This window comes from Miniopterus natalensis, chromosome 5 (assembly GCF_054644295.1).
Source record: "Miniopterus natalensis isolate mMinNat1 chromosome 5, mMinNat1.hap1, whole genome shotgun sequence".
In the NCBI taxonomy this organism is placed as follows: domain Eukaryota; kingdom Metazoa; phylum Chordata; class Mammalia; order Chiroptera; family Miniopteridae; genus Miniopterus; species Miniopterus natalensis.
In genome coordinates, this window is record NC_142085.1 from 77842227 (window position 1) to 77914315 (window position 72089).

At 40.5% G+C, this 72089-nt stretch overlaps 1 protein-coding gene across 1 annotated transcript; it reads right to left on the reverse strand.

The window, feature by feature from the left end:
- Nucleotides 1–12695: 12695 nt before the first annotated feature.
- HIVEP2 (HIVEP zinc finger 2) lies at nt 12696–34322 on the reverse strand. Its single transcript, XM_016223958.2, has 6 exons — nt 28923–34322; nt 27768–27922; nt 24210–24385; nt 20993–21094; nt 19295–20190; nt 12696–14371 (listed from the first exon to the last, which is right to left on the reverse strand). The coding sequence occupies exons 1-6, from the start codon at nt 34086–34088 to the stop codon at nt 13550–13552; spliced, it is 7317 nt and encodes a 2438-aa protein (XP_016079444.2). The 5' UTR covers nt 34089–34322; the 3' UTR covers nt 12696–13549.
- Nucleotides 34323–72089: the final 37767 nt, after the last annotated feature.

A 72089-nucleotide genomic window follows, 5' to 3' on the forward strand; every position in this document is an offset into this window, starting at 1 on the left:
ACCATGTAGATACAGTGAGAAGACAGCCTTCTGCAAGCCCAGAAGAGGGCTCTCACCAGGAATAAAATGAGCCAGCAACTTGAACTTGGACTTCCCAGCCTCCAGAAGTGTAAGAAATAAGTGTCTGTGGTTTAAACTACCCAATCTATGATATTTTGTTATTGTAACCCAAGCAGACTACTAGATACAGTTGTAGGAGCAGGCCAGGTAACCCTTGTGTTGGTATCTATTATATTCCTTTTATATTCACAGACCTACTGAAAATTCTTTTGAGCATAGAGCTATGTGAAGAGCTCTCCAAAGAATCCCAATGCTCTTGGAAATCAACATTCTAAGCACTATGGGGATTTGAGTGTGTGAACTCATGCTAGCTAATTTTTCTGGTTCAGAGAGTATATAAAGGATGTTTAAGAACTAAACAGAAAAAGAATTGTATCAGACTGGATTAACTAGGGTTCCTCAAGTGAGGGCAAGCCCAGAACACCTGCCAACATTTAAAGATTGTGACCTACAGTGACTGTAACAAATTGCATAAGACTGATTTGGCAGGAATCCAGGTAACACCTCCCTGAGAACTGCTACCAGGAAATTGCTAGTGAAATGCCAAGAAAAAGTGCCTATGAGTTGTAAGTGGAAGCCCCCTTGCTGCAGTGTGAGAATTTTCTTTTTTATTTTCAAATGTGTGCGATCCTTTGGATTTAGAGGTTCAAGTTTTCATTCCTTTAGAATAAAGGTAAAAATATCTTGCCTCATAAAGTTTTAAACATATCACCTCCTGGGGAGGGGCAATAAGGGGAGTATGCAGGAAACAAAGCTGTAATGGGAGAATAAGTATGAAATCACATTCCCAGAGCCTTTGCAGTTTGAAAAACAATTGGCTTTAAGTTCTGTGTTGTTTCCTTTGCCTCAGCTTCCTCCTCATGTCAGTAACCGCCTAGCAGATTACTCAAGTGATCAAAGGTCAAGAGGCCCATCCCACACCTAAAGAATCTTCCTTTACATTGTTTTGGTGAAGACAGAGTAGATCTTAAAGTTTCTCCTTCAGCTGAGGAGATCAACAGCCATGCAGGCTGTCTGGGGCTTTGGTAGTGCACCAGCTATATCATGAAACAGCTTAAGGAAATCATACTTTCTGTGTTTCCCATTCCTGTAATGCAGGAAGTGCTGGTTCCACAGGCCCCTCTGCTTTCAGAGATAAGAAGGGTTTGCACTGTTCAGAGTTTTTAGATAGCCCACTGGAATCTGGTAGGAGATATGGAGTTTGTAGTCCTGCACTGAATAGACAGGAAACTGTTCTTAAGGTGTCATCACCCACTGGAAGGGTATCAGGACCCCGGAAATGTGAATAGCTGTGATTCCACGAGGGGCTTGATAGAAGCCATTGTGTATATGCATAGATAACCTCATACAAGTGCCTACCCAGCCACCGCTGTGGAATTTCATTCATGAGAACAATGTCCAGAATAGAAGAAGCAGATCAACTGTGTTTGGTAGGTAGGTCTGCATACAAAGGCAGGCTTAGATTTGACAGCCCAGACCTGGTTAAAGGATCAAATGAATCAGTCAATAAATTACTGGGTTTTTTTATGTGACTTCAAATACATTCCTGCCATGGAGCAAGGTAGGATATAAGCAGTGAGGTAAAGCATGATAATAAAAGTTGTGATGTCTGCATTCTGGAAGCTTTATTTATTTAGAGGGTTGGGGGGGGGGACTGGGAGTGGGGGGAATAATGAATATTTATGAGGATATGACATGAATAATCTGAAACAGGATAGTCAGAAACATTAAAATGCTTCTGTTATAATCTTCAATGAAACAAGAGCAGAAAACAAAAGTGAAACACGTCATAAAGTGTGCAATGGTGACTTCAGTGCAGAAATTCTGTGTCTATTAACATGGCTAAAGGGAAACATAAGGAAATGAAAGCAGTTCTATTCTCGATGGGCAGTGAATCGGTCTTTTGTTCCCCCACGATTTTCATATGTATGGTGCACAACTGTTGTAACAGTGGACAATGTAATTTCTGATTATTTTTGCGTTTCTTTGGAATTTACATTGAATGTGTTTTGATGTCAGTGAATTATTTAGAGATCTGCTGTGTAATGTTGTACTTATAGTCAACAGTACTATATTGTACATTTAAATTCGTTGAGAGGGTAGACCTCTTGTTAAGTCTTATCACAATAATATATATATATATATTTTTTTAAACATATATATTTATATATATATATAAATATATATATATATATTTAAAAGAAGATAAAATAAAGGGATACCTAGAAAGCAGGCTGGTTTTCTGATTTTGCTCCCAGAACGTGTTCATATTGGGAATATCGATAGCTCCCTTGGCCATACAGCATCCCCTCTAGGATTTTTGTATCCCAAACATGTCTCTGAAGTGGGAAAAAAGTATTTAAATGTTGGTTTTTTAAAATATTTTTCCAATGGTAGAGTTTGGGTTTGTGGGGACTTCATTGGTCATTTCAAACATGTGCTCACTGCCACATCCTAGAGGGAGCCTACTGAGGAAGGCCGTTTTTTATGGTCTTTATAGGGTCAAATCAATTCCACTAAAAATTTCACCAGTCAGACTCATTGCTCAGGTTAAATCTCTAGGAGTAATATGAGATTTCTCTCCTTTTCTCACACAGCACATTCGGTCCTTACAGTATTCTCTGTACCTTAAAAAGACAAGTGTGGAAACAAGATGGCGGCGTAGGTAACAGCTGCACCCGCCGCCTCCACAACCACATCAAAATCACAACTAAAACACAGAACCACCGTCACTCAACCTCCTGAGATCTGGCTGCACAGAAGCCCCACAACCCGGGACCGAAGCAACACCGAGACCGGGAGGAGGGGCGGAGACGAGGGCGGATCGGGGCTGAATCCCAGAGACGCGGCCTCGGGCCCACACCCGGTTTCGTAGGTTAAACCCAGGAGGGAATCTCGGAGGTGGGGGTTTCCCCGAGGTGCGAGGGGTCCCAGCCCCACATCAGGTCCCTAGCCCAGGGATCCAGGGCCGGGAAGAGACGTCCCCACAACTCCTGGCTGTGAAACCAGCGGGGACTGTCCCTGAGGGTTGCGGAGGCTGCAGGAGCCCCAGCAGCTCCTCTAAAGGGCCCGGCACGGACTCACTCGGACGCTCCCTCTGAGCCCAGCGCCGGGAGCAGCCTGAAGGGACCCGGGACACTCGGGGAGGAACTAACCTGCCTGAGATCTGGGCGAGAGGCGGAGGGCGGCTTCCCCACAAGCAGAAGGGCTGGCAGAGGCCGTTGCTCCTTTGGCGAGTCCTCCCCGCACACAGCCGGCAGGCAGGCGCCATGTTTGAGTCGCCAGCTCCTGACTCACACCTTTGGCCCCGCCCCGTGATTCCCGGAGGCCCCGCCCCTCCCACCTGCAGCTCATCCAGGCCATTTCCAGGGGCTTTTCTGTGCAAGGGGCCTCTTGAGCCTCATGCTTAGGACTTTCCTAAAATCTCTCAAACAAGCAGCAGCAGGCCCCATACGGCTTGATAAGTGGCCCCACATCTGGCACTAGCGGCAGCTGCATTGGCTCATAGCTTGGCCTCTCCTGGACACCGCCAAGCCCAGCACAAGTAGCAGCCAACTACGGTTTGCTGAGTAGCTCATGCTGGGTGGCCCTGGGCAGAGCACTGGCACAGGCTGACTTTGCACCTACCGGGAGGCCCCAGAGACAGTGCACCTGGTGGTCAGACTCGACCACGCTGGATTACAACCCTACCACATCCACAAGTGACACACTCAAGGGGGCATACTTGGTGAACAACAAAGCTCCACTGAAGTAAATCCTGCTCCCTAGGGGCGTCTCCAACACAGCAGCTCTTTGGCTGTAGTTGCAGCTAGTCCCAGACAAGAGGAACCCCAAAGAGGCCCACAGCAAGACACATCAAAATTAAAATGCCAAAAATTAAAGACAAAGAGAGAATCTTCAAAGCAGCAAGAGAAAAGCGGTTAGTTACCTATAAGGGAGCACCCATACCCATCAGCTGATTTCTCAACAGAAACCTTGCAGGCCAGAAAGCAGTGGCAAGAAATCTTCACAAAGTGATGAAAAACAAGAGCCTACAACCAAGATTGCTCTACCCAGCAAAGCTATCATTTAGAACTAAAGGTCAGATAAAGAGCTTCTCAGACAAGGAAAAGTTAAAGGAGTTCATCACCACCAGACCAGTACTACATGAAATATTGAAGGGTCTTCTCTAAGAAGAAGCTAATGAACAAAAGAATCTGATGAACTAAATAGACCCAGAGACATTGACACATGCAACAGACGATCATATTTCAGGGGGAAGGGGAGTGGAGGTTGGAAAGAGATTAGCCAAAGAAGTTACATGCATATATGCATAACCCATGGACACAGTCAATAACGGGGTGAAGTCCTGGGGAGGGGATGAGAGCGAGGTGGAGGGGGTCAATTGGGGGGGGGAAATGGGACACCTGTAATACTTTCAACAATAAAGATAATATAAAACAAACAAACAAACTATAAGTGTGACCTTCCTCATGACTTCCACCATTACCCCCCAGAACAAGTTGCTATCATTTCTTCCTTGAACTACTGCAACGGCTCCCAGTTGGTGTCCCTGATCCATATTTGCCCACCTAGAGTACATCATTTGTGGAATAACAAGAAAGATAAATATCCCATTACTTATCTCATTACTTATAATGGAATATCTTCAATATCTCATTACTACTGTTAAAGGCAAGATAAAATTTTGAGAGGAAAGCTTGGAATCAGAGATACTGATACGGATTTATAATTGCTAAAATGTGTGGTTGAGTATATGTAAGTATCCATATGCACATGTAGATATACATACATACACACACATACATTTCTTAGTTCTGTCTGCTGAAAAAAACCTTGGAGCAGTTGATACTCCCAGTAACAAAACGAGCACATTCAGCATCCAGATCTTGACTTCTACACCATCTTCACTAAAAGGAATCAGGGGTTCTAAGAGAAATGTTTGTCTCCCATGCTGGGGTATAGTAAGTACCACACAATGCTGAAAAATTCCTTTAAGTGACGTATTAAGGAGCAGAAACAGACTCGTAAATATAGAGAACAAGCTGATGGTTGCCAGATGGGAGGGGACTTGGGGGGCTGAGTGAAAAAGATGAAGAGATTAAGAAGTTCAAATCGGTAGTTAAGTAAAGTACAGCATAGGAAATATAGTCAATGATATTGTAATAACTATGTATGGTGACAGATGGTACTTGAAATATCGGGAAGATCACTTTATAAATTATATAAATGTCTAACCACTATGCTGTGCACCTGAAACTAATATAAAATAATATTTAATGCCAACTGTAATTAATTTATTTAATTAACAATAATAAAAGGAAAGAAAAGATTAAGGAAATGTGCCCCAAACAAGATGGGGACTTGTCACAAGGACAAAATGAACAGCTTGAAGGAGCTCCCACTGGGACACTTTGAGAAATAAAATAATTAAGAACAGTAATTAATCATAAGCCATTTTTTAAAAGCCTCACATGCATACTAATAATAAGTAATGAAATAAAAAAAAAATAGAAGGCTCTTGGTAACGGAAGAATGTGGGGTGAATATTGAATTTGGAAAAGCATCAATTTGCAAGCATCACAGTGAAGAGGAATTCAGGCAAAGATCAGCAAGAAATGATAAACCTACGGAGTAAATTTTGGTAGGGACAGGCTATCTGCCCGATTGCATATCAGTACTAAGGAGAAGATGGACAACACCTTGACTGGGTGATTAAAATTAATATAAATGGAGGACAGATGGACATTGTGTGTCTCCTGATGGGATATTTTAAGGGCGAACATCAGTTTCATCATTTTTACCAAAAAAATCTAGAATTTTCCAAGCCCTATGCATTTAGATAAAACTAGTCTCTGGGTTCCTCTTTCGATGCTGTGCCTTGCATGTTCACCTGCCCTGTTCCCCACTTTCCAACATTCAGTACACTGCCTCTGAGGCGAGGCCGACAGTCACTGAAGAACAGCTGAACTAGTTAGCAATTAGTTTTAAAACTTGACAGAGTTTTGGTTCGTGGTCTTGCAAATGTACAAATGTATTACTCTGACCTCTTCAGTAATGGAAAACCAATGTCATTATTAACATTTCCTAAGCTTAAGAGAAAACTGAATTGTTGATCCTATCTTTTATTTTCCTGAAATTGAAGTACAATTTGCATAGGGTAAAATTCACCTTTTTAGTGTACTGTTATCGGTAGGGTGTCCTTCATGTCCCCCCGTTACTGGTGGAAGTGGGCTTTTGGGGATACCGTGGGAGCAAGAGTTTCCTGAGGCCCCCGCAGGAGGACGTGGTATCAGGGAAAGCTTTACTGATGATGTAACATTTAGGGAGTTCCCTTCCGAAGTCCCATGTCCGTCTGTCCCGCCATGGAAAAGTCCCATTTGGTCCTCAGCAGAGCGAGAATTGAAGGCACGGCCCAGCTCACTCCATACTGAAGCACAGCCAGCCCCGAGGCCGGCCAGCTTCCCTCGGCGCCCAGCTGCAGTCCGCTGCACGCAGGGCTGCGAGGGCCACATGGCACGGGGAGCCTGGGTCACTCGGAGCCAGCAAGGAACCGGGGCACGAGAGCGGGCGAGAGAGAGAGAGACTTCCTTGTCTGGGGGGTTCTACCTTTTCCAGATTTCATGCACTTGCAGTGGCTCCGTGCCCCCAGCCAACCCAGGCTCCCCGGGCCAGACTGGCAGGCAGGCGCCTTCCCTGGGTCACCCAGCTTCACTGCACGTGTCCCCATCTTCCCCTTTGTTGAATCCCTTTCCCCTGTGACCTGCGGGGAATGGGCGCTTGGTTCCCTGGGGAGTGTGAAACTGCGGCTTCCTGGCGACATCGCCCAGATGACCACGCTACAGTGTGGGGCCTCCCTTTGCTGTCTCCCTATTGTTAATGTCAGTGCCTCGCTGGTTGTCATGGCACCAGTGCAACTCCATGGATTCTGACAAAGGCACGCGACAGTCAGGATTTAGAACTTTTCTATCACCCCGCAAATTCCCTCATGGCTCTTTGCAGTTAAACCTCTCCACTCCCAACTCCCGGCAACCGCCGATAAACCCAATCTTTGTATATGAACATGTTCATCATACCTAATAATAATACCCTAATAATAGGAAGATTTTATTAGAAATGAAGGATCACAATGAAATTTCATCTGCGGGAAGTGAGAAAAGGCAATTTAATAATGATACCCTTACATTTGCTTCTATCATATCTTATTTCTGATTATGTTCTCTTTACTATGTTACAATATGTAGAACTCTTAGTTAATAAAACAGGATGATGGTATATATCATGGTAGATGAGTAAAATAATCTTTTTTGGTGCCTGGGGTGAGCAAATGTCATTTCCATAACGCTATGTAAATTATTAATTAGCTCATATTGACCTTCTGAAGTGACTGGTAATAATTAACACACCATTCTTCTAATCGGAGATGTGACAATGATCTCAGATTGAGTCTTGAGTAATTGCTAGTCGCTGCCAAGAGTCCTAGGTAACAAAGAATTATGAGACTGAACAGGAATAATTATATGTAATATTTAAGTCTTAGAACTTATTAAATATTACATGTGTATATCCTATTTAATCCTAACAAAAAGCCCAGGAGAATATTCCTCTTGTCATCCCCATGTTATAAGAGGAAAAACTTGAATTGTAGAGAGATCAAAAACCTCATTCAAGGTCAAACAGGGAGGAAGGGAGGAAGCTGACCCATGTAGTCTGGTTGCAAGGCTCTGCTCACTGACAGTGGATGGTGTGACTTTGAGAAAAAGAACAAGTTTGGTTATTGACATTTGCCAAGGGGGGGGAAAGAGGCTGAGGCTCATGCATTTCATATCGCCGTCCTGAATCTTGAGTTAGGAGATGCACAAGGACCAGCAGCAAGAATTCTACTTTAAATAAATAAAAATTCCCTGGGTACCCAGTTTTGCTCAAAGGGAGCTTATTGAATAACGTCAAGAATAGTGGACTGTTACTGTTTCTTCAAAGGGTAGAACTAATATTTTGCAGTTTATAATCACCCCCAAGTGCCATTTCTTCCAACTTCAGTTCTACCTGCCACTCTCTCAGAGTTGTCCCCAAATCCAGAGTTCACACAGATCTGGGAGCATACTGCCCTTCTGCTGGAAGGAGTGGAATGGAGGGATGTATAAGGCCTGGCTCTGGGATCATTTCATACTTCCCAAGCTCTGTAGCCCTTAGAGATGTGGGGCGCCTTATTTAAAATGACTAAGGAAACAAATTATCTGTTTCTGGAACTTTACGGAAAGTAAAAAAAGGAAGGAGGGAAATCTCCTGACCATGTCCACAATCCAAATGTTTGATGGTATATAGTGTGCCTAAAAACAAGCAGATCTTCCTGGTATAAATTCGGAAAGAATTGAATTGGCCTTCAGAAAAATCCTCTCCTGCTCATTCTTTCCCCACCAGGCAGGATGTTTATACTGGTGTTTATAGTTACCGGTTGGCCTCAAAATAGATATTTTAATTCTGAGATCTCACTCATGGATAAAGAATGTGAAAAGAAGGCTTCTGTGGTGATGTTTGCATTTTTAAATTAAGGGTGCAGTTAATTAATCTCTACCACCCATCTCAGGAAAAAGAGGATGATTAATATGAAAACAGACGTTATTAGAAGAGAAAACAGTTCATAAATATTTGTTTTGGAATTTTCCGTAGACGTCGTTTTAGTTTTTAAGTTCATGAAGGTAGAAGAGAATGGCTATTTTTATTTATCCTGAACCCAATGTTACAAAGACAAGCAAATGAGGATCTATATTTATATACTTTTCTCTACTTGCGAATACTCCATTATTAGTTGTTGTGGTTTAGTTCTATCACGCCAAACGCTAACTTCAGTGCACCATATAAGTTGTCCTACACAATGCAACCAGAACTAGTAGTTGGTTGGTTGATTTTAGGAAGCCAAAGCATCACAAAAACTTCATACATTCATCTTTAAATATTTTGTTATAACATAAAAGTTTAAAATGCCCATGCATTTATCAGCATGTAGTGTAGTGTAGTGCACCATCTTTTCTCTGAGCAGGACTTTGTGATTGGAGGTTTAGCCAGGTAGCTTAAATGCAACCCAACCATACTGTATTGCCTACATTCCAATTTCACTTTATTTAAAGAGGAATGAGACTTTAAAGACATTAAAAAATCACTTGGAGGGAAGAATCCTTATTTTATTTTATGTTTGGAATCTTCTACAGTTGTATCATCCACACATAACTCAGTAGCCATTTTTAAGGTCTCCTTTATTAAGTCTTTCTAAAGTTTAACTTAGTCATCATTGATATAAGCACTCTCTCTTTTTGCACTTATACTTCATAGGTTTAGAGATTTAAATTATGTAATCTAGACACAAAATTTGAGATTAAATTCAATCGCATGTAATTCAACTGCTGACAGCAAAAATGCACAGACGTATGGAGAGTGGTTTTGAGCATTCCGCTTGGTTTGTGAAGAGGAGGAAGAGATGCAGTTACTCTCATGAGTCTATTAGGTAGAGGCCCATTTGAAGATCTTCGATGTGTATGTAAAGTGATGGTTGCACGTTCATGGTTATTACAATTTAATAAAGATGGTAACCGTGAGACTGCATGGACTCCCAACAGTGTATTAGAGACAGTAGTGATCTTGGTGTCTGACCTACTTGGAAATGAACTTGACCAAATAATAATAACGGCAACAGTAGTAAAAAAGCAGTTATTGCCATCATTATTTTTGAATTGACTTAAATAGCAGTAGTCTTCTTAACACACTATGGGTTTACTCTATTCAGAATAAACTTCCAGAAACTGTCAAATGCTTGGGAATATTTTCTCAGACATAAAACCCAAAATGTTTGATTTTATAATATTGAGGATGTGCTTTTTAGGGTAAGTAAATAAATTTTTGTCTGATGAACTTCTATTTATCTTTTTTATCTACTTTCCCAAGCTTCAAACAGACCAGTGGTTCTCATCTGGGGCAGTATAACACCCCCGCCCCACTCCAGAGAACTTTGGGAATTTATAAAAGCTTCTGTGATTGGTGCTATGATAGCTGGATGCCACTGACACTTATTGGACAGGGTTTTGGGGCACTGGAGTCTCAGCCATGTGTAGGACAGTTTTGTACAACTTTCTAATGGCCCTTCAGACAAGATACTCACCAAAGTGAAAAATCTATTTAGACTTAAATGAACCTAGAACCTAACTGTTTTATTATAAAGACAAATTGTTTGATAGGGGTTATAGATTTTTAATAAGTAATTTCTGCTATAAGAAGACATGTGTGTTCCTAAAAATCACTGTGCTATCAAAATCGTGCCATAGAAACTACAGGGCTTATGAGAAAAAGAGGGTTGGGAAGCAATACTCAGTGGGTCCTTGGCAATGGTGGGTTTTTGCCAAAGGGAGGAAAATGCACAATATGGTTGTCCAGGAGTGGCTACTCAGACCCATGGGAAATGTTTGAAAGAGAAGCCTTTCCCCCAGGTTCCTCGCTTAACAGGAAGAATCACTCTCCATTTCTTCTCTCTCTCCACCCCCTTTATTATTGTGGAAAAAGAAATGGCAGAGCTGTCATCCTATGACTTCACAACAGAACCCCTAAGCTCTTCTCTTCTGCTTCCCTCCGGTTTACTTACTTGTGGTAATTAGAAATGCAAGGTGGGACTTCAGGGGTGGAACGTGAGCAAGGCCTTCATCTGTTTTGTGCAGCGTTGTCCACGGAGCACACACAACAGTGCTCCAATGTAGGTGATGGAAATGTTTCTGTTGAATGAGTAAGTCAATAGATTGCATCAAAGATCTGTCCCAAGGCCGCCTTGTAATGAAGCCTGCCTATCCCTCCTCCATTCTCAGCAGGGCCATTGCTCTCTCCTTTGTGATTACAAACCACCAAATGTCGCACCAACATCATATTGTACATATTTACTCACATAAAGTGCCTCCTATTTACTTGAGCTCCTCGATGGCAGGAATACTCTCGCTTGCCCTGAATGCCTATCATGGTACCCAGTTCACAGCAGGCGCCGCAAAACTGCTCTATGAATGAGGGAATACACGAGGTGAATTGGTCAGAGGAAGAGTGATTCGAATTGGCCTGGAATCACACACACACAGATACACACACACACACACACTCACTCACCAAAGAGGAGTAAGACACACAAATTACTCAATGTTACCGAATGTCTCAAGGATTCTTATCCACGAGAGACAGATATTAGGCTGCCTGGCTATGTTGACCTTTAATTCACCTTCATAAAACATAGTTTAAAAAGACAGTCTGGCTCATAAAAGAAAAGAGTTAAGTTGTAAATCCACCAATTTGAGATTTTTATAAATGGCAACACTGATAGATTTTGACCTTTAATAAACTTCTACTTTCATTATTAAAAAGGTTCTACTTTTTTGAAATAAAAGAGCTGGATATTTTATGACATACTTATTTCAGTGCGCTTTTGCCTTCAGTCACTTTGACAAAAATTAAAGAGAGGTTTCCCTAGCGGAATTTCAGATATGTAGGCATGCTGAGAGGGAGGCAGAAGGGGAAACGCTAATTTGCTTTACTCATGACTCTTTTCAGATATGACACATTCTGCCAGTGCCCATTCTTAGGTTCCAATGAGTCCATTTCTAGAGCTACACTGAGGTGCCCACTATCTCTTAATCAGATGACATATGGAAGCCAGTGACTGTCTTCTCACTTGTGAAAAGCGTTCATATCAGCATAGCTCGAGATGGGCAGAGCCTGGCAATTAAAAGCACAGATGGTAGCATCAAAATTCCTTTAGAAACCAAATTGGGAAATGAAAATGTAAAACAACACATAAAAACTAGACACCTCAAGCATGTCATTGTATATTTATTTCTCTTTTTAAAGAACACTCCTTAATGTAATTCAATATACAAACTTGGTTTCACAGAATTATAATCCACTATATAGCACAAAGATAACCCAGATGGTGTGTGTGTGCACTCACGTGTGTGCGTGTGTGTGTGTGTGTGTGTGCACATGCTGTTGGACCCTCCCTTCCTTCCCTTCCTCTGGACCTACAAAGGCTCTGCCCACCTTCAACGCTAACCAAAGCCCACTTCCAAAGTTATATACAAAAGACATCCTGCTCCCACAAGTTCTTTTCCCTGGAAAACTTCTTCCTCCCATTCCCCCTGAGATAGCCTGAGGTGTGACACTCTTCCCCTGTTCCAAAGGGCAAAGTGGCTTCTCCTAAAGCTGATGCCAACCCTGTTACCGTGTGGACTGGCTGACGGGAAGGGCTGAGCAGGCAGGTCTCCATGCTTCTTCCCCGCTTCCACACCCACCCGAGTCCAAGAGCGACCCCTTGGTGGTGGCCTTAGTTCCAGTCCCCATCTCATGCAGCGAGAACCAAGGAGATGTCTAAGCCCAGGTCTTCTCCATGAGCAGCGCACAGCACTGCCTGCCAAGCCACCGGGCCGGCCGATAACCAAGCTCCGCACAGTCCCATGTGCTTTGTCACTTTAATTTTTAAAGACACCCTAGCATAGGTCTGCGGCAACCTAGTGTCCAACTGAGTTACATAAAATTGTACCAGTGATGCACTTGTACATATTTACATGGGGCGGAATGTTTTCCCATAGTTTTAGATGAGTATATAGATCAACATGTTCACATAAGACCAAATACTTTTAATATTATTTATAACTGATTTATAAAGCTTTGAAAAAACTCACAATAGCACATTGTTTACTTTAATGCTTTACGTTACTATCAGTTTAAAATCACAATCAGCACTTAAGTTATAGTCAATCCAGCAAACAAGGGACAAAAAAATTTACAAGAGTTAAGAACTGACTGATACACCCTTTATCTTTTTTTTTTAGCTAATGCATAAGTGCAGAATAAGATACTCTAGTTTAAATATCTTGTTTACAATATACATTTTTGTTCTAGTTACGCAACAGTAAATCCCATGCTTCACATAGAAAAGCAATCCACAACATTAAGAAAAAATGTACAATTTATGAAACAAAGTAAATAAATATTAGTATTACAGAATCAGAGCTGTACATAAAAGCTGTTCAGTTTTAATCATATAAAAATATGTTTTAGTGCAACCTCACATATATATTGATGCTGTTTTGCTTTACATCATTTAGATCCAAGTGTCCAAAAAAGGAAAGAAATTACATTTATTACAAAGCAGATACACAAATTCTAAAATATGTACAAATTACTGCTAAAAAATGCTTATAAGAATATAAGCAAAGTAAAGAAAAGGCACAAACATCTGTACAGTTTTAAAAGTACCAGACCCAACAGGTTAATTTCAAATTTTGTTTTGGTCAGGCTCATGATGACTTGTTAATTTACCTAATTCTTTTGCTATAACAAAAGTATATATAATAGCAAACTACTGTAACTCAGGACAGGCATGCTATAAACTTGATTACCCCTACGTCTAGAAAAAAACAAAACCAAATAAGAAAAGGTGGAAATGAAAGTTTCCATGCATCTTAGATCAATGTAGCTGACTCTTTTCCAACGAAGGTTCTTTGCCTTCCTCTGTGCTTGAAGGTAATTCTTTGCTGCCGTGAAAGGCCGACTGTTTGTCATCCATACAACTCTTGCTGTAAAACGTGGAGTGAGCTAATGCAGTCTGGGATGTACCAAAATTGTCCTTTTCCCCATCACGCAAGTCAGTGTGGGTGGCTGAGGCACAGGGCTGCCCTGGCTCAGGCCCACTGAAGTGTCTAACGCTGCCATGTGCGCTTTCCAAGGGTTTCTGCTGGGGCTCCTGCCCCCGTGCCGGCTGGTCGGCCCCGAGCAGAGCGGCCTCCTCTGTGGCAATCCGCAGGGAGGCGATGGCTTTTGTACAGGTCTGTATGTTCTCCTCCTGCTCCCTCTCGGTGGCGTTCAGGCTGTCCTCCGAAGTGCTCTGCTTCAGCAGCAGCCGAGGGGAGGAGGGCAGGCTGGGCGGGCCAGACTGCCCCAGGGGAGGCGCTGGCCTCTCGTGCAGCTTGGGGATAACACAGGGATGCTTCGCGAAGGATCCCCCTGGAGCTCCTGCCTTCTCCTCAGAGCCCCCCATTGGGAGGGGCAACGTGGGCGAAGGCTGTAAACCAGAGAGGGCCGGCGGCACGGAGTGAACCATCTGGATCCCACCAACTGGCACCATGGGGATAGGAGCTCGGACTGGCTGCTGAGAGTGGAGTGGAAGATGACTGAAGACATAGTCATTAGGTCCCTCGGGGAAAAGGCTGGGGCCTGGATGTTCATAAGCACCTTCTTGGTCTCCATAGAGACTGAAGTAAGGAACCTGAGGTAATCCTCTTCTTAGATTCTGCAGAGGGGATCAAGGGCACAAGGTCAGGGCGGCTGCTCGCCAAGCTCAGGCCAAGCCACTTCACTCGCTCGCTCACGCACTCAGAACACTTTAAAACTACCCGGTCCTTTGCCTGAGTTTTCATTTTCAAGACAAAAGAGATTTCTCAGTTGTCTTTTGGAATCCGTGAATGAAGCTGTCCTTGTTTGAAAAGTTACTTTTCTTTTTAAACAGCATTGTGATAAAACAGGCATGTGGTTTTTACTAGGTACAGAGACATTTTAGCTTGGCTTTTTTCATAAGAAAGAATGAAAAGAAAATAATGGGTAATTATTAGGAAAAGTTTACCGAGCAAAAAAACACTAATAATAGATTAAATTCAAAAGAAATAAAAAAGATTACCATGTGTTTATCTACTGGATAGAATTTTAATATTTTTCTTAAGTGTGGGTAAGTAAAAGCAAAGTAACATGCCTGAAAGTGGGTATTTAAAAAAAGTATTTACAGAGTAAAAGACAAAACAGCAGTGACACAGAAACTGGTGCCTCCATAGTGCAAGTTACTAGTCTAATGAAATAAATTCCTGCTGAAGAGACACCCAGGCGGAGGACCAGTCTTCATGAAATTACAAGTCAAGGTCAGTGTTTATAAGGAAATATCAATCCATTAGATAAGCAGTTAACACTAAATACTTCAGATAGTTACAACTCTTACTCAACTACATAGCTGGGAACCAAAGGTGACTGTGTCTTAACTCCTCTGTTTATATTATTCTTTCCATTTACATATCGTCTTGGAAATTAATGAATTAAAAATACTTAAAATTTTGGGCCAGAATTCTAGATTTCATGGTCCCGGGCTAGAAAATAGGAAACTTATTTTCTATAAATGTTTCTGTAGCAAAACACAATTTAGACCGTGAGATTATCAGGTTTTAATGAGATTATCTAGTTTCAATAACTGAGACTCATTCTTTCCATGGATTGTCATCCTAAAGGGACTCAGTTTATTGTTATTTTTTGAGAACTTAAAATCAAATGGATATAAACATGTCAAGTATGGTAGTAATCCAGGAGAGAGACAAAAAAAAAAAAATTGTTCTCATTCACTTTATGAATGTTTCAGTTCCAAAACCCAAGGTATGCTTTATACCATTAATGATTCATCCAGTTTTATTTAGATTGTGAGACTGGCTCAGGAACGATAAATTATGCATCACCTCTGCTACTCTGTGCCATACTTGGCCCTAACCCTGCTCCAGGCTCCAACTTACTCAAGCTACTAGAGACAAATGATTTGTCCTGGAAGTGCAGGAGAAATCATGCAATCATCAACCCTACAATCACGAGGGCCTAATAAGCTGGGTAAGGGGAGAATTTTACGGTGTGAGAAAGAATCACTATATGCTACCAAAAAAAACCCATCTGATATTTGCTCTGGTTCAGAAAAAGGCATGTTTCCTTTATCAAACACCAGTTCAGGTGGGAGAACTGTAGTGCCTACAATAGCCTCTGAAATAATCAAATGCATCTTTTAATCATAAGAGTTACAAATTCAAAGTTTAAGCTGAAATGTAGGCTGGTTAGTTTTCCATTGCGCTTTTGGCTGCTATTTGGTGATGGCCACCGCATACCTCTTATGAGCGGGGTCTGGGAGGGAGCCGGGGAGAGGGATGCCCCACTGCATGAGGTCTCTCATCCAAACTCTCAAAGGAAATGATGAACTGTCTTGTAAAACTAAGATTTATCCATTACGTTCGAAATCCAACAAAATCGTATTTGTGTTAAGATCAAAATGTCACATCCAGACCTTTAATGATCAGGAAATCAGTGATTCCAACCCCAGAGGTAAGCATACAAGCAGAACCCCTACCGGGTGACCACCTCCCACACACCCTCCCTCCGCCTACTCACCCCTTCTTCACCCACCGAATAGACTTTCAGTAAGGTTTTTCTACTTTGGTTTTTTATTCCATTTGCAACTTTATTTTGTTTTGGAACTTGGACTCTACTGTTGTAATCTGGTGAACACACGCCCATCTTACTTAAATCTCAGTAAGAAAAATCTTGACACAGAAATACCAATAATGAATTTGGTGTGGGTTGTGTTAAGCATGTGCATATTTATGTACATATGAATGCATGTATGCACATATGTATCCCATGTACCAGACACATTATCCCACTCAGCTTTTCAGCAGTGTCAGTAGGTCCTTTGGAAACAAATGCTAGGAAAGAGGGAGGAATGCGAGAGGCTCACTGGTTGGTACGTGTGTGGAGGTGGGGGCAGGAGCAGAGGAGCTAATGCGTGTGAAGGTAGCAGGAAAGGAAGCAGGTGCTCAGCTCAGCTGGGACCCACTGGGCCGGGGGCTGCGGGAGGGAACATGGCCTTGGCTTCAACACTGAGGTGTATCCCGAAGGAGCTAACAGCAGGAAGCTGTCAGCTGACTGCGTTTCTCACAGCTGAATGGCAAGTTCTTTCCAGACAGGAATCTGCTTGGCCCACCTCCCTGGCTGCCACAAACAGGCTAGGAAACTATGACCAAGAGGTTAAGTGACTTGCTTAAGATCACACAGACAGCAAGGGGAAGAGCTGAATGTGGACTTTTTCACTGGACTCAGTGTTCATCTATACTATGTACCAAGGACCAAGACACTCCTTTGTCTCCTTGCTATTGATCTACCAAATCTTTAAAAATGGAAAACAAATGTTTATTATTTGGAAATTATGAGAACAAAACCCATAAAATTTTCACCCTTATTCTTGAGCCACATATAGTAGACTTGCCTACCACTCAGACTGAACCAGATAATGAATGTCTCATGCTGGACTACAAGGTCATTTCACACCACAGTCACTGTCTTGTGAGACCTTGGTCAATGTAAAGCAACAAGACAAGGTATCACTAATAGCATTTCTTTCAAAAAGAATTATTTGAGGGTCATTTCAACTTAATATTTTCAAACATTATTCAGAGAGGGTGAAGCACTCATCAAATATAGCAATCAGGACGGACACTTCTCATAGCACTGCCAATTTATTTTGCTTTTGCAACAAGAATCTAATGCACACATCACAGAAAGATGAAAATCCCATTTGTCCCTCAAAAACAGTGTGATAAAGCATAAAAGTGTTTGGGAACCAACTGCCCCTGCTTTGGGAGGATTCCCAGATCTATTCTCTCATATCATGTGAACAAAGCAGCAGGCTATAAATTCTCTAAAGATAATTAAACCGGGTAATAGACCAAAGGCTCAGCACTTGGGCTTCGTAAATGGTAAAGTTTAACAATTCTATTAAATATCCAGGGGAATTGGGCATATATCCAAAAGTTAATGAACTCCCTTAGCCCACTCCTCCAATTCCTTTGCCTGAGTTGGTTGTGAGTGCTATTATTTTTTAAATAACAATAGTGTGTTGGCTCTAAAGGCTTATTTTTTTCTGTCTACAATTGACTGAATATGCTGCAACATCTCGCTAACACCACAATCTCAGTCCTCCTGACCAATACCAGGAGAGCTGCATCTCACACACTGCACCAGCATCACTGGTTCTAAACCAGAGAAAGCATTTTATACCCAGATGCAGTATACTGGAATCTGTAGTATACTGGAATCTGCAGCATTTATCACTCTTTATTTATGCTGTAACAGCACTAACTTCAGAAGATCCTGTTCTACTTAACACCACCATGAAACAAAAACCTGTGAAAATGCACCTCTTTTTTCTTAGGTAGCTAGTTTATTAGCTTGACAAAGAAATTCCACCCTGTTCGCTATACATATTTCTGCAGTTGTTACAGTATGAAAACTAAGTAGGTAGCAGGCTTGTGAAAAGAGGGTGTTGGGAGCAGGGGACTAGAATGCAACAGGGAGCTTTCCTGAAGTTCAAAAATGACAACCTAAGCTTATGATTCAGGATGGTGAAAAGGCGGTAAGAGGGAGGAAGCTGAACACTAGGGCAGTGAGAAGACAGAGCTGGGAGCTGGTGGTGCCTCCTTTGGCTATGAAGGGTGGGGTTAATCCACACCACAAAGAACAGAGCAAAGAACAGAGACCAGGAAACAAACACATTTAAAGCAAACAAACTCAAGAGTAGCATTCCTCTGTCTATGCTAAGTGGCTGCTTCATTCATTTTTTTAAATCCTACGCAAACTGAAAGAGACATCAGGTCTTCCATGCCATGGATCTAGGCAGGGCACATGCTTTTCAATAGATTTGCATTAAACCTTCTACCTAAATTTAATTCATGATTGTTATGGTTGTTATCTTAACGTATACAGAAGACATACCATAGAAGTCTCCTCTGATACTTTCTCCTTCAGCTCTCCCAACTTCCCACTCTCTTTGGGCCACCATCTCACTAAACAAGTGCCCTTGGTTAGCAGGAGGTAAAAGAAATGGCAAGAAAAGCACATATGTTGATGCCTTTGACTTACAAACATATCAAGGGGGTCATTTTCTCTTCTTCCAGTCCCTTACTAGTTTCATGTGTCCACTCATTGTGAACAAGATAATGAGTTTATTTTTTTTAAGTTATTGAAAGTCAAGGCTAATACCTGAATCAGAATCCTTACCTAGCAAAGTGTTATAGAACTATGACAACTAACTACTCCCAAGAGTATCTGTCTAAGCAATCATGACATTCCAAAGACTTTATCTTTTCTCCTCGAAGTTTCAGCTCATGTTTATAATTAGTTAGGCTTAGAAAGCACTCAGAAAGGCCTCACCTGTTACCAGCTGGAATGCACTACTGCTCTGATGCAATACTACTACACTTGGGGAAATGCCACAGCCATGTTACTGACAATAGCTTGTGATAAAAATGTCTTCCTGCTATTTTCAGTAACCGAGTTCATTCCTCCCCACACTAGTGAGTTATCAAGAGGTTCCCATGTGCTACGACTTACATATCAAAAAGAGAAAGCTACTTATACTCACAGGAGGCCCCAATATGATTGGCTCTGCTTGCAAATACTGCCCCATGGACAACGGTGGGTTGTGATATAAAGCCCTTCTGGGAGATGGCGCTCTTATGGAGGTCATGTATCTTCTCTCTCTTCTGGGAGAGAGGTCTCGTCTTGCCGGGATATCTTTCGCAGGCGACAATGGCCTCCTTGGGGACAGATGCCTTCTTGGTGAAGCATCTCTTTGTGACATCTCTCTTCTCAATGCAGCTTCCTTTCTTGGTGAAAGATGCCTCATGGGTGATAGATCTCTCCTAGGTGATAAATGCCTTCTGGGTGATAAATCTCCTTTGGGTATGAGATACCTCTTTGGTGAGTTATCGCGACAGGGTGAAGAATCATATCCTGGTGAGGAATGGTGGCTTGAGGGGGAGAAGTCCCTCGGAGAGGAGCTGGGCTCTGAAGACAGCATGCACTCTTCATCCATACAACTGGGTATGTCTAACCTGTCCTTGTCTGGTTCTGAGTCTGTACTTTTGCTCTGGAATAACCTCTGGTATTCTGTCATCTGGGTATCTTCACATGAGTCACTCGGTGTCACAAGCTGAGTAACCTGAATACTTGGCAAAGTAACCAAATAGCTGATCAATGAAGAATGTCCTAGGGAACTATCGGAAGGAACCCCATGGGGTACGGCGCCAACATTCACAGGCAAGGAGGAGAATCTAGGAGGCTGAGGACTGGTGCTTCTTGATCTAGTTTTTGGTGTCAAATCTCCCTGGTCATCAAAGTCATCATCATCTTCGTCATCATCATCATTATCATCTGCATCCTCACCATCCGATTCTTCGGCATCTGAGAACTGATGATCAGTTGAAATGCTGGACATGCTATGCTTCTCAGCCGTTTTGTGCAAATCTTCCATAGTTTCTGAAACAATTGAACAAAGATAGTGGAGATCAAGACCCAAACATCCAGGTTAGGAGCCAATTTAGGTCCCATCTCTTTCCAGAAGATTTCCCCAACCCTCCAGCCCCTAGAGATAGATAGTTCCATCTCTGAACTCCTAAGACACTCACTGGACACTTACCTCTGTGAGCCTGCACTGATTCTTCTCTTTTATATACCTACCCTTTTTCATCCCCACCTTATAATAAAAACTCTAGAGTAGGACCTTATATCTCAGACATCACACCACTCATAGAAAACCATCAGTAAATGGTTTATAATGTTGTAAATGATAATGTTAGAAGAAAAATAAAAGCAACAACCTGTCCCTACAGGTATAAGCTTATGTCTAAGTGGCATATCGCAGAAGGTTTGACTGAGCCTCAGGTTTTCTATTGAGGTTAATGATGATTTTTTTCTATTAGATTTTCTCTTAATAGGAAAATTAAGACATAAAAATGCTTTTCAAAGTTCCCAGAAAGTTTTATAAAATTTAAATCACTATCACAACAACAGTGCAACTGGATTTCCTTTATGGTTCTAGATAAAAATATTTTCACAGTAAGACCTTTATCCCTCCCTAGGTCTGAACTGAAAATGCATTTATTTCTTCTCAGTAGGTTTCAAGCAATTCAGTATGTTAGACTTCTTTTCTATGTTTAGTATTTAATAAAAGGAAATGTAATCAGTTTTTAAAAAATATCTAAACATATTTTACCACTTTGGCCACAAAGCTGCAGCATGCGTAATGAAGTGGTCCATCAACTAAGTTATAAATACGTACCTGCTTCCTCAGTTTCTGTATCATCCACTGAAGTCATTGAGACTCCTAACTCCAGGCATTTTTTCATGTGTGCTTTAGATTTCATATGCTTTGTCAGGTTTCCTAGCAAACACACCAAAAAAATAATCTGTTATCAAAATGTGATGATTGCTCCAAAATTCAATGTGCTATGAACTCACTTGAGATGACAAGGTTTTTTTTTTCTACCTGTTACCCCTTGCCTCAACCTTAAGAGGGACAATCTGGTTTCTGAAAACATCAACCCCGGAGAGCAGTGGCCCAGTCTCAGGTTTTCTTCACTCTGGGAGACTTGTAGAAGTCCAGGGTCACATCTTTTCAAGGGTAGATTCCAAGCATGACTGGGAATCCCATGTTTTCCTGACTGAGAAGGGATCTAATATCTTTGGCCTCCTAATGCTCCATATAAAGCCAAGCTGGGTCACACATCTCAGAGAAACTTCACAACAAAATATTATCAACACACCCACCAGACCCGAGCCCTTCTGGCATTGATCAGATATAGATTAGACTCACAGGATCCTTAACTAGTCAGAAGAAAAAAAAATCCATACTGTTAGGGGCAACCCTATACATGAATTCAAAGAACAATACAAATATTTTGTTAACTACTTATAGGGAGTATTAGTCTCAGTATTGAGCATGTCTCTGTCTGACATACGTTAGCAAACTTTATGACAGCAGTTTCTTCTGGGGCAGCAATATCCCCTTTTCATTTACCATGAAAATCCCATCATTCTAAGAAAAAAGGATTTTACACCAAATATGTAGGATGATGATGATATAGACATACATAATTATATGTATATACATACAAGTGTGTGTGTAAGTTTCTGTATATTCATATAATTGCTATATATAATGTGAGAAATTACAAAAACACTGATCGAATCACCTTGGACATAGGATCTATAAAAAATATATAGGCTGTTCCATGTCTCATATATAACTTATCAAAAGATATCCAGAAACTAATTCAGTTGTAAGAGTCACAATATTGTCTCTGCCCTTTGATACTGCTTTAACGATGTACCAAAAAATGCCTTATTTTTAAGAATAGGCTTATTGAATCTAGGTGGAAACTCTCAGCCTGATGAAATAGTTTGTTCCCCTTGTAGGGGTGTTTAGTTTGCTATTAATGTAATACATGAGTCATAATTCTAAACTGGGACACTGTTGTTTATTATTTTACTTGTATTACAATTTTTTTAAAAAGTTCAAGCATTTTTGTAGACAGATCATCAAGAACTCTAAAACCTGAAAATTAATTAAATATATCTATAAATTAATAGAAACCATTTGTTTCTTCAAGGGAGCAAAGTATCATGTATGTGGATGGCTGTGACTGTTAGGTGTGTCAAGATAATAACAATAATTTATTTAAATCTTAGTATGTGTTTCTTCTTCTGTATTTTTCTCTCCACCCATTTCAAGAAGATGGCTGGGGAAGGTTTGTGGTTGGAAATCTGGCTCTGAAACCACCCCCCACCCCAGATATGGTTTATGGAATTCTTGAACTTCTGAAGGGCGTAGCACAAGGAGGGGAGCAGAATGGCAGGGGGAGGGCATGGAAGGAATGGCCCAGGCATGAAGGAAGTACTGGTCCTACAACTGTGCTCTTGGTCTGAGCTCAGGTGACAGGGCTTTGGACAGCAGGCATTTCAGCTGGAGGTGAAAATGGAGGGGATTCCCAGAATGTTTTGTCCATTTTAAGATTCTGAGAAATTTGTACATTCTCAAAAGGTGACTAGGAAACTCAATTAATGACCAATGATAAGTTATTTCCTGCTAAAATCCAAGACAATGGTTCAGAGCCAAATTTAGTTTGATTTTTAAAAAAATCTTTAAAATGTTTCTTCACCCGGTGTTTCACACAGCTCTACCTGCAGAAAAACCGTATGTCCAGTGAAGATACATCAGTTGTAATGACTGGCAGATTTGCAGTATATTCTAAAACTAAAGTTTATATTTTCTTATCTCCCAGGAAGTCTCTTAGTGAAATTCTATATAAAAGTCTTAACTGTGCAAAGGTGGATGGTATTTAAAGGACCTTATGTTTATTTCTTTTGAAATACAAACAAACACTCCCTTCCCCTTTTTCTGGCTTCAAAGAAGGCATTTTTGTAATATAGAGGCCTTGTCAATAAAGAAGAAACAGATATATTGATAGGCTACACATTTATACTTCTGACAAACCAATGAAATAATTCAGGTTTTTTACTATAAAAGAAAATAAGTACACATTTCTCTACCAAAGACTATTTTATGATATTTATTTTTGTTGCTGTGTAGTCGAGTGGATCAATTGGCATGCAAATTTAAAATTGAAACTTTGGGAAATAATTTGAGTTTCATGAGGATCCATTAGTACTTCTACAATAAGCAGTAAAATGTGCTTCTACAAAAGTCAAACCAACTCTGATTCACTATTGTTTGTATTCTGAGAACACTGGGCTTATGAACATTTTCGTGGTTTTATAAAATGATAGAAACATAATCAAACAACCTTCTTCCGTAAAATACTTTCATATAAATCTACCTGTTAAAAACAGATTTTGTTGTTTTTTATTGAAAAGACAGAATATCATTTCAAGCCAAGTCCTAGTTCTAGGAGATTAACAGTTGTGGCCTGAGAGTTAGAAATTGTCTCTGTGCTGATAAATATACAGAACCCAAGCTATCAAATTTCGATGAATAATTAATGCAACTGTGGATGGAGGAGCCCACCTGGGAGTCTGTGGATTTCTACATTATTTATAATCTTGAAACTGACCAAGGGCACATGTTTTTTCCCAGCTGCTGCTTTGCTTTCCTAATGCCACCACATGGAATGTCTCCCTGCAGTATTTCAATACCGGTGCAAAGATTATCTAGACCACATAACATTTCCAACATGAAGTAATAGCTATCCAGGCAATTCTGAGCCACTTCCTTCAGAGACAACTGGCCGGGGCCCAGCTCCACAGAGCTCTTACTTAAGTCGTAAAAGGAGCCTCGCTGTCTCACGGACATCCTCTGATCGCTTACATGCGGGAGGAAATACATTTCACCGGGTCATGTTTTCACAAACCAAACCACCTTCTAGTCGATGAAATGTAGTTATAAAATGGGATTCGTAATCCGAAGTAGCCATAAAAAAGTGATTTTCCTCTTTAAAAAAATTTTTAAAAAATTGTTCGTTTTTAAAAATTTTTCGTACCTTTCGTTTTGAAGGCGAAGTTACATAGCTTGCACACGTAAGGCCGGACGTCAGTATGGGTGCGGATGTGCTTTTTGAGCATGCTGGGCTTCTTGCAGCGAATCCCGCATTCCTCACAAATGTACTTCCCACGCCCACGTCCTCTGACATACACATAGTCTTCATTTGACTTATACCTGTTGAGAAAAAGGGAGTCCAGTGTGCTTTCAAATATTTTAGCACATGATATAATCAACCCCAAAGCTAATCATTGGCATGGTAAACTTTTATGAGGGGCTTTTACAAACAATTATTCAACTTTACTTCTACGGAGCCTATGAAATTTATGCAGTAAAGGCTGAAAGAACTAGGTAACAGATCTGGCATTGTAACCAAAACAGAATTTCTTCTACTTGGAGTTCAGCATGGAATTGGATCTTCTATTAAGTGTAGATATATGGACTGGGTATAGATGTTCAAATAGGCTTCTATAAGCCTTGAAGACTTGCAGAGCTGTGCCTTAGTACTTTTGGATTCTAGTAAAACTTCCAACCAAGAAACATCCAAAAAGTTATACCACCATATTCAAATCATCACAGATCATTTGTTAATATTACATCATTTAAGATGTACATGCATAACACACATACCCCTCTAAATTTGCTAAAAGTAATGTAACTGATAATAGAATTCTTCTTTGCAAGTTTCTACTCTATTTTTATAGTCCTGGCACGAGAGTGCCTTGGAAATTTGTAGCTCTCACAGACTGAGCTGAGCTCACCAACTGTTGTCTGCAGATTGTACCTGCCCTTCCTAAGGACCGTGAAAACGCATGCAAGTGGAGTCTGAACTTCAAGTGGCTTCTGGAAAGTACTGTTACGTAATGACATCCAGAGATTCTACTTTTCAATCAAACTTGCATTGGTTTCCAAAAGGATTTAATTGACATGTTTGAAAGGATGTCTAATGAAATCAGTTAGACGAACAAATTCTTAAGTATTCAGAACCGTGATAATCAACAGAAGAAACCCACCCAGTGCTCCAACATCACGTTTTGTTTAGAATACAAAGAAACATGATCTGTCATGGAGTAGGACAGCATTCTATCAAATAAATAGGTGAGTGGTATCAACTCCTAAATCACAGCTAGGTTAGAATTATGGGTCTAATGTCACTCTTGGAAAGACATTCCTTTTGAGGAGTCCTTTTTATAACTTCAAAAGGTGAACTGACATACAAAATGCCCTTATCCACTGGGCACTAGATTCACAATTTTCTATATTCTAAGAGCACTGTAAACTTCTCGATTTGTCCCAGCAAATCCAGCATCAGGAATAAAAGCAAGTTCAACGTCATTTGCCCAAGGCACTGAAGGATTTTTAAGACAGAAAAATCCACCCACGTATTTAAATACCAACTCTGCTATAGGTACTGTTTAATCTTAACATTATCTGCTTTTTGGTTAGTACTGATCCAGGTGAGAATTCAGTAATATTAAAAAATGAATAGTTAATTTTGCATGCTTCCTGCTCCTTTAAGTTTTTCCTCTTTTACAAGAAATTTCCAACATCACTTGTTCTTCAAATCTATATTAAACTTTATATTTTATCTCACATTGTGTTTTGTCATAAAGTAGAAAAGAACATAAAGATGCAAAATATCTTTCACCTTTTAATTTCTCTATTCTCTCCCCCTAACTAAATGGAATTGTCTAAGGAATACAGAATAAAGCAATTTCATAAAAAAGTAATTTTCTTTGGGGAAGGATACCTTCAATTATTGCAGCCCATCATCATAGTTGATGGGGAATACATTTTTCCTTCATATTATATAATTTTATTTTTAATGTATTAGCTGATTAGCTTGCTTCCAGAATGAAAATATAGTGAAGTTCAGCATAAACTGTAACTGTATATTATAAAAATCTATACAAATAAAATATTTACCAATCAACCATTCTACAAATCTACTTGATAGGGGAATTAATGGACTTTGAAAAAAATAAGAAGGATATGCTGAATTAAATTCTAAATCTATAAATGAGATAAGAAACACATACACTTAAGCAACTGGTCAGTAATACTTTTTAAGTTATCACTTTGCAACCACTAAAATAAGAGTTGGTGATACACTGCTTGGAGTGAACCTGGTCACCACCAGGCAGAGGTTGGGCCACAGATGAAGAAATGATTGGCAGTAGCCTATAAAATGGGGCAATGAGAGGAAGAAATGAAATACGGGCACAATCCTTTTGGGTCATCAAAACAGCAATAAAATGTTCACATACGCATTTTCACTCGTGTCCTTCGTTAGTGGAGATGGGCTCCCCAAAGCATACAGTAACTGTGAAGGTCTCTCTAATCTAGTACAAGTGCACTGCTATGAAGACTGCTGAATGTTAGAGGTTGATTCAGTCACAGGGACCTCTCAGTCTCTGAGGAAAGATAAAATCTGTATTTCTCTTGGTGGTGTTAAAAGATGAGGGATGTCAAAAAAATACTGAGACAAGCTTCATGACTATATACAATTCTGGTTTTAGTGAAAATACTCGACATCCATCAAAAGAAGGCCACACCTAAGAGGGAATCAATTTTAATCATCCATCTCCAAACTGGTAATCTATGTGAGAAATCAATATTTCATTTCACTGAACAGTCAACATTTTATAGTCAAACAGATAACATTATTTTGCCCTCCAAATATAATTGGAATAAATTCATGTGCATGGAAATATATATGGATCTGTTGTACAGATAAGGTGAGTTACATCATAATCCCCTAAATGTGGTTAATGTGTTTTAAATATCGTTTAAATTTTAAAAGCAAAAATCTGGGCTTTTCTCCCATTGACTGGATCAAAGATGCATTTCCACCTAAATCTAAAACTAGACGTCACACATATGTGTAATTTTTCATAACTGTACAGAAACAAAGGCATTGGACCTTATTACTTAGGTTTCTACCATTCAGAATTTTAACATTTAAGAAATAATTCCTAAAGACAAAGAACTGTCGCAGACCAGAGGAGTCTGGGGAAACATGACAACTAAATGCAGTGCGGTCCCCTGGCATGGATCCTGGACCTGGAAGAGGACATTGATGAAACTGATGAAATCCCAATGAAGTCTGGAGTGCAGGCAATAATAAAAACAATAAAACAAACAAGTAAATTAAACAGTGTCTAGGATTATACGTGAGTGTGCACGATTGCATTTTTATAAGCACAGAATAAAAATATGTCCACTAATAGCGCAATAAATGCTCATAAAAATAATATTAAAGAATAAAACTTTCAAGATTCCACCAACTTAGTCGATTTCATAGTAAATTAGAGGCATAAAAATTTAAAGCAGAGGCTCAAACCATATACAACAGGGACATTTTCATTAAAGGCAAGTCATGGAAGCAAGGACATGAACTCATTATCTATGACCAGCCAGACTTCAGGAATGTCAATAGAAAAGGAATTCGCTCGACACTTCCAACCCGAGGAGATACCGCTTTTTCCATGCAGACATTCAGGACCATTTGCTCTGACTTAGATCTGAATAGTTTCCATTTGCACTTATGTTTCCTTACCCTCCTTCAAAGATTTTAATTCGGATTGGCTCAGTTTGTTTGGATCCAATATCTTTATCTCCATGAATATCTCCTTTCCCTCTTTCCTTTAAGATATTTCCCACTAGTTTCCTTTCTAGTTTGCTGCCAAATAAAAAGGACGCATCAGGTTTCATCTGTGGGATAAAAAGAGAGAATCATTTCACATGCCTTCTCTAAGACAGGGGAAGACCACATACCCCCATCTTCTATGATCTCTGAAAATTAACCTCAATTCCAGGCTAAAATGGCCATGGGCTGGTTACAGAAAATAAGGGACAACAGGAATAAAATCAGAAAAGAACAACAATGTCTACTGAATAAATTCAACTTTTTGTTTAAAAAAAAAAAAATACTACTTTAGCACTTACACTGTGCAGCACTAATAAAAACTTTAAAAACATGTGTGTTTTTTTATTCTGAAGTAGCAATTAAAGCCATCCTTATTAATTAAGGAAATATTTTCAAAAATTATTGAAGGGGAATGGTAACTGAAATAAGTAATATGTATTTTTAAATCCTCCATGTGCTTCTTTTAATAACTTGGCATTAAATTCCCAAGTGCCCCTTGTTAATATTCTTATAATTTCACGTGTAAGGCATTAATTGTTCATTTTTGGAACCAACCAGCTGGTCACTTGGGAAAATGAGTTTTGAGAGCAATACATAGAAAATAAATTTTAGCATAAGGTATTGTCAGTGGGAGCCAGTCCTCGGAGGTTTGCAAAGTTCAGTTCTGACACCCTGCCTGTCTCCTGCCTGACGCTCCCTTCCAGGGCCCTCTCCCTACCCTATGTCCCCATTTCACAATTTCCTGAATTCCTCACCTCAAAAGAAAAGTCAATCTACCAGGTTGTTAACACAGGTCAGAAGAGAGAAGAACCCAAAGGAATTAGTCCCTGAGGTAGAATTTCCTGACACCTGAGTGGAGGAGATACTTTGTGGTTGGGGCTTTTCCTGGGACCCTCATAAGCTCAGGCCAGTGGCTTCCCTCACCCATGGGGAAGCCCAATGCTGCACAGGACTCCCCCAACTCTGACCTTCATTTTACTTGCAATTTTTAGACTGCCCTTCACTGTGTATTCTGCTCAGCCATCAAATCCACAATCAGAATGCTTTCAGAACAACATCCATTACCTGAGCAAACTGCTTCCACGCACTGGATGACGTGAGCTTGCCGGTTCCAGGCCTGTGCATAGCAGCCAGAGTATAAATTTCTGCGGTGATCTTTTGCTTGGATCTCAGAAGAGCCAGAGTGGTCTTGGTGTTCAATCCTGATGGGTTGGGGTTACAGGAACTAATGCACCATGAAGCATAAACCGAGGATTTGAAGGTGGCCTGTTGCACGTAATTGGGTTTTGTATAATTCAAGAAGCACCAACTCACAGTAGTTGTTGTCCGCAGACTGGGGAACTGAAGAATCTGCTGGAAATCTGCCACATCTGTGAAAAGGAGCGTTGAGTTTGCCACTTTCCCGCTTGGGCCGGAGGCCATGTGGACCAGCATGCCAACAGGCAGCTTCTGGCCCCTTCCTTGCTCTTCGGGCTGACTGTCTGCCTGTGGCAGCGAGGAGCTCTGTGGGCTTAAGCTCATGTCAGAGGCCGTCTCATCGATATCTAATTCCTCCGAGGACTCCCTGCTCTCAGAAGGCCCACTGGACTTCTGCCCGAGAGAGGGTGCCCTGCAGCTGGGAGGGAATGGCTCCCTCAGGGGCACGCTGGCAGAGGGATGGTCTTGAGATGAGGAGGGGGACAGGGAGGAGAAGGAAGATGCCCCCGACTGCAAGCCGTCCTTTGGCTCAGAAGCACAGCCTTGTCGAACCAGCTGGGGTTTCTGCGGGCGGGAGAGGTCCTTTTTGATATCTGAGTTGGTGAGCTCCACAGCGCTGAGCTCCTCGACAATCTGTCCATACATCTTCTCTTCCTTGACCCTTTTCTGCTGCTTTGTTTCCATGAAGAGCTCCAAGCTGCTGGCTGGCGAGAGCATCCGCTTGCTCCCTCCCAGGGTGGTGGCACTGTCCGAGGTGGAAGGTAAGCATAAGGGAATTGAGGATTCTAAGCCAAGGGGTAGGGTTTGAGGTACCTTCCAGATGGGGTATTTTTCCAAGCCTGCATGCTGCCCCAACACCTGGGCAATGTTAAACCCTATCCCTTGCATGGCCGCATTGGTTACCAGTGTCCTTTGGGTCATGTTCTCGTCGACTTTGCATATGACAATTGCAGGACTGTTCTGCCCAAGTATCTGGGAAATGCTTGTGTACATGACACTCCCATAGGACGGAACATGGGTCTGGATCCTAACAGGAACCACTGTGCCCGGTAAGGACTGCAGAGGCCCAGCCGTTGCTGAGGTGAAATCTTCTTGGAGGACCTGCTCAGAGGGAGTATCCATTGACTTGGTACTCTGGTCCGATGGAAACTTTGGAAGAAAGTTCGTTGAGTGGAGCCCTGATGTGCCTGAATAACATGGGTAAGCTTGCTCTTTTGTGTGCGCATAATCAGCGGCTTTCTTTCCAGTGTGCTCTGCAGCGTGCTCCAGGGGATAGCTGGGATGGATTTCTGCCTGGAAAGGAGGCTTGCCATAGCTCTTCGGAGGGTGAGGCAGGAGGGGATGCGGGAAATGGGGTTGCCACCAAGGAGGCTGCTGCGCTGGTAAGTGGACCATACAGACGGTAGGATACTGAAACTGAAACAAGGCATTCTGGATGGGAGAAAACGGAATCGCCTCTTGATGTGGAAATAAATGTGGCTGTTCAGACAAGTGCTTGCTTGTAATATAGGATGTTGGTTGTATCAAGGAATTTCTCAGGGCTTCCTGACTGTCCAAGTGCATGATCTGCTGCTGGGCCAGGTGGAGCGGCCCTGAGCTCAGCTGGTTACAAGGGCCCACAAGCTGCTTCCCTGGGTCCTCAGCCGGGAGAGGAGGCGGCGCGGAGGACGGGGTGTGGTGCCACGCGGGCCTCAGGCCGGCGTGCAGGTGTTCCATCTGCTCCTGCTTGACGCCCAGGTCCGGCCCGGCCTCGCCCTGGGCGATCTCGGGAGAGCCGCTGAAGGAAGCCTGCCGCACCAGGAAACATTTCTTCCTCTCCCGGGACGGGGACAGTGTGGAGGCCGGCGCCCCTGCCGCCGGAGCGTGGGTCAGATTCCCATAATCAAATGATTTGCTCCGAATTTCTGGGACTTCAGTCGGGTGAGGGCAGGGCATCTGCTCGGAGGAGCAGCGCCGCATCTCTTTTTGGTGGTGGTGGCCTGGGACAGACAGCGAGTAGGAACCGGCGGGGACAGTCAAAAACTCCGAGTGCTTCCCAAACTCATCTGGCTTCCCAGGGACAGCAAGCTTAATGGCGTCCTCTCTTTCGAAAGACATTGAGAAACTGGAGCTGTGGGACAAGTTGCTTTCCTGGCTGGGGCTGCGAGAGAGGCCGGTGCCTGTGGACTCAAAGCTGGACTCCCCAGAGGAGTGCTCCATATCCGCGAGTCGCAGACGCTTCTTTTTGGGCGGCAGCTTCTCTGCTGGGAGCTGGGAAAGGGTCTCGCTCCTCTGGGGCCACTGAAATTCCTCTACAGGCTTCTCTGGCTCTTTGCTCTGGGCTTCTCTCTCCTTGTCTGGCTTATCCGGCTCCTCCGTCACTCGGATCTCAGGAACCTGGATGTTGTGCTGGCGAACCAGCCTGGGCTGCGCGTGGTAGGCCTGGGGCTGAGGCTGCGGACAAGGGGATGGCTTCCCCCCACTTTCTGCGCTCTCCCCCCGAGGAGCCCACTCTGGACTCACCGGGGCCTCCGAAACCTCACTGTCACAGGTCTCAGAGGGCGAAGAGGCTTTTTCCTGTGCACTGGCCGCCAACTCGGATGACTCGGACCTTTCGAATGAATTGGGCCTGCTCAGCGAGTTTGTGTGTTGAATCACAGAAATCACATTTCCCGGGGGTTTCCTGCCCCCCAGGTCTGACATCTTTTCTAAATCAGAGGCTGAAGGTAACTCGTCTGACCCGAGAGATGGACTTCCAGGCTGCAGCGGGGGCCGGCAGGGGTCAACGCGCTCAGAGTGCCCCTGGGAAGCGCTCTCGTGCCCAGCCGCGGCGAATGCACCTCTCGCGCCTTCCTGCACCTGCAGCTTGGGGTCATACTCGGAAGTCATTATGCCCACGGGCGCGCTCACGGCGCTGCTGCAAATCATGGGGGTGTCCTCCTCGTCTCCCACGCTCTTCTCTTTCCGGCGCTTCCTGTTTTCACACGTGGTTCCGTACGTGGTTGGCGTTCCCTGCAATGGCACCGAGGGATCCGCAAAATATTCCCCACCGTGTTTTAAGGAGCTTAAGCAGGAGATGTCCCTGTAGCTTTGCTTCGGTGTTTCAGGCTCTTCCCACTTCTTGTAAGGCTTCCGGCAGACGTCATAGTCATAGCCAGCCCTGTCCCCGGGAAGCAACTTCTTCTCCTTCAAGGAGGAGCCCGAGATGCTCTTCAGCATCCTGCCGTGGTGTTCTGCCTCCACGTGGCCCTCCTGCACCGACGGCAGCTCAAACGCAGCTTGTCTCCTTAGCATGCGCTGCGGGGGGATGCCCACAGTCCCCGGGTAGAACACGTCGTCGGAGCCCGCCATCCGCTCATCGAAGGAGTGACTTCCTCTCAGAGACGGAGGGATGCTTAGGTTAGTTGCTGAAGAAGTCGGCATTGAGTTGCTTCGAATAAGGGGTGAAGAGTCCATAGGGGCTTCTAAGAGCATGGGGTTGCTGCCTTGGAAATTTGCAGGATAAAGTTTTCCTTCATTCCTGATAGACGACGGAACAGCCTGGGATTGTCTGGACTCGCTGTTGAACTTCGTGGATTTCAACAAGCTTGTCTGACTGGGGTCGATTTCCCCTTGGCTCGGGATCATCCGTGAAGCGGGGTCTTCAAACATCTTGACGTCTAACCTGGTGTTGACGTGAGGTAATGGCTCCATCATACCCTTCCTGCCCACGGGGGCACGCTCCTGACTTGTGCTCACACTGAGTGTGTTTCTGGGACTAAGCCGACAGTATTTCCCAAAGATGATTTCTTCATAAGACTTGGCATTTGTGTTTGGGGGGCTTATTTGCTGCTCTGCGCTTTCTGAGCGAGAAAAATACCCGGAGTCGGTGCTTCCTTTACTGTGCGGGCTCAGAAGGTTCAGAGATGGCTCAGAATCTTGTCCTTTCTTCTCTGACAGTCTCAGTGCAAGTTTCTGTTTCACCGTGTGAGAGTCATCGGCCTTAGTACTTAAAGACAGATTGGGTAGCATATCAGAGCCAATATACTGAGAGCTTTCATTAGGCAAAGGAATCCCACTTTTAGGAATGATCAAAATCGGCACCTTCATTGGCCCTCCCAGGGATTCCTCCAGTGACCCATGAAAGCCCCCTCTGCTGGCGATATCCAGGGGGATTGGGGGGCCGGGGCTCATTTTGTCAGAGGTCTCAACGAACAAAGAACTCTCCTCGTCTGTGTCTGTGCTCTGTTCACCATCTGAATGTATTTCTGCTTCCACGTCAATGAAACCAGCCTCCAGGTCCAGCTTCGACACAGCGGCCTCTGTGAAGGGGACCAGGCCTGCCTTGATGGCGTGGGCGTGGGACTTCCTGTGCTTGTACAGGTTGCTCTTCGTCTTGAAGGAGAAGCCGCACGGGACGCATGGGTACGGCCGCTCCCCGGTGTGGGACCTGATGTGTTTCTTCAGCACGCTCGGCTTGGCACACGCCCTGCTGCAGTAGGGGCAGATGTACTTGCCGGGCTTCTTGGGCTTGTGCTCTTTCTTGTGAGCTTCTTCGGACTGTTCGATACTCTTCTGGGAGTACTGGCTAAAAGCAGGGTTCAGACTCGAAATCTTTTTTCTAGGGTAACCACCACTGTGGCTGTGGATAGGAAAAGGGAATAAGTCCTCAGAGGGGACAGAGGGCAAGGGGCCAGGGAAAAGCCACGGAGGGCCTTCGAGGCTCTGATGGGGCTTGTTGCTGTGCATGACCCCCTGTGGCAACGAGTGCTGAGGGAAAGAGAGTGAGTGTTGGCATGAGTAAGGGCTCGGACGGTGCAGCGGGTATTGCTTCTCCGCGACTTGCTGGGCCACCTCGCCGGGGGAGGCCAGTTTCCCAGAACCGAAGAGTTGTGCTGACGCTGTGTTTCCAATTTGCTCAGGATCTATTTGTGGTTGCCGCTGTCCTTCTTGGCTGCCAAAAGTGCTCATCTTAATAACAGCTGATTGTTCCTGTCTCCATCTACCTGACACTTTATCAGTTTCTCCAGACCTTGAGGTAGCTTTTTGTCCTAGAGCTGTGTCCCCAGTGTCCATTTTGTTACACAAGGTCTTAGGTGCTAATTCGCTTGAGAGCCCTGCGGACTCATGGAGTGTCTCCAAAGCTGTGCTTTTCAAAGCTTGCTTGTTCCAGGGTGTCTGTAAACTTGCCGAACGCGCCTTCTCTTTGGAACCTTTTACACCCACCCCGTAGTCTATGGGCAACAGATGGTAATGTCCTTGGACCAGGGCTATAACACAGTTCTCTCCATTGTAGCAAAGTCCGTCCAAAAGCTAATGTACATCTATAAAAATTTCTTATGGCATTTGAATATTTTCAACTAGGATGCAGTTGGGATGGTGAATAGTCCAGGAGAAATTCCGCCCATCAACTAGAGCAAAGTTCAATTACCAGTTTCACTAAGGTAAAATGATCTGGGGGGAAAAGAAATACAAAGACAATGTCAAGACTGTCATCAATTTTTTAAAAAATCCTAAATAACCCGCCTGAAATTGGATAAACTGAAAATGAGTTTTACTCTAATAAATTCATTTTGTGGCTATTACATTACTTCCACAATTAAAGGATATTAATATCAAACCTAGCATTAAGTCATAAGCATGTCTATTCAATGCTTGAATTGTGGTCATCCTTTTATACACAGCTTAATTTTGGTTAGAAAAGAATTTAAAGAAAAAATTTTGATAACTGTTACTTATAAAATCATAAAATTTTTTAAAGCCTTCATTAAAATAAATTTAGAGCTATTTCTACCAAGTTCTATGACTTGCATGCTGGTGTACATATTTCTCTGCATAGATATGTTTTATAGGTTAATACAAAATGTATATTTATAAATATTCAATACAATTATATAAATATATGAATACATAACATAATATACAATATATAGTATAGTATTTATAGCTTAAAAGCAATGACAGTAGAGCTAGATTAAGTCTATAAGAATCAAAGATTGTCACAGAACTTTGGAGAAAGCAAGAAAGTCAAGATAAATGATTATAAAATGTTCATAATACTCAAAATAAAACGTATTTGAGAAACAGCTTAAAAATGTAATGATTACCTGAATGGTTTAGAGTTCTCATGGGCATGATTGTCTTGACGCTTTCTGGGTAGAAAATAAAAGCAGTTAGGAAAAACTGTCCCATTAAACAACAATGCTATATACAAATGTCAATTTAAAGTTCATTAAATATAGAACTCACAGTGCTAAGTGCCCTAAAGAAAAAACACAAGTAACTTCTTAGAATATACTGCATTAAAGCAGTAAACCTTATATTGACTTGGTGTCCAAATATAATTCAAGAGAAGTAACACAAAATTCAGAGTAATTTTTTCTAAGATATAAGATTATTATGTGAAGAAAAAAAAAAAAAAAAACTTCGTTTTTTGACACAAGTAGCCTGGTTCCAAATCCCTTAGATAGTAAAAAAGTTGAGAATAGTAGGTGTTGTTTTTTTTAACCTACAGGTTTGAACATTTAAAAGAATACATTTCCTTTTTAGGAAATCTGCATCACAAGCAAGTAGAGGAGTCCTCCAGATGACTGTAAGTACTTGACAACTTAGAAACTATTCGATTTTAAGTGATATTCAACTTTCATAAGCAAATGGCCAATGTAGTACCAAGAGGCTTCTGAGAAATCCAATGCTCAATTGTTTCAGTTATGATGAAAGCTGAGAGAGTTCCTGGGTAGGCAATGGGGCAGTGCTTATCAAAGTAAGAAAGCTAATGCCTTTGGGCCTGGAAGTTCCATAGCTGGGAATCTATCCTTACAAAGATATGTGTACAAGGACTGCTTAAATAAATATGCCTCCGAATGAAGTACAGCTCTGAGTACCAACATAACAACTTGTCCACAAGATAGTAAGATCGAATGTAGAACAAAATGCGTACCGTACCCTAGGCTGTATTTAATAATCCCATTTGGGTAAAAGAGAAACAGGCGATAAACAGAAAATTTATGCCAGGATGCCAAACAGTTTTTAACAGCAGTTAAATAGCAGACATAGGACCAAGGAGTCAGAGAGAGGGGAAGGAAGGGAGTTCCACTTTTCACTTTATAACTTTTGGTGATTTTTATTTGTTGTTTTTTTTTTTAAGACAAGCACGCTCATCTTTTTAATAAACTATTGATTAAGGAAAAAAGAACTTACATGCATATATGCATAAGGCATGGACACAGACAATAATATGGTGAAGGCCTGGGGAGGGGAGTGGGTGCAGGATAGAAAAAGTCAAGGGGGAAAAAGGGGACATCTATAATATTTTCAACAATAAAGATATAGTAAAAAAGAGAGAGAGAGAGAGAGGGACAGAGAGAGAGAGAGATGCAAATGTACTTCAATTTCCCAAACTAAAACGCGAATACCTGGTCTTGCTTCTATGTCCAGTTTGCTCCCTAATATAAAATGTTACTGTAATGAAGATAATAGCGGTTACACTTCGAACAGGGGAAAGGACATGGAAATTCCCATGGGAATAAGTCGTCTTCGGGGTGAGAAATGAGTAGGCCCAGATATTGGTAGCAAGACATCTGTAATCAAAAGTTTCTTCTGCTGAGAGCCATGGAGAGTTGCGAAGCAATCATCAGAAAAACTAAACAAGAAGCATATTAATTTTCCTTTGCTAAAAAGTTTTATCATTAGATTGAACTTCCCCCCCACAGTGATTTTCCTATGCATCCCTCTGTAGGTAATAAAGCAAAGTGGAAAGAGAAGTGAGGGCCTCATAACACCTCAACGCAAGCTTACTTCAGCCAGTTCCAGCAACCATGCGAGCGAGAATAGACAACGGCAGCTTATATTTAGGAAACGAAATTCACCTTCAAAGCCATAAGGCTTTCAAAGTTTAATCCAAAATTTGATAATGGCATTTGTCATTTTTTTGTGAGGTGAAGCTTTTACTTAGTAATGGACCTCTACCAACAATGGTATAAATTCCTGAGCTTGTGTTTTATTACTTAAATGCATGAAAATGCTTACAGTTTGGGAATCAGTTTCTTTGGACCTCACAATATTATTACAAACCATCAAATATACCATTGTGTACACTTGCAGCTTTAGTTTAATTTTCTCAATATGGACCTAGCTAGTGCTGTACATCTACAGCAATGCAGTTAAGCATAACTACATTACTTCTGTATGACTGTGCAGAGCCATTTCACTTTTCATGTTCTCTGTGTGCTAAAAGTAAATTTCCAGTTTTCTCAATCATCTGATGTGTTTTAAAAGTGCACCATTAGAGCAGTCCTCACAGGAAAACAGCCAGCTATCATTTCATTCTCTGAGATTTCTTTTTATGGTCACCAAACCCAGGCAAAGTCCTTTTTGGCACTCATGGCCAACAAAGGAGAGGTGGTCCAGCCACGGCTTCACAGTCACATTGAAAATGTCCCTAAGGCCTTTCAGTGCTGTGAAAGGAAGATGTCTCGCAGGAGGACAGGACTTTCGGGTTTTCTGTGGAAGGTGCTGCGGCCCCTAGGAGTCGGTCGGTCAGTCCGTAAAGACAGGCAGTGTCCAGCGGGCTCGGCACATTTTTCAGAGAGGGGTGGTGACGAAAAAGGTGCCAACCCCTGCATGGCAGTTTCGGCGGTGATGGGACTAAAGGAACTAACTGAGCAGAAGACAAGCAGATGATACAGTCCATGCAAGAGTTGCCACTTTTCTCCAAGTGTGCCCCGTCCTTTGGCCCCTCTTCACAGTCCCACTCAAATAGGTTTGGCAACCAGTTAAATCATTTCCTGAGGCAGGCCCTGGAAGGAGAGGCGCAGGAACAGCCTCCCGCGTAGACCCGGCAGAGGTCCCCTCAGGACAGCAGCCGGGGCCGGGCAGCCGGGCGGCCGCTCTGAGCACAAAGGCCTAGTGTCCAGGCCCGTGGGCCGGGATCCTCCGCTTAGCAAACACTATCTGAGAAAGAGCTTTACCTCAGGAAATTAATCATCACTCGAGTGGTGGCAAAAGTCAAGTGAGCATTAAATAATAACATCCTAAAGAACAACAGGATGAAATGACCGGCAACGGACGCTGCTTGTTTATTTCCAGTATTGTAATAATGAAACATTTGTTTAGAAGTATAAAAATGGTTTTTTGGTGTGTGGGGGGTTTTTTGTGTTGTTTTTTGTTTTTTTGAGAATTTAGTTGTAAACAAGCATAGGTCTCAGGATAGTAATTAGTGAACAAAATTTTTGAGGCCATTTCCGTACATTTGCTTTTCAAATGCCAGAGATCACAAAACACTTCAAGAAATACGTGAGCGTCTCGGGGCACCGCTGCTTTCACGGCCACGGCCCACAAGTCCTCCCGCGGGTGACTGCCAGGCGAGGGTGAGGAGGACCTGCCGAGAACCCCCGACCAGTGCCAGGGGCCAGCTGAATACAGGCTTATTTCCACAGAAGGATTAAAAAAAGGCACCTTCCCGAGAGCCAGAGTCATTACAAATGCTTCTTTTATTAGTAAAAATCCCATAACAGCCTCAGCTCTCCCTAAAATGAGCAAGTCGCCGAGATGAGGAAGATACTGCATATTATATAAAATCCTGCCAAGCAATTCAGAGAACTTTTGGAGGAAAGAAAAAATATTATGATTTGATTTTGGCCTGCTACTTTTAATATTTTGTCATACATTTTTTTCGCAATATTTTTACATCTGCGATTTTGTTTTTCTCATGGAATGTTTTCCCATCTACAGCAAGAGTAATTAGGAGTTACTATTAAGTAGAATTTGACATGAAAATAAACTTTGCCCGAAAGAAATTCTCTTACGTGAGGCTATCTCATTCAAAAATTATAATTAAACCTGGTGTATTATGAAAAACAAAATAAAGGCAAACCAAACCTTCATGACACTTTCTCTCTAAATAGCATACACATTGTTTCTCCCAGATTTGATGACCGCGTGCATAGTGGCCAAACTGCTTTTCAAGCTAAACGTAAAAACAATAGAATAAAATAAAAAATGTTAGTTATTAACCTGTTATCCTCATATCACCAAACTGCATCACCACCGCCTTTGCCTTCTACGGTGCCAAGTCTCCCACAGGAACTCATGCGCGACTTCTGGGAATCTAAAAAATGACCAAGAAGATTTTTAAAATGATGACACTTGTAGTGAACTTAATAGGCATGCTCTACTCACAGAGACTGCCTTCCCTGAGGGGCAAAAAAAAAAAAAAAAGAAAAAGAAAAAAAAATGAACTGGATCTCTCAAGAACACTTTTTTCCCCAAGAAAAAAAATTTCCTTTCTTTTAACATAGTTTAATCTTTGGAATAAGTACTTGTATTAAAAGAGAATTGCTTGTAACAACAAAAGTGGAGGCCATTCGGAAAATAATGCTAGAGTTAAAACTTAACTTAGAAATGATGCCACCCAAGTCCAGGACACAGTTCTGCACTAAAGCTCAGATTCTCACAAAACTCACGATGTATCAGAAACTAAACCCCACAGGATGAAGTTGTAGATCCTCGTAGCAAATTCTTTTCTATAGTTTACATCAGCAGTGTTACGTTCTGTGCTAAAATTAATTTCTAAAATAGGAAGCCAAAGTCAACCAAAGTAAAATCCCTGATAAGTAGCAAAGAAGGGGGCTTTTTCATACTTAAAATTAATATTTACCCAAATCTGATCCAAAGACATGCATGGGAGGACAGTCAGACTACTTAATCCAAACAGATTAATCAATCAGCCATCTTAAAATGGTTTAGCTCCAAGTATAAAAGGCCCAAAGGAAATGTTATTAAGCTCTCCCTAGGTGGTTATTGTATATTTGCTCACTTTTTCAAACATTGCTCCTTCCTCCAGAAAAGTTACTATCTCATAGGAAGGACTAAAGCATCAAGATGGGACAATGAAAATGCGCCTTAATCCAGTACCAGGTCGTGAGGACATTCAAAGTGCCTAAAGGAAGAAGCTTGCTTAAGTGTCCCCCTCCTTTCCCCACGACGCTGCAGCAGCACTTTGGGACACCTTGTGCACATTGCGACATGAATCATTATAAGCAAGTAGGCCCACTCAGTTCCTCAAAAGACACAAAAGGTGCAAAGACAGCTTCTGCAATTTTGCCAGAACCACATCAGCAACCAGATGAATGTGGGTGGTCAGATAAGATTCTTTTGCTGCAAAGGGCAAATTATCAAGCGAATGCTAGATTTATTTTCTTTCTTAAACTTCATTCTTCTTACCACAAATCAACCATTTGCTGGCACTTAAAATGACACTTGACAAGCTCTACTATTTTCAAAACTGAAAGCTTCATCTAACCAAAGAGCAAGATTGATTAAACACCCAGGGAATAGTGGCAGTGACCTAAAAAAAAAAAAAAAAAAAGGAAAAGAAAAAAAGAGACATATTTGTTCTATAAGATAATAAATAAATAAGATAATAATAATAAACTATATGTATATTTTTAATAAACCAAATAGCACCTCTTTTTTGGGAAAAAAAAATCAAGTTATAATGCTTTAAAAAACCCCACAATTACATCTTGGCAATATGACCTAAGCTAAAGTAAAGCATGGCATCCTTTTGTTTTCTGGCATCAGAAAACAAATAAATCACTGAACTACTTTACACTCTGAGCAGAATTCACCAAAGACATAAGTGGGCCAAGACTCTATAGATACAGCTCTATGTAGAGGACAATAACGCACTAGTCAGTCACTACCTATGATTGGCAATCCCATAGTCACCGAACTGAGAAGTAAGAATCCCCAGGAGGCCAGCACTGACATCCACTCCTTCCAACTATGGAGCAACTATAGACAGGCTCCCAGCCATTCCCAAACCCAGAAATCATCATTCCTACTAACAACCTCCACGGAAGACAGAGCAGGTGAGTGCCCCAGACAAGTGGTGACAGGGCCATGTGTCCAGTTCTGACTCTGCTTTACCCGTCCTACTTTCCAGGGCTCTGGCTCTTGGAAACAGAAAACACTTGTCTCATGACATGCATGTATATCTGGAATTTTAGATTACAGAAGATTCCTCTTTTTACTCAATAAGAGGATTCAAAATCTGTCATATGATTTGCAATTCATGACTTCTTCAGTGTCTGGTTTTCCCTTAAAGAACTCAAAAATAAATGATAATGATGTTGTACTTATATTTTACCTCACAGAAACTTCCAGGAAATTAGTGTAATTTTAAAGCAAAGATCTCAGCAATATTAACATGAAAAATAAGACACCAATTTCTGAGATTTTGCACAAATCATTTTGTTGCAAATTTGAATGAGTAATGGCCTCCCCAAGGGAGGTAATTATTGGTACTGTTACAATAAAGACATGGAGATAACCATCTCAGAAAATTAGTTTTGCATTAACTTTAAGTGAGTTTTTGTGCCTTAGTTTCTTCATCGAAATAAAAGAAATATCTTTCCCCAAACAACTCTTGAGAATGTAGTAAGACAACTCCTGCTTCTGTTTCATAGAAACCAACAGTTCATATAGCAGACTATTAAACAATGGAACAAAAGAAAGAGATTTTCATTTCCTTGGCTTTACTTTTAGGTTATGAGATTCATAAAAAATCACCATGCAATGAAAATTTAATATTCAATAAAACTAACAAGTTTTCAGAAAATAGTGTTAACAGATCTTGTTAAATATCCCAGGTCACTTAAAATTCGTTCCTCAATGTGAGGTGAAAATTACCTTCACTTTACTACAAAGCACAGACTGATTCTTCTGTTAACTGCAGGTTTGTGGAAGAGTTCCTTAAAAATATTTTCCAGTCCTCTATCTCCTCTTTGTAACCAAACACCTGAAATGTTTGAGTTTTATTGTTTCTATCCCAGTGGTTTCTCAGACTTTCGACTCTTAGGGGGGAAAAAAATCTTGGCATTAGATATTTATCCTTGGATGCTTAAAGGTTGTTTTCACTAAGTCACTAAGCTAAGCAAGGGTCAGAGGTCATGTTGAGCTAGGATTAGATGGATGGATAAAGAAAGGTATTTATAACTGTCTATTGTTGGAAGAACTCTTTATTATTTCAATTCTTTATTATTTCAAACTATTTTAAGTCAAGTTATGGTTTAATGACTTAATGTGACTTTTTGATGAATCTTGCAAGATGTTAAAGTTTCATTGGCAAACTTCTCATGCAAATTAAGTACCTTCCATCATTCTTGGTTTTTTCCCTGAAGTTAAACAAATACACACTAGATCATAATTTTAGTAGAAGAGCTGGTAAGATAAACCAGTTACACTATAGATGAGAGTTGTCAAAATTAAAAATAATTATTTGCATAACTCTATCAAAAAATGGCATAGGACCTGGAAACAAAATATGATCTTTATCTTTCTTGGTTAAAAGGAGCGTTTAAGTATGACATTTAAAAGAATGCATGCTACTCTTCATACATTAGAGAAGATATTTATTTCATAGAATGTAGTATTAGAGATTCAAAAGTAGTAAGTAAAGATGGGAGATGGGTGCTGAAAATAAATGAATGCTCAAGATACACTTCATCAGTCCCACCAATGTTTTGGAGAGAGGCATCTTTCCCCCTCTAAAAAGGGGGGGAGGGTACTCTAAATGGGCCCATTGATCCACTTTGCAGTGTCTAGAGCGGCAAGGGAAGAGACGGCTGGTAGGTGGTAGAGAAGGCAGGATCAGACTGTGAAGACACACAAACATACACACAAACATTTTGGTCAGTATGATGACTATACGAAGGTAAAGTTTGGGGTTGGGTTTGAAATGTGAACAAGAAGAAAAAACATGAAAGAGATACAAGTAGCAAATGGAGAAAGTGATAATTTTGGAGCATTGGGAAATTCATTACTGGGACAACAAGGTAGGAGACTTTGAAGAGTCAAAACGTGTATGGGAAGAGTGATTTTTCACAAGAGTTGGCTGCGGCAAACTTTGTAAAATTTCACCTATTTGGCCATATTGTTTAGGATTCTGATTGTAAAAATGACCCCAGAACTACCTTTGGTCTGTTATTGCTGCTCAGCAGGTAGTCAGTGCTAGAGCAGAGGAAAGATACAAAATAGAGCATTGAGTAAATTGACACGACTAAAAACAAAAAAGCAGGCTGTTGTGAATCAGTGATGAGAACTTAAGCCTCTTTAACTGGGGTTTCTTACTATTTTATGACATGTATGGAATGAATGCCTACTATGTGCCAGAAAATGGGCTAAGTTTATAAAATACAAAAAGGGAAAGGCAAGTTCCACATTTAAGAGCTCAGAACCTGGAAAGGAGACATTTTGAACAAGTTCAAGAAGGTGTTTTTGGTGCTTTGACATAAATATAAACACAGAACAGGGAGATGACAAAAGAGGGGATGGTCAATCCTATCAAGAGAATTAGAAAAGGCTTTTAAAGAGGCAGTAATACTGAGCAAGCCTTTAAAGAAAACTATATATGCTAATATACAAAAGTACATAGTTCTCAATTTTAGATTGAGAGATAAATACATTTGTCCGAGGAAATGGAAATGCAAGACTATCATTGCAGTTTCTGTCTGGTTGTGTACACTGTTTGAGTGGTGAAATGTTGGTTCATGGGGATGCTTAGGAAAGATGTTCTAGTTAATACAAACTCAATGTTAGGCAAATAATTTTTGTTTTAACATCTGTTAGTAATTATTTTCCAAAGTACCTTAGCCTTCTCCTTGAGTTAATTACAGTCTCCTGAACATGATTTAATCTTTCTTTGATGATTCTGGATCGTATAGGGCTCACTAGTCTTTACTCTGCATCTGGGCTGTGACCATTTGGTATTGGCAATGCAAATTCCCCCCAACATGTGTTTTTAAACCTATGTCCTGTTTTCCGAGACCATTGTTGTAACTGCAATTTGTTTTCTTGACCACATATTTGACATCAAAGAAGTCGTATTTGACCTGTTTAGGAGAAAATATAGAACTATCTACTTCTATCACCATTAGTTTTTGAGCTTATTCTAAATCATACAGGGAGTGTTTAGCACTGTGACCAATTTTGGAAATTATTGAAACCATTAGCCAACTAACAGAAGAAAAAGCTGAGAACCAGAGAAGTCAGAGTAACTAAAACCCAATGCTGCATTAAACTGTTTATCAGTTTTTATAGAAACTAAAATAATTTCAATGGCAATTTTAATTTTTCCAAAATGAGTATATGGTAACAAAATTAGTTATCAAAATAATCAATTTCTACAAGTAGTAAATTATTTAGTATCCAAAACAAAACTATTTCATTCTCAACCATTTTTCAACAAAAGCTATTTTCCATTATCAAGCTTCTTATGTTCTAATAAAGAAAAACTTTTGAAAGTAAATATTTTAAGTCAAGAAATGAGATCATCTTCTCCAAATCAAGGGCAGTTCTTTCATTGACAGTCAATGGAGGTAAACCCTTTGGTTCATAATACCTAGAATTCACCAGGGAGGCCTGTGAAGACATGGTCACCCCATCTCCACAGGCACTAGTTCTGCAGCATGGTGTATGCTGCTTTGGTTTTGCAAAAGGGAAAGGCCAATTAGATGCTTCATATAATTAAAAACCTTTTTTGTTTTCTCATTTGTGATACACTTTTATTTTTATATTCCCATTTTTCTTTTTCTTTCCCTTCCTTTCAATTCCATCTACTCTATCCCTTAATGTTATTTATGGCAGGTAAATAACTACTTCTTGCCAAACTATCTTCAATATTTACTCTTTTAACTAAATATTTGGAGGAGAATACCAAAGGAGGACTCCTTGACTACTACTCTAATGAGAAATATGCCACAACAAAGTCATAACTCCAACTCATTGTTTTTTCAAGTTTCACTGTGCGCTTATGTTTACTATTTGGTTGCTACAAGTATACATAAACGAGGTGAGGATTCTTTCTCTAGTTTTTCTTTTTCTCCTGGATAAGCCAAGAGTAGCATAAAGAAAAGCCAAAATTAACTTTGGATTATGTAAACAAAGAAAATGGAGAAATAAAATAATAATAAAATATGTATTATATTCATACATATTTCATGCTACAAGTAATTCTCAGGTGTGAAGGAAAAGAATTGTCCTTAGTCTCCCTACATTAGGCCTACACACAATAAATGTCCCTCAAAAAGAAATCAAGGTAGGGCCCGTGACATAATCTAACCAGATAGCCATAACCACCTCTAATAACTGAGCTGTTGGAATAATCAATTCTATCTCCTCTCTTGAAAATTTTGACAGAGTGGGGAAACTGACCAGTATGCCAGTGAAGAGGTATAGAGCCTCAGTAAATCGAAGAAAAAAGCTTGATTCAACACTGGCCGAGGATTGGTGAGGCATATAGAGTAAATGAATGACAGGCGTATAGAGTAAATAAATCCCTTGAGACTTTAGAACTGGACATAAAGTTAGCACAGAGCAAATAACCTGAACATCAGTTATTGTCAGAGTTCTAGAAAATATATGATCTAAAAGAGCTTGACCAACCAGAAAAGACCCAATAGGTGGTTCAAATGGAAGCTGTGCTTTACCCAAATGAAGTAACCAGAAAAGCTTTGTAATTACCTATGCTTCATGGGACTTCCCTGGCACACTAGTGAACTCTGAATGGCATTCGTATTTTCAGCCTCATCTTGGAATATATCATTGCCTACAAAGTTTAAGGCTAGAAAAATACTCAAGTTTCAAACAGGTATTTATAAGGTCCTATTGGGCAAATTCTGTCTGACAATTCCAGATTTCCATTTACTGGTCAGTCCATCCAGTCAAATCACATCTTTTCCAAAGCTTATATACTAATGTAATCAAGTAAAATATTATTGGAATGCAAATTTCAATATTTATTTGAGTCTGAATCTAGATATTATTGTCCCATTTACCAAATACATATATTTACATAAATTTATATATAACTAAATATAAATATATGTAATTTAAGTTAATTTCAATGATACCAAATTAAGTGTCATTACGAATAATGCACACATGTGGAATTCAAAAGTAAGTAAGACACAATTCATGCCTTCAAAGAGCTTACTGTTAACTGGGTGAAAAAACATAAGCAGTAAGCTGTAAAAGCAATAGAGGCATAAATGGAAGTACACAAACTAGAGATTGTTTGGGAATGCTGCATTTAAGAAACATTATTTTAGGTCTTGAAAGAAAGCTAGGATTTGGCAACTAGAAATGCAGAGGAAAGGCATTTACAGTGAACATATCCTGCAACAGAGAAGAGCAGGGGATGCTGAAGAAATGGTCTGTGTGACTAGAGCATCCAGCACACCTAGGCAATGAGAGTTCTGGCCCAGGAGGAAAGGAACTTGACTTGGTTGACAATGAGGGACATCAGAGGTTCCAAGCAGAAGATTGCCACAATCATACAGATACATTAGAAAGTTCATACATATCTCATCTATTTCCATCCCCTTTTGGGGGGCCAACTTCTGCAAATGTGTAGCCTGAAAAAGAATTAAAATTGAGAGGAAGTTTGTTTTAAGATAAAGAAGGCTTCAAGATAAGTGTGTGTGTGGGGGGCGGGAGATACCAGTGATAATTAGTAGAAAAAACTCTTGGAAAAGTGAGGAAGAAAAGGGAACTCAAAAGCATAAAGGATCAGTTTCAGAAGAAAGGATGGACAATTTTCTGGAGGGAACGAATAAACAATAAAGCAAGATAACTTTTTACACAGAAAAGAAACTGAGAAGTATCCTTAAGATGTTCTTAATCTGCTCAGAAGACTGGAAGGCTGGTCATCTGATGGGAGTGAAGGAGCTAGAGTTGGCTGAGGGGTTTGATGAGTTTAAACACCCTTTTGCCCTGAGTGATTAATACATTTAACAATCTTAGGTAGAACACTATTTCTTATTGTGCTATTTAAAAAGAATATTTGCAAAATTCATCTAAGTTGATAAATGTGTGCAAACAATATATTATCACAATATATCAAATAGTACAATAAAAGATATAAATTTATCTTTTATTTTTCAATAGAACTCTGAAGATGATGAACTATAAACCACAATCTATAAATAGTACATTTAAGACAATTTAAAAAAACTTTATATCCTGTATTTTTACTGTTTCTTTGAAAGCACAGCTGCAGAGGTCTCCTTTATACTGTAAATGTAAAAACTGATCTATACTAATTTTAGATATGTTACTAGTTTTAGAAGTTCAAACTCTTAGTTAATATCTGGAATACAGATTACTTACCTCATTGAATAAACTACTTATATTCAACCACATATGGAATATATTGAAAGTTAAAAAGCCAACTGAATGTCCCGCAGGACATGAGACAGTGGCTGGCATAGTAGAAAGTCAATAGGTATTTGTCAGTTGAGTGATTGAATGAATAGATAAATGTGAATAAGTGAATCAATGAACTAATGAATGAATGTGAATATACCATATGTGTGTGTCTAGCACTTGGGAAAACACTCTTCTGACTTAATGACTAAAAAGAGCATCATTTACCTTCAGATAGGAAGCGTGGAAGGGATCTTGTCAAGCCCAACACCATATCCAATAATCAGGGACGTGGAAATTAAATGATTAAGAGTTAGGCTTAAATCTCTTTACCCAGAATGTGAACAATGGACTCTCCAATTTCTTGCTCTTTCTATCCTGCCTCCTTATTGACTGGAGCGGTCATTTTAATTGCTAAAGACCTGTGACATTTGATGCTGATTTCATGGATGTATACTTATTCCAAACACATAAATGTGAAGATAACAGGGGAAACGAAAGATGACTCCTGGATTAGAATGTGAAGCACTGAGGCAATGCTTCAGCCACAAACTTCTGCGTCTGCCCTGAGTGATGGTCAAGACAAGTAGGACAATGCTGACATCAACGGCCCACAGGATATAAAAAGTCATCCCTTGGGGTTGCTCATGAATATTCCTACCTTTTGCATCTTAGAGTACATTTACCTCACTGACTATCAAGATGCTGGCCTACTTGCTAACTAGAAGAGCAGAATGGGGTTGTATTTAAAGCACTGAAGTCAGATTGTCTAGGTTCAAATAAATCATGAATCAAGCTATGTGACCATGAAATCTTAGTATAAAGAAAGTAACAGTATCAAATATCACCTACCAATCTCATTCAATTGTGAGACTTCAATGAAACACATTAAATTCAAAGAACCCAAAACACTTAGCAGAAAGTGCCTGGCACATGGCAATTGTTCAAGTATTATTGTGGTTGTTATTATTACAGGTTATAACCACCCTCAGAGACTTAGCCTGGGCCTTGGTCACTCCAATTCCATATAATAGTAGGATACAGAGCTAACCTAGAGTTCGAGGCGACTGCACAGGGTGACAACAGTTCACTCAGGCCTGCCCTGGAGCTTACCTGAGCCCTTGAATCTAGGCTGAGATCCTCAAGCACACCCCAGGCGCAAGGATGAGGGAGGAGGGCCTGGCTGCATTCCTCTACATGAAACTTTCTCATAACTGATAACTGTTATGGGCTGAATGTTTGTGTCCTCCCAAAATCCATATACTGATGCCCTGGCCCCCAGGATAGCTACGGTTGGAAATGGTGTTTCTAAGAAAGCAGCTAAGGTTAAACGAGGTCACAGGGGTGGTGTCCTGATCCCACAGGATTAGAGTCTTCATGGGTAGAGACATCCGAGAGCTCTCTCACTCTGTGCACGCGGGGAAGAGGCTGTGTGGGCGCCGTGAGAGGGTGGCTGCCTACAAGCCAAGAGGAGGGGCCTCGGGATGAACCCCACCGTGATGACAGCTTGATCTTGGACTTCTACACTCTGAACTATGAGAAATATTTTTCTGTTAAGCCACCACGTAAGTGGCTTTTTAAAACAATGGTAGACTGAGGAGACTAATACATTAATGTAATGCAGTTTTACAAAGCACGTAAAATTGTTGGGATGAGGGGGAAAAGGTACAAGTGGAAGAATCCTGGGTTTGGAGTCAGGAAATACTGATTTGCTCATTTTAGTGCCTGGCCACTGCGTGAACTTGGACAATTTACTTAATCTTTTTGGCCCTTTTCACTTAGAAATGAAAAGAGTAACTTTCTCCGATCATGGCGCTTGTAACCAGGATGCCGGTCATGACAGGGACTCAATAAACTGATTTTTTCTTAAAGATAATGAGATGAACGGGGACTCCTGTGAGGAAGAGAATACAATAATTAAAGATACTGTGTCTCATAATTCTATATTCCTACTTAAAGGGAAAGGTTGCAATAGCTATGCTATGCTTGATGTCATCAACATTTAGGAAATATGTACTGATGGCCTGAATATTCACTTTTTATGGTGTCATTAGTGAGCAAGGTGAATTTTTTTTCAGTGTTTTAGTCAGTCATTTACCAAAAGAAAGTGAGGATGACTCTATATCGCATCCTGCCCCGCCCCACCCCCCGGAATTCAATAGTTACCAAAATATGCATTGGTTGCTACTATGGACAAGGCATTTTATCTATTCTAGTTTGTTTATCATTCATTGAAAAGGAGCCTCGTGGTATACACTTTTTAATTGTCCATTTAAAATGAAGACCCATGGGGAAATTTATCTGGTGCCAATATCAAGAAGAATTTTATTCTTACTGAAAACTGGCTTCACAGATACTGCATTTTAAGCCTATTACGTGTACCTCTTTTAGGTTGGCTGCTGGAAAGCTAGGTCTTAATTTAGGGCCTTCCTCTAGGAAGTACCTAGGCCTCCATGGCATGTATTTCTCTCACTAACACCATTTCTAGCTTCAAGTCCCATTCCTACTTTTGTTTCCCATCATATTCACACTTATTAGTAAGTACACATACACACCTCAAGAATGAGGACTGTTATGAAAGGCAGAATAAATGTATCTGGGAACTGTTTCCAAAATTATACCTATATGTATGTATCAACAGCGTTTGGGCAGCACAACTGTAAAAACTAATTTGTTCCAGGTATATAAAAGGAATGTGAGAACTCTCCAAATATTTGTCTTTTCCTTCAGCCTTCAACTGTATTGATTCCAGGGAAAGAAAGGTTTTCATAAAAGGTACATACAACACAGCTCAAGGGAAACAGTCATTATTTTCCTTCTCTAAGGAATTGCATATGAATAATATGGAAATAATATGGTCAAATTATATTATCTTTGAGACATGGTCAAATTTTCAGCTACTGTCAAAGCTCAGCAGCACACATGGTAAATGCACCTGACACATTCTTGGACACAGATGACTTATACTGGCAGATCCTACATGCAAATCCTGTGCAATGTGTTGAAAGGGTTGGATGAATATTTTTTATTTGTTGAACATCCATAGAGTATAAAATCAGGTTTGGACACATGTACTTGAACAAGTTTAGAATCCATTTGATCAGAAAGCATTTCAAGTCCCAAACCAACGTCTACTTTTAAAGTATAAGCATCAACTATCTTAAAGGTTACTAAAATTTTAAACAATGAATTAGAGTCTAAAAACCATTTTCAGTGCCATTTTGACTAGTTAGTTGTATGTGACTTAATTTGATCTCTGTTTTCAAATAAATCCAAATGCTAGAGAATGTGTGCTCACGATTCATAATTTTGAAATTCAGTCAACATTGACCAATACCCAATATGGGCATATTGGCTTAATTCCTGTGTTCTGCACACCCATATAAATAATTTGAAGAATGCAATTTAAAAAATGCAACCAGAAATAACTCATCTTGAAAAAACGTATTTTATATATATATACACACACACATTTATATATGCTTTTCTTGCTAAAATCTGTAGGCTCACAAATGGTCTTACATAACACAATATTCATTGACTCCAGTTACTGATGTTATTTGGAATCTCACTTTCATTCTCTCTGACATATTGATGGGAAAAGAATTTGCTTTAAAAATCTTGTTAGCACATATTCTCATTAAAACAAACAAAAGTAGAAGAAAAATAAGCAAAAGCAATTAAGCAAAAAAACCCACAGAGACTATTACAAAATTAAATATTTTATCATACTATCTACCTTAGCGGGCTCACCCAGATTTCAATAATGGCCTTAGACAAGGTGCCAGAACTAATCTTATTGCAGCATCTGCTCTCTGATTTTAACAAGGGTGTAAATTATTTGAACAAGCAGATTATAATATTTCATTTGATCGATAACCAGCAATACAATACGGAGAAGAAAATGTTTTAATAATGTTTGGCGTATGTATGTGCGTTTTGTTTTTAAAGCTTCTCATTTCAGCCTCGTAATGTCCTTCTAATGTCAGATGATCATGGGGACACTGAAGCTTAGAAAGGTGAAGCAATTGTCAAGACAATCTCTCAGCGACTACACAGTGAGGGAGCAGTTCCTTGGGCCCTGTCTCCCAATGCAAGGCTGTTTCCATGGACCACAGGGATCCTATAAACCAGCTGAGAGAGCACATGTGGGACGAGTAGGAAAGAGACAGGTTTAAGATCCCCTCTGCCATGGACTTGGGTGGTGCCCTTACTTTCTGAGCTTAAATTTCCTCCTGTGTACGTTGGGAATAACAAAGGTGCTGGCCCCACTTTTATACCACTCTATTAGTGAGCCAAAAATTGAGACGACATGTGGAAGTTGGCAGCCAATATAAAATCACCAAATTTTATTCTTATTGTTGTTGATACTAATGCACAAAGCAATTTTGTTGCTAAAGAAACTAAAACAGAAGAAAGGAAAAGGCCTGAGCCCTGACTAATGCTTCCTGCCTCACTGAGGGCCACCAGTAGGCTCAATGAACATAGTAACCAGTCAGAAAGCTTTTACAGGATAGTCATGGGAAGACTTTACACTTAATCAATGGCAGCCAAAACTTTCTTCTGCACACAGAGAACAGCAGCAAACTTACATTCATTTTACTCATTAAATAGAAATACTTTAGCACTGACCCAACAGTGAGTCTCCATTGACAACCGACCCAGGAGGGCCACAGAGAACTCTAGACATGGGAGTCCTGCTGAGCTACAATGCAAAGATGTATCAGCATTAGGGTAAAGGTTTACTACTGTTCATCTAGTGTGGGCTTTGCAATATCTCCAACCCAAAAGCTAAGAAAGGCATTGTTTCAGCTGGGCCAGGCACACTCGACAATAGACATTAACATTTAGTTTAGTAAATGAGAGGGGAAGCACAAAAAAATAACCCCACCAAGATAATTTTCTTAAGTTTTGGGGTAGGGGAATCATGAATACCCTTAAAAACCCTTAAATATTCACATTAGGTCAGAAATGATACCCAGTCAATAAAAAATGACAGGGCTCAGCCCTCGAAGGCACATGGCCCATTCACTATTAATGTTTTTCTGTATTTTGACCACAGCCCTTTTGACAATGACGGTCCCTGCTCTTCACACTCGTTAACAATAAAATCCATTTTTCTGAAACTGGAGACAAGCGCATAGGAGGGAAGAAACAGTATAATAAATAAGCTCGTGGGAAACCTTACTCCATTATCTGCTACCATGACTTGTTTCATAAAAAGGACCTTCCTTTCTTTTCTCCTCATGGAGAAAGCGGAACAGAGGCTGGAGGTCGTTACTCATAAGGAAGAAAAAAGCAAGAGAAAGGAAGCAATTTTGACACAGTACTCAGAGCCAAATATAAGCACATCATAAGGAAAACTTATAAACAGCGCCTGCTCACCATGGGGTTCCCATCGCCAGCATATTGTCTATGACAGAGACAGAAACATCTCAAAGAAAATTTTAAACGACTAGATGACTATTTGGCTTAATTTCTGCAAGATAAAAATAGGGGTAGAGTGTAAAATAGGACGGTGGTGGGGGGGGTGGAGTGGGGGTGGAGAGAGATTAACCAAAGAATTTATATGCATATATGCATAACCCAAGGACATAGACAATGGTGTGTTGGAAGCCTGGGGGGGAGGGGGTCAACGGGGGAGGGGCACATCTGTAATATTTTGAACAATAAAAAAAAGAAAATTAGTAAAAAAAAGTTCTGGATGGTGAATTTTTATTATTTTTTTTTTTAGGGATTATTTAAATGATCTACACAAGTAAATCCAAATTGAACTAAAATATTTAGTTCTAAATTGTTTCGTAACCTACATGGAACAAAGAAAATACTTACCAATAGTAGTAAGTCAAATATTTTCTTTAAGGAGTCAGTAGTTAAGATTTTAAGGTAAAACAGGCACAAATCATTCAGACAGTAAGTGGAGATGATGTCATCCAAAATTGTAAACAGAAGGTTATTCTTCTTGAATAACATTTCCCATTGTGCACATAAGTGCTTGGTGAGCCCAAACAGCATGTACACACAGATCTGGAAAATTCTTCCCTTGGTGATTTTATGCCAAGAGGAATATTATAGAAAATTGCAAAGCTTCTGGGTAACAACAGGTAGCATCTGTCAAACACGAAAGAAGAGGTCCACCCTCCTGCACAGCCATAAGAAATTCTCTCTTCTTTTGCTTTGTGTGGTGAGGAGAGGAAGACGGGGCTCTATTGTCACTGCTACTGCCGTGAAAGGAGCCAGTCTAATGGTGACAAATCTGATACACGGAGGGGACAGAGCCAAAAGAATCCCCACAAAAGAAGCCAGATCCTAAAGTCTTCGCAAGCCTCTGGATCAAGCCTCACCTGAAAGCACACTAGGTTTGGACTGCTGAGGACCATGGGCCGAAAATGTTTTTGTTTTTGCTTTAGAGAGTTGAGTCGGGTCCTCTGTTCCCTGCTATCAGTAACATCACACAAATGCTACGATTAAATCACATTGGTTGTTATTTTTTACTTCCTAGATCTACCGGCATGTCCATGAAGAAGGCTTGAAGCCAAGAAACAGGAAGGCTGGACAGTCTTTCACCTGGGTTACAACTTTCTGCCTAACACAAAACAAGAAGTAATTCTGCTCCTGACTGCTCGGGGTCAAGGATGACCCCAGGATGACAGTGGAAGTGCGTCCACTCTGAACTGAAGCTAGAACTGGGTCTCAGTTCTCACACACCGTTCACCAGCTATACGACCTTGATTAAATTACTAACACTTTTAACATCTGCTTCCTCATCATAAAATGGGACTAATGATAGTTCTCTGCCAGAAGGTGGTTGTGAATATTAAATGAGATACCACATGTAAATCATTCAGGATAATATCTGGCTCAAATAAATGCAAAGTATTGGCATTCTTTTTAAAATACTAGCAGAGTTAAATTTCTGGCAGCTGTAAACAAAGGCAAACATTATATTTACAAAATAGGTAGGTACTTGACTTTTGTTATTTGAGTTATAAAAATAACAAGCATATCAAATTAGCTGAAAATGCTTGTTTGATTTTGCATGTATTCAAAGACATATGAATACATGTGTTTGCCTGTAGATTTTGTCTCAGCGCAGGTATAACTTAAAGCATGAAAATATTTAAAAAGCAAACTGTTTTTAATTATATTTCATAAAATAAAAATTATTAAATAGAATATCAACACTGTAATTATTTCACATATTATGCATATTATATATGTAATATATATATTGCACACACACACACGCACACCTAATGACAGAATGACAAGCCATGAAATGTAACTAATTTCTTGGCTTGTCAGCAGGAAAGCCATTCAGGCCCCCAGCACAGCCCAGGGTCCCTGAAAGACAGATGAGAATATGAATCTTGCCAATTTCAGAGAGCCATTCCTCTGTGAGGTGCTATAACACTAAGAAAAGGGGGAGAGAGAACACCGGGCACCATCGTGGAAACAATGAATATTCATACTGTTATTTGCTTCTTCTGATCCTATAGAACAGTGACTAAAAATTAGTGAATTTTTAGTCACTGTTCCTTAGCTGGTAGCTTCAAGGTCAACAAATTATTTGGAATGTTAACATTTGCTAAGAATGTTCCCCACCGCCAATTATAAAAGCTCCGAACACCAGAGTTCTGTCAACTAACTTCTATAATGCACCCCGAAACTGCAATTAAAGTTCAAAGTGGTAAAGTAGCAAACCAGTGACATCAGAAAGCAGAGAAGCCTCGGGGCTAAGATCCAATCGTGGGAGAAAAGAGTCCTTTTGCAGGCTAGCAAGGAGCCCTCCATCAATACCAGCCCTGGACAGCAGCCCAGCCCCGCTAACTAGTTAGAAAGTGACCTTACTCACTTGTTCACCAAAACCCAGATCGCTTAATGCCAATGAGTGACAGATTCTCTTCGGATGCAGGTCATACTGCTAAAGGCTATCCCCCAGCCCAGCCCGGAATGTCAAAAACATTGTTGCCCAAGAACTTTCCCAGAAATTAGAGTAAGCAGCACACATTTTCCCTTTACTTCAGACGAGTGTCTGGGTTACAGCGCAGCTGGGTGGCATCAAAAACCATGGAAAGTGTCTGCAATTGGCTGGTGTAAAAACCCGGTCCTAGTGGCTCACCGGTGTCTGGGGACTAAACCGAGGACGCAGAACATCACCACGCTCAGCGTCTCTATGACTGCGATTTTTAGACACTCATCAACATTCAATTAACACCCGAGATATAATACTAGTCATTATTAACACTTATTAAGCCTCGGCCTCTGCCGTGGGACTCAAGCTGCCGGGTGGTGTCTTCTCTTGAGTTATGCGTCTCTATTAGACAGTTGACTCCTTCCCAAGAGAATTGCCTCAAGTTTTTAAGGGCCTGTCCTTCATTTTTATAAATGTCCAGTACGCTTAGAGGCAAGAAAGAACACAATGAATAAATTTATGTATGAAAATTGATAAAGGAACGCATTTTCTACTTAGAGTGATAAGTATCTATTTGATGAGAAATGATTTAAATTGGTTGAGATTAAAATTTTAAACCCGATGATGAAATCTTAGAAATGGCTTCCTTTTAATATTCTGAGGGATGGATAAGCAACGGAAAGAAGGGAATTAGGGAGATTTAGGAGGAGGAGTCCCCCCAAAATGCATGGAAAGTATTAATGCCTGTGGGAAGAATTTGAAAAACAGGTTATCTTTCTAAAGCTGCGAATATCCTTCTGTTTCTATATTGTTTCTCGCTGGATTAACCACAGGCTCATCAAATGGCCCAGGGATTGTGACCTGCACCAGGCAACAGCTTTAGAGGCATTGTAAGTCGAGCCTTTGCTGCTTCTTGATGTTAGTGGGTATATAATGGCATTTCTTGGCCAAGCCCGATTACATACGATCATTATGTAGAAACCTCTACATTTTGAACAGAGGAGGGCAGGAGCCCCCTCACTCTGCAGCCTGGAGAACACCATGGGCTCAGTCTGCAGGTCGGAAGGGAGAATCTTCCTCGAGGCCTCACCAAGTATGAGGTCAAGGCAGTGGCCAGTGTCAAAGAGTAGGAACAAGGGGTACAGAGAACACAGCGGTAGGTAAGAGGCACTGTGATAACATAAAAAGAATGCCAGAGTCAAGCAAATACAGTAAAATACTCTGTTTCATTGAATTCTCATGGTAACACTGAAGTGTAACGTTTTTACAACTGAGAAGGTCAGATAAGACCAAAAATCACAAAGATAGTAAATGCAGGGGCAGGATTCTACGCGAATTCCTCCAAAATGTCCACTGATCCATGGCACTTCTCAAGGGCACAATAATTCAGCTCTCCTGTTTATGTCTGCGTATATATGTATATATATTTATATGTATATGATATGTAATACTAAAATGAAAATCTCTACATCATTGGAAGATATGATTCTTAAACCCACGGTCCTTCTCAGTCACTGTTTTATAGATGTCCCCAGCATAGGCCTTCTGTGTCATAGCCGAAGTTCTAACTTGGGATTTTACTCTTTCATGCATCTATTCATCATTAAGTATCTCCTTCCTCCCTTAAGGTATCCAGGTCCTCTTTTGTGATCCCGTAGGACAGACACACAGCAATGGCTCATCACACCGTGTCATGGTGTAATGTACTCATCTCTCAGAGCACAGGGGTTCTACCTGTATTTGCTAATGCACTGCTAGCTGCTATAACAAACACATTCCAAATGGCGCATTCACAATAGCAATCTAAAATGAGTCCTGATGGATAGGTGGTGCCCTTCTCAGGGTAATTCAACATTCTGGCTTCACCAACTCCAACAGGGATTCCAAGGCCACCGTGATTGTCTGTCTCAGGCTGGCAAAAGGGGGAAAAGATGGAGGGTCACCCAAGGGAGGGTTTTATTAGTCAGGCGCTGAAGCTGCAGACAGCACCTCCACCCACATTACATTCACTAGAACTTAGCCACATGGCTCATCTCCCTGCAGGAGAGGCTAGGAAATGCAATCTCAGTGTGAGTCCCAGAAGAACAGGACACGGGTTTGGTGAACCCAACCAGTGTCTGCCACTAGCATATTAGAAACTGTAGAGATGCTTCCTGATCAATGGGTGGATGGTCCAGGCCACGCAAATCTTGGCCATGCAGTAATAAAGGGGAAAATATGCTATATGTAAAGCATATTGTATTTAGATCTAATTCACTTAAAATCCCACTGATTCACTGCTTGCCTTCCTTTTCCTGATACACCCCAACCCAGTATTAAGGATGAAATGCCATATTACGAAGAGAAAAAGAAAAGCATCATAAAGCAAAGTCCAAAGTTTCAAAAAAAAGAAAAAAGAAAAAAGAATTACCCCATATAAGGGAATATTACAGGTAGGGAAGAATCATGACCAGGACAACCCTAGCAATACATAAAGAAAAGGTTGAAAGAACACAACAGACTTGGGCAATTTACATTAGAATTTTACATTTTTCTAATACTAAGAGGTAAAGCCTTGTCATGTTTCTGCAGCCACGCTAGATCTTACACCATAAAACTCTGATGCTGATGCTTTACTATCTAAATAACGTAAAATCAGCTGAGATTAAAGATGGATCAAATGCAAGGGTGTAAAGGACACAACATTTTTGTTTTAAGTAAAGTCACTAAGTACACCAAGAATGAACGCATGGCCTTTTAACGACATCATATAAAACTCTGTAGAATGCAAAGTACTTTGAAAAAAATCTACATTTGACTAAGGCAAGATTGCTAGTGCATTTAATCCTTATGAAAAGAAATCTATCAAGTATAACTTTAAGCTCCATTAAGAAACTGAGTGCACTGCCAGTATTTCATCACCGCCTGGAAGTTTCAGGTGGTGAAATGCTATGGACCAACCCAGAGGATCCCTGTACTTCAGTGCAAGTTGCTTCACCACACAAGCTCTCAAAATAGGCTTATTTCTGCTATTTTTCTGACTATATCTTAAAAGAGAAATGACATGAGTTCTGCAGATGCTGGTGAAATAATTACAGCTGCATAGGCAAGGCATATAATTAGTTGAAGATGGTAAAAAAAGGCTTCACCTACACTACGTGGGCACAGAGTTAGGATTAACCATGAAACTACTGCTGTCTGTGTCTTGCACAGCTGTAACCAACAGTGAAGGAAAAGCAACAACTACACACATACACATGAACACACACATATACATATATGTAACAACGCAAATAAAAGATGTCCTTCCTAAACTCTAGAGAGCACAGACGCCTACACTGAAAATAAACTCAGTAGTTACTGTCACTGTATAGCTGTGCGGCAAATACCAGGATGGAGCGAAAACAGGAGAACAATGAAATGATTCTTCCTTTCCTATCATCAGGGGCCGCAGTACACTAGCCCAGGTCACAGAGAAGACCCCTCTCTTGTGATATATGTGTAGAAATGTTGTCCCTTCCTGCACCTGAGTCCTTAGGGATAGGAAGTTGGAAGTACTGGGAAAGAAACCAAATTCTCTTGTTTTCATATGAAGCTTTGTTGAACTCTTAAAGGGTTCAACTTTGAAGCTCAAGGAGCTCTTAAGTACAAATAGTAAAAGCTATTTCTACCTGTATTCACAATTTCCTTTAATTATTTTATGACATTTGCAAGCAAGTTTCCAATGATACAGCGCAGCGAACTCCAGTTCAAACTTTAATTGCACATGGAAGCAAATACTGGTTTATTTTTAACCACGATGTGTAAATTCTAATTGGAAGAATTTGCTCACAGCTTAAACAATCACACCGTAGTGGTAAAGAGCTCAAAGGACTTGGAAATAATTATAAGTAAAGACTACTCATGGCTGTGGCTTGGCCAGCCCCACTCAATTTCAGAAAAAATATTACATCAGTACTGAAGCAAATGGACTTCCCCACAAAGGGGTTTTTTAGGTGTGCACAATAGGTTCACTCTCCTGCTTAATACCAGGATACATGTCAGAATATCAAGGCTCACAACTCTGGTCCATTCAGGGCCAGGCCGGTAATAAAAATATGTGGAGTGGCATGAGGGAGCGTAGTGCCCAAGAACCAATCGAAGAATCAATGTACTGCTTTCGTGTGAATTTGGCATGAATGGACTACTTGTGTCCTGCCCCACCACCACAATTCATATGTTGAAATCCTAACCCCTCGAAGGGATGGTTTTAGGAAGTCGAGTCTTTGGGAGGTAACTAGATCCTGAGGGTGGAGCTATCCTGCCAGAATTAGTGCCCGTATGAGAAGAGACACAGGAGTACTTGCAGCCCCACCCCATCCCCCACGTGAGGATACAACCAGAAGACGGCCTTCGCCAAGAACTCAACCATGCTGGAACCCTGACCTTGGGCATCCAGCCTCCATAACTGTGAGAAATAACTGTTTGTTGTTTATACGGGTCTACGTATTTCTATTACCACAGCCCGTGCTGATTAAGACAGGTGGCTCAACGGCAGAAGGGCACAGCTGACATTCTTTAAAGAAAACAGGGCAACCTAATAAGGACAGGTGCCTGAATATAAGGCCATGTCACCTTAGCTTGGAGAAAAGCTGAACGAATCATCAGAGGAAAAATTCTGGATAGTTATTTTGATTAGACTTTTAAAAGATGAATGGGGAATAGGAACCTGTTAAATTTGACACCATAGGGTATGACCACCAAAATTTCATCCCTTGTCTAAACAACAACAAACAACAAAAACAAGAAACACATAGTCAACAAAATTCCTTAACATTACACCAACAGAATGTCACTTTGCTAGGCTGTGAAGTATCTACAGTTCAAGGTGAACCATAGGCAAAGTGTACACCAGGTAACTGAATAGAAAGATGTGCTGTAAGCAGAGGAGTAATTATGTGGGTTGGCAAGAGCCAGCAGGTGTCCTCATGGAAATAAAGAGCAAAGGAACAAGAGGAGCATGGCCCTGGCACAGAGGGGATAGCCTGTGCTCCCAAAGAAGAACAAGAGAAGCAATAACACAGCGCTCCTTTTCGAGGACCTCTCCAACTCCTCTCCATCACCGAGAATACAACACGCCTCAGAGGGTAAGCGTAGGGAGCCAAATCCCCCTCCAGCTAACAGCAACCTTTACACAGAATTTCTCTTTCTTTTATTGGCATCAAGGAACGGAGAGACAAAGGGACCCAGTCTTCATTTGCTCTCTTATCAAGTAGGGCAGAAATTTATAGGAAGAAGTTTTCCACTTTTATTCTAGAAAACAAGCTAATTCAGGGGGGAAAAAGACTACATGGGAATAGTTTCCAGAGGAGGACCGAGAAGACTAGGTACCTCCTGACTTAGATCTACCCTCTTATAAACCTTCTGAGCTCATATTCTGGAATACTAGAGCTCTTCAGACTTTCTATATTTTTATTATGCCATTTACAAAGGACTCAAGAGGAATTTGATAGAAACTCATGAAATATCAATCTGTGGGATGCCAAGAACCTCACCATTCATTCATTTGTTCAACAAATATTTGTTGAGCACATACCATGTTTTAGGTGCTATGCTTGGTGGCTAGGCTACAGCGGGGAGGCAAATAAACTTGATCTCTGCCTTAGACTAATTCTCTCTAGTGGGCAGCCCTCCCATCGAAGGTTAGAACGACCATTCTCCCTTACATGCACATTGCTTAATATATTTATACACTAACTAAAGCCTTCATTAAAAAGCAGCATTTAGATCACGGCCACTACCAATACATCCTTAGTACTTGCTGGGTCACTGCCCTGTAGATATGACCTAGTCTCCCTGCACTGTCAGTACTCCCAATGCTCTCAAGTAGATTTTGAAGACATGATATGAAATGGTTTATGTTCTCAAGTAGCTTACGATCTTCTTTAAGAGACTGCACATTACATGAAATATAAATAACAATATAACTGGAAAAGTACCATACACAACTCAAAACTGCAAATATTCCATACATAGGGTCCTCATAAAATTTATCATCCATACCATTGCACTTTTCAGAGCAAAAGAAGGCACCAGTGATACTTAATACTGGGACTTGGTCTGGTAAACCAGAACCTAAGATTACTTTTTTCGTAAGTCCCTTTTTTGGAGGTGAATTTTTCAATTTAAAAATCATATTTAGCCCCTTCCTCAAATAAATATTTATGGAATATTTGTTACATTTGATGAGCTATGATAGGCTCTTTTAGAGGTGGGCTTGGAGAGGGAGATAAATGAGACACATTGCTTGACCTCAGCACTTACTCCCAGAGAAGGGAGACATGATAACTGCTAACATGTTCTGAACACGTCCCATGTGAAGATAACCCCATGCTAAGCTTTTTGTGTACATTATATCTCTTAATCATCAAAACAGTCCTACTAGGTGAGTGGTATTACTCCCATTTTATACGTGAGGTTTAGAGTGGTTAAGCTAGTAACTTATCCAGGGTCACACAAGTTGTAAGTAAGCAGCTGGCTTTGGAACCAAGTACATCCCACTGAAATGTCCCAGCCCTCAGTCTGTGGCAAGTCCTACAAGAATAATCCAGGGGAAATAAAAATGTGTTAGTGGTTGGAGGAATCATGGGTGGCTGAATAAAGGAGAGTAACATTAGACATGGCCCTGGAAGAGTTAGAAGGATTTTGAAGGGAGAGGTTAGAAGGAAAGGCAACCCAGAGAGGTGGAACAATAAACCAGTAGTCTAGAGATGGGAAAGGGTGAGCGAGCAGGAAGCAGTCAGCTTGCCTGGGACTTCATAGGAGGTTTGCATAGAGGAATTGAGAATTGTAAGGTTGAAAAGGTCAGCTGAAGCCAAAGCTGCCTTCATGTTTAATTTAAACAAATATGAAACTCAGTTTGCATGTCCTGAGTACACTACATGCTTAATTTGCATCGAGGTGGACCAGTGCATCTAGGTCAAGATATCTTGTACGCGGAGTGCCTCAAGATACAAGAAATAAAGTAATATGGTATACTTGGCAGCGGTGGCAAGTGTTCATAATGGCAAGTTTAATACAAGTAAGGGACAAAACTTAGATACAAATGAGTACCACGATCAGTAAATGGGCCGGGCTTAGCCTTAACTACAGCACACAAAGGTTAGATCTCCAGTTTGAAGTGAATGTTTGCCAGAGATAGTCAAGGTCATCACCTCCTACTCCCCTTCAGGACTCCACTGTTCCCACTGCACTCCCCCGAAGATTCTAGGGGCCCCTTTGTTGTGCACCCTAAGCGTCATGTGCATGCACCTTTCAGAAACAAGGCTGGCATACAGCCATGTAACTGTTGCTCCCTCCTCAGGACAGAAGAGATGGTTTTGCCCATCTCTATAACCCGTCACCCCCTACAGCAGGATCTGGCACATGAAGTTTTCTTAGTATTTTATTTTAGAAGTATCTGGTTGACTTTCTGGTGTTTTATCTACCAAGTCCACTCACCACTGTTAACAAATATGGGATATGTTACTAAATCGTTTAGAGTAGTGGAACTTAGCTTAGCATCAGCTCCGCTTCTTACTAGAGATGTGATTTGCAACAAGTCACTTATATCTCTGAGCCGGTTTCCTCCTGTCTCCCATGTGGATAGCAGCACCTGCCCTGCAGCTATTGTGAGGACTAGAGGTTAAGTAAGTAAATAAAGCACCTAACAGTGTCCCTGGCATCTGGTTAGTGCTCAGTAATGATAGCAATTATAAGTACTACATTAAGAGGAGAAGCAAAGCTAAATGTTGATATATATACATAATTTTTTCAATGAATATATGTAAATTTTTCTTAATTTTGGTGTTCTTAAAAGTCAACCTTGAAAAGTTAATTTAGAAACTCCATACAGACATAACTCACATTTTGGGGGGCTATAAAATATTTTCCATGCCTCCAGAAAGAATCTTGATCCAAAAAACTATATATAATGGAATATACAGGGGCCATATTGAGTTGACAGAAAAACATGCAAAACATGGCACAAGAGGTAAGGTTATAAGGTCTGCCTTCAATCTGATTTCTGCTCCACAGTTTGCCAAGGAGAATTAAAAGAAAATCAGTGGGGAGGAAAGAGGATGTTTTCTAAACATTAAATATTTAAAGTAGATCAATAAGAGCACTTCATATCAGAATTCTTCATCAGTCCCCATGCCTCTCAAACATTAAATATGTAAGTGGTGCATATGTATGCCATATTGAGAAAAACCAATGTGGAAAATGTGTTTCTGACACAGTCTCCAAAGAAAAGAATCTAGGGTCTAGCTTCCTGTGTAAACAAATGTCATCACATTCAAAGAACAGTACATCAGGAAATTCTCTGGAAGATGTCTCTGTTTTCATGAGTTGTGTGTGTATGTGTGTGTGTGAGACAGAGAGAGAGAGAGAGAGAGAGAGACAGAGAGAGAGAGAGAGGGAAGGAGAGAGAGGGAGAGAGAGAGAGAATCTGACAGCATTCCACCATAAGAATAACCTCAGAAGCACTCTAAGACAAATCATTAAAAATGCAACACATGCAAACTGCCTTCCATTGTAGATGCAGAGAGGTTAGTGAAAGCAAAATGATCACTTAAGATCAATTTAAGAAACCTGGCTTCTTACAAATAGGAGCAAGTAGGTGGATTTGTCCAAACCACGCTATTTACATCTTCTAAACCCTATCATTTTGTGCAATGGCTAAAATTTCATGCATGTCACAAATCTCTCCCCTCCTCCCTCGCCACACAATGTGGCTGCTTTTAAGAATGTCAGATTGGAAATAAGGAGAAGAAAGAACCATTATTTTGAAATCTTACAAATTCGCAACTGAATTTAAACCACACACAACTTTTAGTTCAATATTTTAAAATGGATGGAAGGTTTGGAAAAGAAAGAGCCAACGACACTACCTTGAATTATGCTATGAAAACACTTCCTAACACATTCTCTCAACACAGATTTCACAGACCTAACTCCCTACGTGAGGTGTGCACATTAAGTAAAATCCTTTATTTAGCAATTATCTAACAGCACCTTGAATTCTTCAGGCTAATGAAATATTATATAAATGAGGAAATAAATACTAAAATAGACCTTGACTCAGCCTCAGATCAGCACGGAGTAGCAGGAAGCAGACTGATTCTCCTGCCTGAAGAGCATTATAGGGGTAGATATCAAACATGAAATAACTCTCAAGATCCTGGACACTAGGCAGCAAAGGACAGTGGTCACTGAGAGAAGGGAAACAAATGAGCTGAGCCCTGAAATTGCCCCAGATTACTACCTGGAAAAATTTTTCACCATGGTTATAAAGGAGACAGTCAGGAAGAGACAAGTGGCCTCCCAGAGTTTAAAACATGGACACAGACGTGCAGGGAACCAAGAGTGGCTGAGGTCACAGAGCATGGTGAGAACAGCACCACACAGAGAGAACTCTGAAGATATTCAGATAAAGTATTTAGTTGAATATTGACCAGTATATGCATATGAGGAAACTACCCGCAGTCAGCAGAAATACCACTGAAAATATCAATGGGAACAGTGCCCAGTATTCACAAAGGGCCAAGAAGAGTACCTGTTCCCAAGAGCCAGGGTGGATACATATGAAACGGAGAGAACCAATACTTGTCCCTACTCACAGTCCACAATTCCAAGAGCCAGTTATGGGGCACAGGTTAGAATACAAAGAAAGGTATTGCTTGTGTAGGGGGGAGAAGTTAACCCAAATAAGTGCCCTGGTCCTGACTAACAAAGCTTAAAAGCAAGATCTGAAAGGATCAGACTACTTACTTCCAAGTATCTTAACCATGCCCAATAACAAAGCTCAAGAATATTTATAGGAATACAAAAGTCTTTGTTCCCCAACAAGGTAAAATTCTAGCTTCCAATAACAAATTACCAAGCATGCAAAGAAACAGAAAAATCTGAACCACAAAGAAGAGGAAAATTAATGGAGCAAAACGACCCCAAAATGACCCAGCTGGCAGAATTAGTAGAAAAGCCATTAAAAGTTATATTAACTGTATTCCATATGTTCAAGAAACTAGAATAAAGAATAAACATGTTAAGTAATAGCAATATGGAAAACATAAATAAGGTCCACACTGAACTTCTAGAGGGGGGGATTACCTCAAAATCTGAGAGGAAAAATACACTACATGGCAGATTAGACATTGCAGAAGAAAAGACTCCTGAACTTGAAGACATAGCAATAGAAATTATGCAAAATGAAACAGAGAGACCCAATACTTGTCCCTACTCACAGTCCACAATTCCAAAAGTGTGTCTGAAGTTAAATGAGGCCAGTTGTCCTGAGGCTGAGACAAAAATCACAATGTAGTTGAAGATCCATTTAACTAAGTGAAAAGACACTGTTTATTAATTAATAAAAGCATAGGACTTTATAGACTTCTCTCACTTTATAATCTTTCTACTGATGGTTATACACCCTATTTCTAAGACCTGTCACTGCAAGACAGCCTTAAATGAGGACCAACGAAACTTATAAATAACTTTACAGTTTTAAAAAACTAGTTTGACTTTACCAGCTATATGTGTTAATATATTATACAATAATAAAAACCATTAAGCCATTAGTTTTCTGATTGTAGACAATCCTATTAATGCAACCAAACTTGTTAGGATGGTTTATTTCACTGGGAGGATTAATATCCTTTATTATTGTGATCTAGTTTCTAAATAAACCATCTTTTGGTTCACCTCTATCTCCCAGTTTCTGTTGTTGACCTTCTGGATTCTGAAAATACCATTCGTACTCAAGATTGTATTACTCCATATACATGGATGATACACATATTTAATAATTTTCTTTAGTTAGTAAGAAATGGTATAAATCACTTAAATGGTTAAATCACTTAAATCCAATCATTTATAAACTATAAGACATTTAAATTTAGATGATTCATCATCAATTCTCATGTTTTAAAATAGAACATATATCCAGCCTCTCTTCACAATCTGTCCTTTGTTATTTTATCGAATGCCTAGCAGGTCCATACTAGTCACTGGAAATATAATGATGAATAAGGCACAGCCCTGAGTGAAAAATAATTTTGCACCATATGTGTGGTCGAGTGTGGACAAAGCGCTGTAGAAGCAGAAGTGGGACAGTGAGCAACTGCTGGGCAAGGATGAGGGACAGGAGGAGTAAGAGAAACTTCACAGCAGAGGTGACCTTTATGTCTTGAAGTATCTGTGGAAGTTCACGTAATGAAGAAACTGGAAATGACATTAGAAACAGAGGAAACAGCAACTGCAAATGCACAGAAGCATAAAGAAACAAGATATATTCTGGAAAAAATAAACTTGGGTATTGTTGAAGATGAGTTATGTGAGGAATAAGAAGAAGAGAGAAATGGCGGCGTAGGGATTGAAAAGTAGGTTGAGATAATAAAGCACCTAGTATAATATGGTAAGGATTTTGAACTTTATCCTAAAGCAGACAGAAGATTTATTTTTTAGTAATACAGCTCTGGAAGCACTGTGGAGAGATCAACCTAGAGGTGAGTGGAGCTTAAGCGAAGGACACCAGTCAAGAGTCTACTGCAATTGTTCAAGGACATACAATGAAAGACTGAAGGGGACAGAGGTAGAAGGCACTGGTTAAAGAGACACTTAGGAAGGAGAATGAACAGAATATGGGAATTGGTTGTGTGTGTCTATGTGGCATGAAGGGGAGGAGGGAGTGGGGGGTAACTCCAGAGGTCTAGCTTGAAATGACGACAGGGATAGTGAGCTTTTAATGGACAGGGGGAAAGAAGGTCAAGTCTTGAGGGAAAAATACAATTCTGGGCATGCTGAAATTGAAGTTTATTTGGGCTACTTAAGCACAGATGTCCAGTATACAGGATGGGGAAAAAGTAGCTTTACAGTTGTTCATATGGGAAATAATACAATAATTAATAAATAATACAAGAATAAATTCTGTTTTGTGTACTCACAACTGTACACCTACTTTTGCCTCACCCTGTACAGTTGGAAGCATGGAGTAAAAAACTAGAGTTTCTGCTACAGCTTAGTGCTGAAGAAATAAAAAAAGATAAAAACAGTCCTTGTGCCCCGCCGGGTGTGGCTCAGCGGTTGAGCATCGACCTAGGATCCAGGCGATCGGGGTTCGATTCCCGGTCAGGGCACATGCCCAGGTTGTGGGCTTGATCAATGACTCTCATCATTGATGTTTCTATCTCTGTCTCTCCCTCTCCTTTCCTCTCTCTGAAATCAATAAAGATATGTTTAAAAAAAAAACAAAAACACACACAAAACAGTCCTTGTGAGCACGTATAGTGAGAAGGGAAGTGAGGAACCCTGCCCCAGAGCTCTTTACTGCGCCATTTATTGGGCTGATGGAGAGACAGAGCCAATGATGGGGGTATGGAGAAGGGGTAATCAGGGAGGCAGTGGAGAAAACAGGAGAGAGCAGTGCCAAGAAAACAAATGGAGAAGAGTATGTCAAGGGGGAGAGCGTTCAGATGCAACAGGCAAGTCATATTAAACAAGAAATTCAAAATGTCCACAAGGGTTGCCAACTAAAAGATCATTGGAGCCTTTAAGATGAATAATTGCAGTGGAGTCGAGGTGTTTAAGTCAGATAGGAGGTAAAGAGCCTGACACTGCTAATAGAGACCAATCTTTGAGAATTTCAGCTATGGAAGGCCCAGTGAACAGATTACATTACTATTAATAAATATGATTCTAAATAGTAATTAGGGAGTACTTACTGTCAGGCACTGGACTAAGCATTTTACATGCATTATCTTGTTTAATTCTGGAACATTTAGATGACTCCAAATAGTCTTTCTCTAATGCCAAATTTCCATTAAACTGCTAATCTTCTAAACAAAACATCCAGCTTGATCATCCTAAGAATAAGAACTGTGTTTTACTGTGTTTTATGCTTCCTTTCTTTTGTCCCATCCAGTAAAGTTTTAGGGATGTAGCAGAAACCCAATATCCTTTAAAACTCTTAAAAATATATCGAGTTATTGCTATTTGCAAGACTTTGTATTAGACAATAGAAAAGTTGTGTGTGTGTTTTTTTTCATTATTCAATTTTACACAAATTTGGAGACTCAATGAAGAGATAAGACATGCAGATGAAAATTTAAATCATAGCTTTAAGCATCAGTTAAGTGCCACTACATTTATAATAGTACTGAATGAGCTCAGTAAAGGAGAGATTGCTATGAACTAGTGCTGTGCAAGAAATATTTATGCAGCTGGTTAAAGTTAAATAAGGGCTTGAAAATTCTGACAGGCAGAGACAAGGCTTTCCAGGAGGTGGAAATGCCTGAGCAAAGGAATGATTGTGCATCTCATGAAAGCCAAGAATTCACCGCCAACGATTTATTGAGCAAAATCTTCAACCTTTCTGTTCTTTGTCCCCAATTCAGCCCATTTCCAATGTGTATTTTTTCCTTCCCTGTATCTCCTAAATATATTTATCTATATCTCACAAGCACATGCTTCTGTTCATATGCTGTTTCAACTATGACAACCCCTCATCACTCACTCATTAGCATCTCTACGGGCCCTCAGTTCTACTTCTCAAGTCTCTTCCACTGGTCTGGTCTGGTCTGTGTGCCACCTCAGCCAGCATTGTACTCACGGTTTCCTAGTGCTCTGCATACTGGGACTAACAGCTTCTATGTGTCAAAGCCTTCCCCAGACCACCAGATATTCTCTGCCTCCCGCATTTTTCTTTCTCCCCTCTCCACTCTCCTCACTTTCTCCCTTCTAACTCACTCTGTTTTTCCCACACTAATTTTCTCTAATACCTCCTGCAGGCAACTATCCATTTCCCTCTTCCAAGCCTCTCCTGGCTCAAAGTCACTCTCCATGCTCAAGGCTGTAAATCATAACTTATGGGTTGGAAATCATTAATCATGTCCAGAAAGAACAGAGCTGACTGCCACTGAGTTGTTCAAGTATGAAGACAATCTGGTTTCATGTACATTTTTAATTGAAGTTGCCTATAAAAACATTTTTAAGAGCTGCGGGCCATATGTATATACACACAGGGTGGGGAAAAAGTAGGTTTACAGTTGTTCATATGGAAAATAATGCAATAATTAATAATAATACAAGAATAAACTGCATTTCACATACTCACAACTGTAAACCGACTTTTGCCACACCCTGTGTCCTGTGTGTGTGTGTGTGTGTGTGTGCAGAGAGAGAGAGAAATTGAAGAATGCCAGCTCCTTGAGGACAGTTTTGTTCAACTTGAGTTTAACAGCATGAACAAAGGCATGTGAGGACTTAATTGAAAGAGAGGAAAATCAGGATGTCCTTCAAGCTATCATTTGACCTCAGATTCTAAAATATAAAATATAAATTAAGGCTTTGAGGGTCCAAATTTTCTTCTGAAAACCTAATAACATATAGGTCTATACATTTTAGAAATTTAATAGTACCTTTTTAAATCACTTGGTAATTGACCTGGCTGGAAACTCTAACCAAAATACTGTGGCTCTGGTTTAGATTCCTTCTGGTTGTAGCCAAAGCTAGAAAAGACAAACCTGCAGGTCCAGGCTCTTTTCCCTCACTACATAGGACTTTGACTGCACACTGATCATTTGACCTCCCTTCTGGGATGACTAGCAGTCATATAAACACAATCCAGAGACAATTAGAAGCTTAAATTCAAACCATTCCATTTCTAATACGCATTAGACTATTACTATCAATTTAACAAACAGAAAATGCCTATGTTCCTTAAGCACTTTGCTGGACATGGCATGATAAATAAAACATTACTAATAAGATACAAGATCTTCAAAACTCACACCTTGAGATGAAACCAAGGAAACATAACACAACCGTAAGAGTAAAGAAATTTACAAAGCAATGAAGAAATGGGGGGGGGGGGGGGAGTGAAAAAAATCTGCCTTGAGGAGTTGCAAAAAGATGTGCCAGAAAGTGACATTTAAGCTAGATCTCAAAGGAAGAAGGAAAGAAGAGAAGAGATGATGTATATATTGAGCATGGACTATTTGCCAGACAAAAGTGACATATTACCTCCTTGTTGCCACCATTTTAGAGGTGGTGAAACCGAGGCGGGGCACCGACAGTCACTTGCTAAAATATACAGCCAGCTTCAAACCCAGCTCTGTATGCTCTGTTCAATGTACAAGCTCCCTTCCAAGGACAAGGAAGCATTTTTCAAGCGGAAAAGGGAAAGAATTATTATTGCTACAGTTAAAGCTTAAGAAATGCCTCTTATAAAATCTTTACTCAAAATAAATCAACATTTTACGTCTGTAGCTAATTTTCTATCTGTCCATGCAAAGTTTTAAAAATCTAGCCCTATGAAAAATGCCTGGGGTCCAAGGTCACTTAAAAGGTTTGTGGAGCCCTAGCCGGTTTTGCCCAGTAGTTAGAGAGTCGGCCCAAAGCCTGCAGGGTCTCCGGTTCGATTCCGGCCAAGGGCGCGTACCTCGGTTGTAGGGTGCATGTGGGAGGCAACCAATCGATGTGCCTCCCTCACATCGAGTTTTTTTTTTCTCTCTCTCCCTTCCACTCTCTCTGAAAAGCAATGGAAAAAATATCCTCTGCTGAGGATTTTAAAAAAAGGTTTGTGAAACCTTTTAAACGTTATGCAAAATGTTGTATATATGCATTTTTCTGGGGGAAAGGGTCAGGGCCTTTTAACAGAGTACTAAACAGGTCTATGAACACCCTCCCCAAAAAGGCTAAGAACCACTAATCTATAGAGAATTTTGGTAAGCTTTTTAATGTTTTCAGAAAAGGAAAATCTGTGTAAAATTTAGTTTCATCTATAAGGAAATGCACTTCATATGTAATAGGGAAAAATATTAATATATTCTATTAATAATGTAACAACTTGATAATGAGACACTGAAGTGACCCTTTCCCATATTTCTAATAACTACTCAGGATGTTAGCAGTGAAAGGATCATTTAGAAAGCTAATTTCCTTTTCATCATGCTTGTTAAGTGTTTACTTTAATTCACATCCTGTGTGACCCTATGGGAAAATTTTTAACTAATACTGGGGAAAATCCCATAGGGTTACACAGGATGTGAACTGGGCCTGTACTGAACTACCTCTGGCTTGAAAAATAAAATTAGATAGGTGAGTTTCACTTTCTGTTTGTCATACGTTCCACTTTCTGGTTCCCAAAGTTTAGATTCATAGCATGGCTGTGTTTCTAAACTGGTAGCTCAATAAAAATCCCAAATCCCTTTCTGTCTTTTTAAGGAACGACTTCTCAGTGTTGCACAGCAAAATCCTTTCTGCAGAAAGTGCAGCTCTGTGGTGCAAATCACAGGCAGCCTGGTGGCATGCTCCGGGAGCGCTCCTCCATACCTGTGCTCACACAGTTCAGCTGTCGTTTTCCATTTCCTGTGGAGCACACACATCATACCACTTCCCCTATAGAAAAAAGAAAGCAGCCCAGCTTAATTGCTGATGGAAACACTGTCATAGTTTCCACTGGCCAAGCTTGAAACCATTACTGATCTAACCTTCATTAATTTTTCCACAACAATTTGCAGAAATGTCAGGAAGCAGCTGCACAAAACTGATTAATTGTCTTTATCACCGCTACTTCACCAGGCTATATATATATATATACACACACATATATGTATATATATTTTTTCCACTTTAAAAATAAAATTTGGGATTTTTCTGTTTTGATTGGTATTGGTGGTGGTATATCTTATTCTGAAAAACGCAGATCTATTTTTGACAGCTTCCAATGGCCCAAACGTTTTCAAATCTGGAGGAGGTCCCATGAAGCTTGGGACAGCATCCATGGAGGAAAAGATTGCTTCCTGCCGATTACTCAGTTCTATCTGTTTAAACAGACGCTAATGAATTCAAGTCTTATAGCAACACTGCATTTATTAGTCAATCACAGAAGGTAAAATTCACTTCCGAAATGAAAAGCAAGTGCCCTTTCCTATTTTTTTCACTTTCCTTTCTCCCTCATC

What these genes read in the sequence shown, in the direction of transcription:
- HIVEP2 (XM_016223958.2), bottom strand. Translation starts at nt 34,088, where the DNA reads ATGGACACTGGGGACACAGCTCTAGGACAAAAAGCTACCTCAAGGTCT. An exon ending in CTTCGCCTTCAAAACGAAAG is followed by an intron (nt 21,095 to 24,209) that starts GTACGAAAAATT and finishes TGTGTTTGCTAG; the next exon opens with GAAACCTGACAAAGCATATG. An exon ending in CAATCATATTGGGGCCTCCT is followed by an intron (nt 14,372 to 19,294) that starts GTGAGTATAAGT and finishes TCCCCTCTGCAG; the next exon opens with AATCTAAGAAGAGGATTACC.